Source organism: Danio rerio, chromosome 24 (genome assembly GCF_052040795.2).
Source record: "Danio rerio strain M-AB ecotype USA chromosome 24, GRCz13ab, whole genome shotgun sequence".
Lineage (NCBI taxonomy): Eukaryota > Metazoa > Chordata > Actinopteri > Cypriniformes > Danionidae > Danio > Danio rerio.
Window position 1 is genome coordinate 39,753,061 of NC_141044.1, and position 60,948 is coordinate 39,814,008.

Below are 60,948 nucleotides of genomic sequence, written 5' to 3' on the forward strand. Positions count from 1 at the left end.
AAATGCTGAAAACGTGTAACTATTGACTTCGATGGTATTTGTTTTTCCTACTATGAAAGTCAATGGTTACAGGTTTCCAACATTCTTCAAAATATCTTCCTTTGTGTTCAACAGAAGATAGAATCTCTGATTTGGAACCACTTGAGGGAGATTAAATAATGAGTACATTTTATTTGTAGGTGAACTATCCCTTTAAGACTTGGAACTAAATAATCTTTAGTAAAAATGTCTGTTTGCATTGTGTGTGCAAGGCTTTGGTTTTCTAAGCATGACTAAATGCCATATTCATTGCAGTTCACTTCCTTTATTCTAATATGTAGTGAAATGCAATGCGTCATTGATAATAACCATACAGTGTCTGTCTTTACGGCGCACTGAATGTCCTATCATTATCTGGGAATTAGAGCAATTAGCACATTCAGATGTCAGAAGTTTTTGTGATGGAAATATAATGTGTTTCTGCTGTTGCTATGGCGACAGCTGGAGGAACCGGAGGTGTCAGTTTGACTTAAGCTTGAGTGGGTGAAAAGGCTAAGTCATGCATATGTCAACTTCCTCATATTTCATCGCACCAACTATCTTAAAGATAAATAATCCAATATTTTTCTCTCCAGATTTTCTTGGTGATAGTAAATACGGTCCCAGATGTTTACTTACTTGGGGAGCCATGAAACACCTGGATGACATCATCATATAGGATCAGTGTGCCGGGCTTCTGGGCCATCAGGTAAAGGCTGACCGAGGCATACACTAACACATGGACAGACAGACAGAGAGATTTGTTGAACAGGTATATTAACAGGTATAAATTAATAAATTAAAAAATATCAGAATAAATAAATAAATGATAGTTAATGTGACTACAGACATGTTTTTAAAAAAAGTCAGGTGAGCGGTATAAAAAAAGTCAGATTTGCAAAGTATAATTACATTTTTATTTCATTTTAACTATTATTATACTGTTTAATTGTACATATTTACTTTTAACATTGACAACATATCTAAAAATTTGATTGTGGTTGTTGAATGACTGCATTCAGTTGATTAAAAGTACATTTTCTGTACTCTTTTATTACTCGTTTCCATTTTTCTCTTTTACTGATTTTAGATTTTTTTCCTTCCTTATTGTTGAAGAACAACAACAAAAATAACGATATGTAACAATTTGTATTGTAATAGTGTTTTTTTTTTTGCAATAAAATCTTTTTTTAACATAAATAATCAATGTAATTTTAATATAATTAATATAATTGTAATATAATTCATATGATTTTAATATAATTAATATAATTTTATGAAAAACAATTATCATTGTGAAGTGTAGAGCAAATGGGGTCGCACACCAGATGCACCAATTGGCGACGCGCCGTGCCACGCAGCGCCATGCATTTTAAAACTCTAAACATAGATTTCTATTAGGGTGTGCACACTGAATTATTTCAGGACAAGACATAAAGTTAACATTTTAACACTTGACACAAAAGGGTTTTTGCTGTTGTGGTGGTGGTTTTTTGGTGTCCATCTAAGTTTAATTTATCATTTAAATTTGTAATTTTATTGATTTATAAGCCTATAACATCTGACACTACCACTGAAAACTAGCCTTTGTGCTAATTTGGGTACATTTAAATTTTTTAGGAATGTTGATTAATGTACACTGTCCCTTTCTGTGAAATAAATTGATTGATTGATTGATTGATTTCAAGAAAAAAAATATATTCAATTAACTTCAATCCATCTTTATTTGTATAGTGCTTTTACAATGTAGATTGTGTCAAAGCAGCTTCACATAGAAGATTATAGTGAATTGAAACTTTGTCAGCATATATAAACTACCAGTCAAAAGTTTGGGGTCAGTTTTTTTTTTTTAAGAAAATTATTTTGTTCATCAAGGCGGTATTTATTCATTCATTTTCTTGTCGGCTTAGTCCCTTTATCAATCCGGGGTCGCCACAGCGGAATGAACCGCCAACTTATCCAGCACATTTTTACGCAGCGGATGCCCTTCCAGCCGCAACCCATCTCTGGGAAAGCGGCATTTATTAAATGTAAAAAAAAATGGTTAAATTGTTAAATATTTATTAAAATGTTAAATAACTGCTTTCATATTGTATGTAGTTTGAAATGAAAGGATTAATCCAGTCATTATTGCTTTTGTTAATATTACAATTAATAATAATAATAATAAAAGTAATAATAATATTCATTCATTCATTTTCTTTTCAGCTTAGTCCCTTTATTAATCAGGGGTCACTACAGCGGAATGAACCGTCAACTATTCCAGCATATGTTTTACGCAGCGGATGCCCTTCCAGCTGCAACCCATCTCTGGGAAACCTCCACACACATTCATTCACACACTTACACTATTGGCGAAGCAGTGGCACAGTAGGTAGTGCTGTCGGCTCACAGCAAGAAGGTCGCTGGTTCGAGCATACAATACATTTTTTATGATTCACTGATAGAAACAATAAACGGGAAGATTAAACAGATTTTTTTTAAACGTTATGAATAAATCATTGGAGCACTAAGACCTGAGATAAACCAACACACTTTATAAAACCCTCAAAGACTGAAAAAAAACAACAACATTCTGTCATGAAATCCTTCAGATTTTTTAGCTGTCATGTGTTCACTCACAGGGCAGACGGCTGGCGTGCCATGGCACTGAGCTGGTGAGGTAATCTCTCTGGGATGCTGTTATGATTACCCATGTTCCCGTGCGGTACGTGAAGCTGACCACCTGCACGCCGTCGCTGCCTGCACGGCTCTGCGCAAGCAGACTCTGGTTTCCATGAACAGCAAGAGCGGCGTTGGGCAAAGGTGAAAGGTCACCACCGTCAAACACCTGCACCCTCACCTGCACCTCTGACACACACAGAACAAAGCTCATATCACCAACACTTACACACTTAATTACATTCACAGTGACACGTTAATTAGCCTGTGCTGTAATTAATCCTGACTTTAACAGATGCTGGATTCCACAGATTTCATTCATGTTGTCCCAGCAAATCTTTTTTCGGCCCAACAAAAATCCTAAGAATTGTGTTGTTTCAGCTCATTTACAATTAGTAGTTTGAGCTACTTGAGTGTTTAATTGCGTATACTATACTCTAAAAGGAAAAGTGTGTATAGTAAACCTAAATCACAAGTATCTGGCTTAAAACATACTTGCTTGAAAGTAAATGCTGTAAGAAAATGTAAAGCAAAAATAACTTGTGTAAATAAATAAATTAATTAACAATCTAGTAAAAAGACAGTAAAAATTCAGGGTTCCACACAATTTCTTCATGTTGTCCCAACTCAAAATAAGTTAACTTAAGTGTTTTCAAAAATTTAATTTAAATTCACTTTAAATGGGTGACGCCAGGCGTTGCCGAACTGCACTGTGTATCTGTCGGAGGTGCTTCAGAGGCGTTGCTCGCTGCAGAAGTTGGGTCTAGCTCAACTTTTCAAGCGCTGACGGAAGTGTCAGCCAATCAGATCGCTGTATGCAAATGCATCACATAAATAGCCTATCCGCTTGTTAAGTGTGACGTCACGCAAAGCGGCTTCCGGGTCCAAGCGCTCTATTCAACTGAATGGGGAGACTCATGAAATGGTAATAATAAACGTTTACAAAGTGATTTAATGCTTTCGAAAATCACGAGGGCAGTATATATGTCCATGCCTAATATCCGATGGCCAGAAAGTGATTAATTTTTTGTAAATTGTAAAATTTTCTGTATTTGTTATGCAGCAAGCACAGAGATTGTTGTGTACACTATGACTTTATGTAAAATTAACTTTAATGTTTGATAGGAATAAAACGTGATCATAAACGAATGATTTCTCCACTCAAATGAATGGCAGCTTGGACCCGGAAACAGTATTACATACGTCACAAACACGTCATCACTTAACAAGCGGATTGCTGACTGAATTTCATTGGCCGACGCTGCTGTGACGATCGCTTCAGCCTCAACTTCAGACACGCCTTCAGTCAAGCGTTGATGCTGAAGCCACGTGTGAATGGGGCGTAAATGTATGGGCCCTTAGAGTCGTGGAGGGGATAGGTGGGGATGTTGGAAGTTGTTGTTGATGAAAGTGAGTCGAGGGATGGGGAGTTGGTTCAGTAGGCTCCTCATAATGTCTCTGGGGCCACCCTAAATGAATGGGCCCCTAGAATCGTCCCAACTCTCCCAACCCAACCACACCCACCCCCCAGCGGCTCCCTTGTATAAAACAATTACGCTTTAAAAAAAAAAAAACTCAAGAATTGTGTTGATTCAGCTAATTTTAAGGTTGTAGTTTGAACAAACAGCAAAAACAGTTTTGTGTAATTGAGTATATTATGAGTATATTGTTGAGTATATTATATTTATTATTATACAAGCATCTGGCTCAAAACATACTTGCTTGAAAGTAAATGCTGTAAATGTAAAGCAAACGTAATTCATGTAAATACACTCTAAAAAATATTGTTTAGACAAAACAAAAAAAATGAATGCAACAGTTTGCATTAATATATTCAAGTTACGACAACATCTGACAAAATGAGGTTCAGACAACAAACTTTATTTTGTTAGCCAAATCTTTTCCTCTTCAATCAGAGGCATTTTTACTTAGCATAAACTCCATTTTTTTAAGTTGAGAACTCAAAAAAATAAGTTGTTTCAAATAGTTTTTTTTAATTAAAATTGAAAACAAATCCAGTGTTATGTGCGTAATTGCATTTTTTTTAAGTTTAGAACCTCAAATAAATTAAGTAGCTGTAATTGTTTAATTTAATTTTATTTTTTTGGCAAATTTACTGTTCATGCTTGTATGAAATACATTTCACAACAGCATTTTTGTTTTTCAGTAATTTTTTTTTTTTATAAAACAGGTTTTTATTGTTTTACAAAACAAAAACATGTAGTGTTCCATATTATCAGTATAAAAAACAGCAAAAAACATCAGTGTGTGGAAAAATACAAAACAACTCCATTAACGTGGAAAAATTGAGTTATCAACCCAATTTCTTTGGGTTGCTACAAGTTAAATATTGTTTAAAAGTAATTGACATTTTTGTTTACTTTTAAATTAGCCGAATTTTTAAATTGATGTAATTTTCAATATTTTCCTGTTTTGAAAACTTAATAAAATTATTCTGGAAATTTAAAAGTTTTAATCTAATCAGCATTTTAGAATTTTTAAAGTTACAATAATGTATTAAACTATGTAGTGGTAACAGACCTCTTGAGTTATTTTTTAGAGTGTAATTGAATAAAAATAATAAGCTAGAAAAAAATAATAACGAAGCGAAATACATATAAACATCTCTATTTCATCAGGTTTATTATATTCTAAAATGCATATAGATTTGTCTTTTAAATGACGATAATTTGGCCGACACGGTGGGGCAATGGGAAGCACAAGTGCCTCACAGCAAGAAGACTCTACTGATGAAAAATTTAATCTTGGATGGCCTGAGCGAGAGTAAATTCATTTTTAGTAGAACTTTCCCTTTAACCAGCACTTCAGTGAAGCGCAAACACCCCCAAGATGATGCTTAAGCACATTATTTAGGCAAAATTACCCAAGTATTACACCCCTGTGTGAATTCGAGCACAGATTTCCACGGCTCCCATAAAAACAAGAGGTATATCTGTCATATCGCATTCAACAACAGCATGCAAAAATCATAAATAAACACTTTTGCTTTTAGCCAGCCCTTTGAACATCTCAAGTCTGCCTAAATTAACAAGCACACATGAAGCTATTTTGATGTGCTACTTTTTCTGTGCATGCAATACATTCATAACATCAGGTAATGAATTTATAGAGGCCAAAAATTTAGTAATGTACATATTACATATTGATTCCAATCTACAGTATTAGCCACGCAATGTGAATTGATAAGTACGGTAATTTAGCAAAATTACCCATGTGTTTTACACATCTGTGGATTCAGGCACAAATTTGCTCTGCTCTCATAAAAACACGAGGTGTATCTGTTATATCGCATCCCACAACAGCATGCAGAAGTCATAAATAAGCACTTTTATTTTTCAACACGACCCCTTTAAATCTCAAATTTGCATAACTGCAGGCACACAAAAAGCTCTTTTGATTTACGTGCATGCATTACATACATAACATCAGGTAGTTAATTTATAGTGGCCAATATTTTAGAAATGCACATATTGATTCCAGTCTATTAATCCAAAGGAATAAGTACAGTAATTAAGCTATATTACCTAAGTATTTTACACCCCTGTGGATTCGGGCACAAATTTGCTCGGCTCTCACAGCGTGTATCTGTCATATGGCATCCAACAACAGCATGCAGAAGTCATCGACAAGCACTTTTTTAATGCAGGACCCCTTTGAAACTCAAATTCGCATAACTGCAGGCACACAAAAAGCTATTTTGATTTTGGTGCATGCAATACACTCATACCATCAGGTAGTCAATTTATAGAGGCCAATATTTTAGTATTAATTTACATGCATGTATTGATTCCTATTCGCTATGCGAATGGTGAAGTACAGCAATCAGGCAAAGTATACCTAAGTATTTTACACCCCTGTGGATTCGTCCACAGATTTGCTTGACTCTCATAAAAACAACACAAGGTATAGGCCCTATATTTGTCATATCACATCCAATAATAGCAACAACAGCATGCAGAAGTCATAAATAAGCACCTTTTGTTCAACACGACCCCTTTAAATCTCTTATTCAGATAACTGCAGGCACACAAAAAGCTATTTTGATGTAAGTGCATGCAGTACATTCATAACATCAGGTAGTTAATTTATACACTGAAAAACATTGAGTTATTTATTTAACCCAATGGTTGAGGTAAACATATTTAGTTCTACCAAAATTTTAAAAAAAAACAGTTGAGTTATGGTATGTGGTGCTTTGTTGAGTTATTTTTAACCTTTATTTGGTTATTTATTTAATAACCCGAGCAGTTGGGTGTAAAATTGAGATTTTAGCAGTCAACTGATTTAACTGACACAAAACAGCTGTATTAATGTGTGTGCGTAATGTTGTTTTTGCGTTATAAAGTTTATTTAAGCTCTAACGCAATAATATTGTTAATTTTTTTAAATCAAATTACCTCTCCATGTCATGGTTTTTATATCCGTTTACCGTCTTTTAGAACCGTTTGTATGTGGTTAAGATGTATTGTACTTAGTGGACACTGAGTGAAGCGTGCTGCAGCTGCTGGGCAGTCTCTACAGCACACAGAGCTCCATATTCTGCTCCATCAACACAGGATTTTCTGCTCGCACAGTTTATAACCGTCTGTACATTGCTCTGTTTCTTTATTGTTTGTGATTCTTAATGTTAACAAAAGTGTCCGGAACTAAAATGTAATGGAAATCAAGCATTTACAATGCTTTTGAATACTGTGTGTTATTTATTTACTCCGCTTCAATTGTAAAATTAATAGTAATACTTCAATAGTATTACCAGAATCCAAGGGCGTAGAATTGGCATGGACGGACGGGACATGTCCCCACCAATAACCACCAATTACTGAAATGTCCCCACCAATAATTTAAACGCCTTCAAAATAAAATAATGCTCTGTCAACCCTTAGTAACCTAGATGTGCTTAAAGGGTTTACTATTATTTATAATACTGTATAAACAATAGGGATAAACTGTTAAATTGAGTCACATACCTCTCTAAATTTCTGTACATTCATACCCCTCCAAAGCCAGATCACAGTAAAATCATGTAAATTGACTTTTGCAGCATAGGACTTGCCTTAGTAATTGTTGTTTTATATTATTAAGTGTTTAAATGTTTTTAAAAGCACAAAAATGAATTTGTGCCATTCAATACATGTGCTCTAGGGATGTACGTCCCCACCAATATCAAGAGCAAATCTACGCCCTTGCCAGAATGGGAAAAAAATAACATTTAATTAGAATAACCCAATGCATTGGATTAGATTATATAACCCAGTGCATTGGGTTAAATAACATGGGAAGGTACTAGTTGGATTATATGTTGAGGTATTTTTAACCCAGCTATTTTAACAGAGTGGAGGCCAATATTTTAGTAATGTACAGTTCATGCACGTGTTGTTTACAGTCTATTAGCCATGCAATGAATTAATAAGTACAGTGATTAAGCAAAATTACCCAAGTATTTCATATCCTTGTGTGGATTCTGGCACCGATTTGCTCGTCTCATAAAAACACGAGGCATGTCATATCGCATCCAACAATAGCATGCAGAAGTCATCACTTTTGCTTTTACCCAGCCCTTAGATTTCTCAGATTTGCACAAACTTAGCTATTTGGATGTGCTATTTTTCATGCATGTATTACATTCATAACATCCGATAGTGAATTTATAGAGGCCAATATTTCAGTGATACAGCAGATGCGCGTATTGTTTACAGTCTATTAGCCACGCGATGCGAATATTCGTCCGATGATGTCAGCAATTATGAATCGTGAATCGACTAATGCATGTTTTGTTTTGTTTTTTGTCATCATATTTTAGTAGGATGGCTCGATGTTTTTGTGAAGCAGGCCAACACCACTCCCTCATCCATCCACACCGCGATGCGCCTCTTTCTTCTCTATACTCACCCACAGCTTCTCTCTCGGGGAGCGATTTGCCGGCTGTGCCTTTAAAAACGGACAGAATGAGGAAGAAGAGAAAACGAGAGACGAGAAAAGATGGCATCTTCAAAGCTACATCGCCGTTTCCAGCTCGTCAGCCATATGTGTGTGTTTTTTCAGACATGGTTGCCAGCATCCTCCAGTGTGATGCGGGGATGCTGCGCTGATTGCCGCTCATTGTCAGCTGAGGGAGAAACAGCGGCCTCGCGCGGCCAGACCCAGAGGTGCGCTTATATTTATATATAATATACAATGCTCAGCATAATTGAGTACAGCCCATTTTGAAAATAAATCCTTTTATCCATTTCTCAGGGAATTTAGGCAGTGTATTTGGTGCATTTAAACAAAATAGATTTATTAAACAGATATATTTATTAAAATAATATTTAAGTCACCAAACATGTTTAGAAATTAAAAGATAATACAATTAAATTACACCTACAAATAAAAATATAGATATTTTTTGCTTCTCTTGATTGTTCCTCTTTTTTTAAAATGTGTATGTAATACTTTTCTTTTGGCAACGCAGTGGCGCAGTAGGTAGTGCTGTCGCCTCACAGCAAGAAGGTCGCTGGTTTGAGCCTCGGCTAGGTCAGTTGGGAATTCTGTGTGGAGTTTGCATGTTCTTTTTGCGTTCGCATGGGTTTCCTCCGTGTGCTCCGGTTTACCCCACAGTCCAAAGGCATGCGGTACAGGTGAATTGGGTAAGCTAAATTGTCCATAGTAAATGAATGTGTGTGGATGTCTCCCAAAGATGGGTTGCAGCTGGAAGGGCATCTGCTGCATAAAAACTTGCTGGATAAGTTGGCAGTTCATTCCGCTGTGGCAACCTCAGATTAATAAAGGGACTAAGCCGAAAAGAAAATGAATGAATGAATATTTTTCTTTTACATATAAATTTGGGTGTACTAATTTTTGGACCGTTATCGTAACTTATTTTGTTAGATTAGCTACGGATTTGGCTTTAGTACTGACTAATCTAATGTATAATATATAATGCACAATCGTAATATATATAAATATATATATATATATATATATATATATATTCATACACACACACAAATTCCTGCATAAATAAGTATATTATATAAATAATTAATAATGAACCTCTTTTAAATATCAAGAATATGACCCAAAACATCTAATTGAAAGTAAACAGCTTTATATGTAAAGCAAAAGTATACAATAATAATAACAATAATTTAAATAAATAAAAAATTGACAAATAATTATAATAACCTAACAACAATATCATAATAAAAATATAAATAATTACCAAGCAATTAAATAAATAACATAAAATAGTAAAAATAATAACCTAAAAATGTACTATATATATATTTTTTTCTATACTACTTGATTTATATATATATATATGTGTGTGTGTGTGTGTGTGTGTGTGTGTGTGTGTGTGTGTTTGTGCATAAACATATGTAAATATATAAATATATATAATGTTACTACATAAATTAATATATAAATTCCTGCATAAGTTAATATACAAACATTTAATAGTGCAGGCAGATAAACAATTAATTCAATTACACGAATATTAGGGGAATAAGAAAATGCTAAACCATTTCAAACGTTTATTCATTTTTAATGTGGTTTCGTATTTACTTGTCTATAAATCATCAAATTGAAAATTATATTTCACTAATACTAACCACAGAGAATAACTGTGTGTGTGTTTGTGTGTGTGGCCCTGCTGCAGGGAAATACCCCAAACTTTAAAAAAATTCAAAGACTGCGAACTATTTCTACAATATCTCTCAAATCATCCAGGGGGCGCTGTTTAAAAAAAAAAATCCCATATAGCATTAATATATGGGTAATAATATGAATGAAAATCAGCAACGCTACATCCATCATATTGCTATTTTCAAATGACCCAGTAGCAAAAGATCAAAAGAAAATCGGCACACTGCCACTTTAGCTCTCAAAAATGTTTTTTAACATCCCAACGTTTCGACTTACATGGTCTTCATCAGGAAAAACAGTACAACTGGAGTACTCAAGAAATAGTGATACACCTCTACACATCACACCTTCACTCAATCACCCCAATCAGCCAGTAAACAGGCACATACACATACAATAATATGAGGTACAAAAAAGATTTATACAAATCTAAATGTTAACTTCCTCTGAGTATTCAGTGTATAAATATAGCACATCACACCTGCAAAAAACAATCACATCATTCAACCAACAGGCCAGTGAACCAGGGGGGGAAATGTATACACATATATTTATGTGATGGTGTAAGATATAAATGCAAAAAGGATTTCAAATCAAAATCCAAAGTCAGACCTCTCTGAGACAAACCATTCAATGTGTAAATGTAAAACGCTTCCCTCTGCAATGAAAGTCTTCTGAGAAGGGGTGGGAATATTGACAGACCTTTGATTGGTTTGAAATTGAGGGTGAGTGAATGAGTTTGATTTGTGTGTACTGTCCCTTTAAGTAGCTATTTGTGTAAAAGGTGACCAATATCCAGTGGGGGTATGTTCAACATTTCATGCCGTTCAACAGGTAAATCCTGCTGTAATTTAGGTCACTTGAACAGCTTATAAGTCAGGAGAGGGGGGTCGAGGGGGTCTTTTCCGACTTCCATGGAAGGAAATGAATCGTGAAAAATCCTTAAGAAGGATTTAAAGCAAAACGCAAGCAATCTGTGCCAGCATCTGTGTAGTATTAGCAAAACTTACAGGGAAAAATGTTAATTAGATTCAAATACATTGAAAATACACTTGTAGTGCTTAAATGTCACTATTAATGTTTATAATATGTAAAAGCATTATTCATACAGTTCATAGGTTTGGAAATGGTTAAAAAAAGTTTAAAATACCATTCAATATCAAAATAAAAATTGAGTACACTCGTAGATCAAATATGTTCGGTTACCCCCACAGTCCAAACACATGCGCTATAGGTGGATTGAATAAGCTAAAATTGGCTGTCGTGTATGTGTGTAAATGCAAGGTGTTTCCCAGTGCTGGGTTGTGGCTGAAACGGCATGCGCTGCATAAAAATGTGCTGGATAAGTTGGTGGTTCATTCCGCTGTGGCGACCCCTTGATTAATAAGGGACTAAGCAGAAAAAAAATGAATGAATGGATGTAAATGTTGAGATTTATAAAAATGTTAATATTTCTATTATTCTTTAAAAAATGTATTATATTTGTATTATCCTACTGTAAATAATACAAATCTAATTTATTATTAATATTAATACATTTGATCATTTATTATTATTTTTTTATGATACAAATCAAATAAAATTTTATATTTGTATTAAGCTATTGTGTTGACTAAAAATTAACATAATCACGCCTGAAGACTTATTTTAAACTTATTTTAAATATTTTAAAAGTTGTTTTATGTTAATTAAATCCTATAATTGATAAATCAATTGAAAACGAAAATTTCTGAGCTGTAAATGTTTAATTAAAATGTCACAATTTAATAACCATGACATGCATAAATATTATTTTACATAATGTTTACGATCCGCTGCGTAAAACATATGCTGAATAAGTTGGTGGTTCATTCTGCTGTGGCGACCCCAGATTAATAATTGACTAAGAAGAAAAGAAAATTAACGAATGAATTATTGACACAGCTCATAGGTATGGGAATGGTTAAAAAAACATTCAAGATAAAATTTAATATCAAAATAATAATTAATTAGAAATTCTTTTATAGATTATTCTATAAAAAGTTATTAAATTTTTATATTATCCTATTGTAAATAATACAAATCTAATTGATTATTAATATTAATATATTTATTGGTTTATTAATATTATTTGTATTATTTCATGATAAAAATCTAATTCAATTTTGTTTTAACACTAACCTATTTTAATAAAATGTAAATATTGTGATTGAGAAAATATTTTATATTTGTATTATTCTATAGTAATCATTTATTATATTTGTATCATCCTATTGTGAATAATACAACTCTAATTTATTATTTATATTTATTAATACGTTTATTGATTTATTAATATTATTATTTGTATTATTTTCATTCAGTCATTTATTTTCTTTTTCGGCTTAGTCCCTTTATTAATCAGGGGTCGCCACAGCGGAAGGCACTGCCAACTTATCCCGCATATGCTTTACGCAGCGTGTGCCCTTCCTGCCGCAGTGGAATTTATTTTAATTCATGTATTATTATATGATACAAATCAAACTAAAATGTTTAATATTTGTATTATTCTATTGTGTTGACTAAAATTTAACATAAACATGCCTGAAAACTTATTTAAAATTTATTTTATATATTTTAAAAGTTTGTTTTACATTAAGTGAATCCTATTAATGATAAATCAACTGAAAAGAGAAGTTCATAGTTGTAAATATTTAATTAAAAATGTCTATGACATCCCAATTTAATGATCATGACATATATTAATATTATTTTACATAAAGTAAAACATATGCTGAATAGGTTGGCAGTTCATTCCGCTGTGGCGACCCCTGATTATTAAATGGACTATGCCATTTTGAATGAACTAAGAAAATGAAAGAATGAATGAAGTTTACGCCAAGGCATCCTTATCTGTTGTCGACACGCGTATTTAGCGATAGACATAGATAAAGAAAATTGCAATAAAATTAAATTTGACGAAAAATAAGGTAATATAAGACCTAAACTGACCACATAATCAAAACAGCGTATAAACATGACGATTTTGTGCGAATATTGTTCACCTCATCTTAATAAAAACACAAAAAATGTATACACTCTCCACTCCACACCCAAGATCAAACTGTGAGCCACATCAACGCCCAATTATTCTTGATTGACAGCTATCCCACCCAATCCAAGCGAAGCTCCCAAAGCGTCCTATCCGCTCACTGGCCAACTCAAACGTCAAGCAGTTCCACAAAGACGTCGTCGCCTCTTGCCCAATCACACCCCACTTCCGAGCCGCTCGTTTCCCGCCCTCTCGCTGTATCTGTTACATTCCTGTCGCACAGTGTATCAAAGGCACTTTGTATCCAGTTGCACTTCATACCAGCATCTCTGTTGGATTACAACGCACTTAACAGTTATCGTTTATGTTTGTCAAAAGCAGAAGCGAGGAAAGGAGCGCGTCACTTTGTTCCCGTCATCAGGAACATCAGTAAACAGCAGGTAAGGATGATGCTAATCCTGACACTGTAACGATATTTTGATGGAGGATCTTCTGCAATGTGATGAAGAATGCTAACGTTAGTAGATAATGCTGATAGAGCCAAACACAGTTTTAATAGCTCGCATGCTAGCTAACACACGTCCGTTATTAGCCTTGGGCGCACTTACAATCTATTTACATTACTATTTAATGACGTCGAGCTCTTAGTTTAGCGTTATCCAGTCATTTCCATCTTCTAAACATGTTCAATTGAGTATTAAGCATGTAAATTTAGTTTATAATAGCTGAGGCTTGTGTTTCTGTGTAGATCTGTGTTTGTTTCGCCCGCCAGACATCTCCGATAGCTGTTGGTGGTTTAATGATTGACTGCTTTGTTATGCAACAAAACCCTTTAAATAATTCATACAGTTTGTGTCTTGTAGGATGATTAAATTGAGTTTTAATTGATAAAACCGTGGTTGAGTGATGCACCTGCTCCTCTTATGTGTATTCTTACTCATTTGTGGTTGTTGTTGTGTTGTTGTCTTTGCTTGTTTTAGATTGTTGGATTTCAGTGTTTCTTGGTAATGCAAGTGAATTAATTAAGCCGTTATTTTTAATTGGGTTAAAGTTCATTTCATTCATCATGGAGAAGTGCCCTCTTTTGGCCATTTGTGGAAGTGCATTTGTGCCTCATTTGCATTTTTCCTGCAGTCTGATTTAATTATTTATTTTTTTATACACTTATATTTTTTGTTATTAAGCTTCAAACGATGGATGCATGACAATTAAATCGAACATTATAAAGTCAGGGTGATAGAAGTGAAGTAATACCACTACTAATAATAGTTATACATAATAAGAAGCATAAAAAATAATAATAACTAAATAATTAAATAAATTTCTTACAATTATAGACAAGCAGAATTTATTACAATAATCAAAGAAAAAAACAGAAAGAACCTGGACCATTTTAATTGCTTTCCTGTTTGTACTATGTTGAATAGGACAGAGAAAATCTTTCAACTCCCTATAAAATAGTGTAAAACAAGGTTTTTTTTGATTGAAAATTTGCTCTTGAGAATATTAAACCAAATCAATAGCAAAAACTTAGCTTTTTATGCAGTCTGATTTAATTAAATCCAATATTATAATGCCAGGGTGATGGAATGGAAATAATAATAATACATAATAAAAAGCAGACAAAAATAATAAAAAATACAAACAGAACACAACTAGACCGTTTTAATTTCCTTTCTGTTAGTACTATGTTGAATTGAACAGAGATATTTTTTTAACTTCTTATAAAATAAGGTAAAACAAGGTTTTATTGAAAATTTGTGAATATAAACCTAATAAACAAAGTAAATAGATCAATAGCAAAAACTGCGTCATTTATGGAGTCTGATTTAATTATTTTTTTTGCATTTATTATTTGTTATTAAGTTTCAAACAATACATACATGACAGTTAAATCTAACATTATAAAGCCAGGGTGATAGAAGTGAAGTAATACTCCTAATAATAGTAATACACAATACAAAGCAGACAAAAATAATAATAAATACATAATTCAATCCTTACAGTTATAAACGAGCGTAATTTATTACATGAAGAGTTTAAAGAGAAAAAAGATTACATCTGTGCCATTTCAATTGTTTTTTGTTAGCACTATGTTGAATAGTACAGAGATAATTTTTCAACTCCTTATAAAAAGTGTAAAACAAGGTTTTTTAATTGAAATTTTGCAAACATGAAACCTAATTAGCAAAGTAAATAAACAGATAGCAAAAACTTTATTTATGCTGTCTGATTTAATTATTTTTTATGTATTTACTATTTGTTATTAAGCTTCAAACGATAGATACATGACAATTAAATGAACATTATAAAGCCAGGGTGATAGAAGCGGAATAATACTACTACTAATTATAATACATAATTAAAAAGCAGACAATAATAATAATAATAAACAAATAATTAAATAAAATGATTACAGTTGTAGACGAGCAGAATGTATTACATTAATCAGAGAGAAAACAGAATTTAACTGTACGATTTAATTGCCTTTCTGTTAGTATTGTGTTGAATAGTACAGAGAAAATTTTTCAACTTATAAAATAACGTTCAAAGTTTATTGATTGAGAATTTACACTTGTGAGTATGAAGCCAGGGCAATAGAAGCGAAATAATATGCCTACTAATTAAAATACACAATAAAAAGCAGACAATAATAATAATAAACAAATAATTAAATAAAATTCTTACAGTTATAGACGCTCAAAATTTTTTACACTAATCAAAGAGAAAAAGGAATACAAATGTACGGTCTTAATTGCCTTTTTGTTAGTACTAGGGATGCTTCGATCGATCGGCCAAAGATCGTTATCGGCCAATAATCACATTTCATGACTCGACCGGTACTAGCTAATCTGGCCGATCTCATGAACCGATCACAATTGTTTATTTATGAGTTTACAAGCAGAGAACATATCAGAACTGTAAGTTCTGTGTTTTTAACAATATTGCAAGTTCATTAAAACCTGGCAGGAAAAATTAGGGAAATGTGTTAATTTATAATTAATAATATAACTTATTAAAATATATGTATTGTAATATACAGTATGGACATATTTCCTTTTAGTAAAGTAGTAATAGACTTACAAGTTCTCATTATAACTTCTTATGCATCAAATATGCGCTCTAAACTTTGAGACTGTTGAATTCTTTCATCATTTGCAATGTTTCCAAATTGCTTTGTTACTGATTTTTCTTACCAATTTTTTTACATCTGTTTTATATATTATTTTATGTAAAGCAGCTTCTGACCACGACATGTCCTCACTAAATGGTTATAAGAGACATGTTTAAGGAATTATATGCAACTTCTTTAATTTATTCTCTGCGGTAAAGAGAGATCTCCACTTCCAAGTATCATATTAAATGTGCTTTATGCATTATAAAGCTTAAAGCATCAGAATCAATACTTGGTATCGGCCAAATACCATGACAAGGAATTGGTACTTGGTATCAGCTGCAAAAATCCTGATCGGAGCATCCCTAGTGAGTACCATGTTGATTAGTACAGAGATAATTGTTCAACTCCATATAAAATAAATTTTTTTTAATTGAAATTTTTTATTTTTTATTTTGTTTTTATTTATTTATTTTTATTTTTTTGATTGAATTTTTTTTATTTACACTTGTGAATATAAAAGCTAATCAACAAAGTAAATAAATCAATGGCAAAAACATTGTTATTTATGCTGCCTGATTTAATTATTTATTTTTTATGTATTTGTTATTTGTTTTTAAGCTTCAAATGTTAAGATACTTGACAATTAAACTTTATAAAGCCAAGGTGGTAGAAGTGAAGTAATAAATTAATCATACATAATTAAAAGCATACAAAAATAACAATCAATACATTATTAAATCAAATTCTTACTAGTATAGACAAGCAGGAATATTTTACATTTAAAACCGAACACAACTGGACAGTTTTAATTAGAACAGATGTAATTTTTCAGCTCCTTAAAAAAAAAGTAAAACAATCAACAAAATAAATAGATCAATAGTAAAAACTTGGTTATTTATACAGTCAGATTTAATCCTAGAAAGCTGTGGCAATGGAATGACGTGGGATTGTGGATTTGCATATTCAAATATGGTCTTCTGTACTTGCTTTCTCACCAGGTCTTCGACTAAGTCACTTAGTGAGCATTTTCCCCTTCAATTTTCACTATATTTTATGTATTTACATTAAAATAAATCGTGCAGGTAAAAAAAATAGATAACAACTTTTATTTGTGGCCCATTTTTAGTGTGATTATCTAGTAATTAGTATTTATTAGGCTTTTATTAATATTTTTCTAGTTGTATTTAATTTAAACTGTTTAAATTGTAGTTACGTTTCTACCTTTTGTCATTTTTTTGCAGTATTTAAACAATACCACAGTACTATTTATAATGGATTAAATTTTTATTAGCATTACACGATCAAGATCAAGGCAACAAAATGCAGTTTAGGTCTAACCAGGAGTGCAATAGCAGCAAGTGCAGATAGGTATGCAAGTTAAAAAACATATATATGTTATAAAGTGCAAGTATAGAAAAACTAGTGATATTTACAGATGGATGTGCTATGAACATTATATACTATCTATGAACAGAGATTTACAATAGAATAATATACAGTATGTATATGTACAGGTTGCTATTAATAATCAGAGGCATGTATATGGATATGAACATAATAACAAATGCCTGTGTACAGTGTGTATGTACAATTCAAGATGATTTTCACATCAACACAAAACAAATTTCAGCATTTCCTTAGTAAGACTCTCTGGTCATGAAAACTGAAAAACAGTATACATGAAATAGTGTTATAAGATTTAGATACTTCAAATGATCCAAGTAGCTTGGATATATTATCGATTACAATAAATTATTAATATAAGTCAGTCAGGAGAAGTGACTAAAATTCTGTTTATTCATTAAAAGCCCAATACTGATATTTGTGGGTCTACATGTTTTTTCGAACTACATTTTCATAAGACATAACTGATTAAGTGTGGTGTGGAAATTCGCCAAGATGTAGGGCTGAACAATTTATCGTTTGAAGTTTGAACATTGATACCGCAATGTGTGCAACCACAATGGACACATTGCAGTATAAATTTAATTAAATAAATTAAATATTATTGTATAAAACTATTTATACGATGATGACCATATTATTTTATGCTTAATTGTTCAGTTTTTGTATTTGAATGCTGTTAAACTCCTCAGAAAACCACAAAGTGCTGTTTATTTAACTTTTTAAAATTTGTTTATGCTTGTAATTTATTACATTTTTTACGAATTTTTTGTATAAAAAAAAAGATCACCCCAGTCAATCTAAATTGATAATCTTTCTCAATAGAGCTATTTAAGTCATCTAACGAAGTTATGGTCAGGTCTGGACTGATAAACGATATTACAATATATCGAATCGCGATAAAATTTGTCAATAACAATGATAAGCTCTGGACTTTTTTAACTCTATATTGATCTAAGAGCCAATCACACAGCAGAAATGTGCAACAATGGGAATCTAAAAGTGTGTTGGTATTAGAGATGTACCGAATTTTCAGCCACAGAAAATGTATCGGCCGAAAGTACCAATTAATGGACCATCCGTCTAATTTTTGTGGCTTCAGTCATTGTTGGGGTACTCTTACATTTGCAAGCATTAGCCCCTTTCACACATACACACCTTTACGGAAATTTACCGGCAATTTTCCGGAAAGGTTGTATGTGTGAACAGGCTCTTTTTGAAAATACCGGTAAATTCGTTCTGGCTATTTTCCGGAAAGAGAAGTTGTAACATTACCGGTAATTTTCCGGAATAAGCGTGTGCACGTCTAGAACGTGCTGACGTGAAACGTCTGCTTTAGCCAATCAGAACAGTCAGACGCATTCACGTCCGCGCGGTTTATGAGAATAAAAGCCTTTGAATATTTTTCCAGACACATTTAGCTGCTAGAAATTAGTGAAGATAGCGTTTATATGTTCAGCTTAATGCCAACTGTGTAATGAATTATCGATAAGATGCTTATGATAAGCCGTTGTTTGTTTACCTTCAAGCTTTGCGTGTGCCCATAAACAGTCTATGAGTGCCAGCACACACACATATCAAGTACATCTCGACATGCGAAAATGTTTCTCTAGATATTTTCTTCAAAGTTGTTTACAATACTGATCCATCCACAGAGTATGTAATGTAGTGAAATGTTTATAAATACAAGCGCAGCCGTTTAGAGCTCATTTCTGGTTAATAATGTCAGAATTGCCGCTATTTTGGAATGGATGTGTAAATGCTTATTTCCGGAAAAATTCCGTAACGTCCTCGCCTGTGTGAACAGCGCTTTTTTGAATGTACCGGTAAAGTCGTTCCGTAAATTTTCCGGATATTTACCGGTATCACTGTGTGAAAGGGGCTAAAAACAACTTATTTCAAAATGTATATCATTATCCTTTAATAAGGAAAATGATTATTGAGATTAAGCCCAAAACATGATATACATCGCAGCAAAAAAATCGCATTGTCAGATTTTTCCCAATATCATGCAGCCCTAATGTGTACTTTGACAATTTTATATAACACGAAATTGTAAAAAAAATAACTCTTATATATAGGGGAAATTTTTTAAAAATCATCAAAATTGCCACCAAAAAATCAAAACTGTATTAATACATATACAATAGTCCATGTTTTCATTTTGTTTGTCATTTTCTGATAAAAAAAAAAAACATTATCTAAATTGTAGTATTTTATGTCAAATTCTGAAGACGTGCAGTAATAACTGTTGTTTGTAGAATGAAATTCAAATGACATTTTACCAAGAACAAGTATCTGGTAATGGCATATAAACCGAAGTGCTATGAACTTTAATAATTTATTTTCCAGAGCTGTAAGTGAATGTGGATGAATGTTTGAAGAGTGTTTGGGTTGAAGTTGAGCACACCGCTAGTCATGAGGGAAGCCTTTGCTCTCGGTTTCCATAACAACACTGTTGCCATAGATACATCTTGTCGGGGTTTAGAAGTGGGTGTGCTTTCATTTATTTATAGTTTTTTTATATATATAAAGTGTAAGTGTCTGTCTGAATGAGAAGTGAAACATGGCAAAACTGAATAAAGGCAGAAAGAAGGAGTTTCCCTTCATTTACACAAGCTGGAAACTGATAGTTGTTGTTGGTCGTTTAAAGTGAACCAGTAAAGGCATAGTTTATCCAAATATAAAATATCTGCTATTATTTTCTGAGCCTGATTTTTTTTCTTCTACCCAAAACTGTTTCTTTCTTCTTTTAAACGCACACAAAAAAGAAGATGCTTTGAAGAATGATGAAAACTGTGATTAGTTTTTTTCTATAAGATGTCAATGTGTTCCAGTTTTCAGCATTTTTCTGAATATCTTCTTCTATAAATGTTTGGTGTAAATGGTGAGTAATTGGGCTGGGTGGTATGACTAAACTGTTATTTCATGGTATGAGGAAGTTTATTTTATGGTAACGATATGCAGGAGTTATTCCAGAAAATGTACAACAGGGCTTTATATAGTAAATAAACTTGAATATTTAAGAAAAGAGAAGGATGTGATTTTTTTTTTTTGTTTTTCCATGTTAACCTTATAAATATAGACTAAAAATAAAGATCAATATAAGCAAAGTTTGGACAGTTTTATGAGGACAGGCCTTATTGTTATAAACATTTCTTAAGTAACGTCTTTTCACAGATATAAAATATATCCCAAGTAACAGGAAAATAATAATAAAATTAAAAATAAATATGTAAGTACTTTATCAGCAGTTTTTTTCAAATAATAACAATTCTTGTATAAATATTGAAACCTAGTGATTACTTCTCAAAATGCAGATTTAGGTTTATGTGCAAGTAGTTTGCATACAAGTCAATGCAAACTGGGCTGTGGGAATGATGCGCAATGAGCAATGTGTTTGTCATGAATGCACTGAAATCGATTCAATTTCTGATTTGCTACCCAGTTTTGTCACATTTCTCGTGTTTTTGCTGTGAAAATATTCGCAAATTTACGCATCTTAATTTCTTCATTACTTTTTAGACTTTTAAAGGACCTCTATTATGCCCCGTTTCACAAGATGTAAATCAAGTCTTATGTGTCTCCAGATTGTTTTTGCAAAGTTGCAGCTTAAAATAGTCATCAGATCATTTATTACATCATATAATTTAAGCGTTTTTGTGCCTGTGCCTTTAAATGCAAATGCAAATGCTCATCAGAAGGGTACCCAGCATCAGTGGTTGGCATTTTTTTCTTTTTCTAGTTCTGCATGCAATCTGAGGGTGTTTTCACACCTGTGAATCGATTCAGTTGTTCCGAAACAGGGATTAAAATTGTTGCTCTTTGAACTTGGTTCACTTTCACACTGCAAAGTTTCTAAACGGACCAAAACAAGTCATGTGTGAGTAAACTCTCCTCACATTGGTCAGAGTTTCAGGGTTCATTTTGCAGAGTCCCGCTCAGCTGTCAGGGGAGGTGGTAGTTTGGTGGTGTTTGACAAGGTGCGCGCGACGCGTCTGAGGAGCAAGGAGGGATGTGGTGGGGAGGGGTGAGAAGGGTGCGCAACGTATTTGAGGACCGGGAGGGAGACGCGCGATTATCGGGAGATAATCACTCGTTTGTGGGCATCCGGTAATCTCTGTGCATTTGCGGATAACTCCCGAAACTTCCAGGAGACTTGAGATGTCTGGAATGACCTTCCGCCCTACTCGTAACTCTCTCTTCATATAGCTGTATGCCTATTACATATCCATAAAACACTGTGATATAACCGCGCACGGATCATTTGCTTTCTCACTACAATCGATCCGCTCCAGAGTTTGTTTCAATCGAGCCGAGACCACCTCATTCAAGCGATCTCGGAGTGATTGTTTTGGCGCGGATCTTTTGTTTGTTGTAGGCTATATATCTGCCTGTTTTGTCTAAATACCTGCTGGGCATGATCAAGCATTATCTAATGGTATGAACCATTATAGGGTGGTCAAATGTATATTTATATGATCTACCATATATTAATTATTTAGATACAGATCACCAGGTTTTTCTTTTATTCAAGATGTAGGATTGAACACTTAAGATTTACATAGTCATATTTATTTAAACAGTTTGGTACTTGTATAAGAATATTTTGACTGCAAAACATATTTTAATAGAATTTATATATTTTTGAATGATATCGGAAACATTTTTATACTGGAAACATTTTAAGGGAAATGTTTAAATAGAATCCTCCTGGAGGAATTTGACAATATTATCATTAATCAAATTAATAGAAGTTGGATGACATATCAATGTTGTTGTTATCTGTCTGTTATGTGATGCATGTTTGTTATGATTATAAATTAAAAACTGAATATTTATTACCAGTAGTAATATCTATGTCTGTACATTTTAACCATCTTCTCTTAAAGGGATAGTTCACCCTAAAATGATAATTTGCTAACGATTTACACCCCATCAAGTGACTATACCTTTGAGTTTAATTATTTTGTTGACCACAAAAGAAAACATTTTGAAGAATACTGAAAACCTGTAAACCATTAACTTCCAAAGTTGGAAAAACAGATTCTATGGAAGTCAATGGTTACCGATTTTTCAGCTTTCTTCAAAATGATTTTTTTTGTGTTTAACGGAATAAAGAAGCTCAAAAAGTAAAGTATGAGTGACTGATGACCAAATGAAAAATAATTGTGTAAACAGTAAACCATCCCTTTAATGCATCATCATATCTCAAAATGTGGAAGTTGATGATGTAAGTGTAAAGCGAGATGTGATGCTGCCGTCTTGCACAGTATTAAATGCACAAAGTCTCTGTACTGCAGTGATATTTGAGCCGCTGTTTTAAAGCCTGCGTCTTTGTCTCTCCTTCTCTTCAGAAATGGCAGAAGCCCATCAGGCTGTGGCGTTTCAGTTCACCATCACTCCTGAAGGCATCGACCTGCAGCTTTCCCATCAGGCCCTGCGACAGGTCTATCTGTCAGGCCTACGCTCGTGGAAGAAACGTGTCACACGGCTCAAGGTGAACACAGGTTGCACGTAATGGAGGCTTTGAACGCTACATGATAGCCTTCTTTCTCCATGTGATGTAGTTTATGCAAGAAAATGCATATTTAATGAATGTATGTGGTGGGAATTGGTATTAAACCGCTTCACTTGATTAGACTGTGCATGCTAGGATATGATATTTGTTCATATTATTTTTTCCTTGAATGCATTTTGATATTTTATTATAAAATGTTTGGATAAAGTGTTTAAATGTACAATTAAATATTAAAGTGAATTGCTCATTATTACACTACAAATATTAGAGTAAATATTACATGACAGTATTAATACATTTATTACAGTAAATTTTATATTGATAATGTATTTAAAATTTTTTGAATAAAATGCAAAAATGAGCAATAAAATGCTCACAATATATTTTTTAAAATGAAATAACCTAATTTTAATATTGATAATGTCTTTTAAATTTGATAAATCCTTTCTTTTTAATTAGGAATAAAACCAAATGCTCAGAATATATTTTGTAAAATGAAATAGCATAGCATATTATATTGATAATGTGCTTTAAAATTTGATAAATAAATAGTATTTGTTTAATTTACAATAAAATAAAATGCAAAAATGAATGATAAAATACTCAGAAAATGTTTTGTAAATTGAAATGGTGTAATTTAAATGCTAATATTGCATTTTAAAATTTGATAAACAGTTTTTTTTTCCAATTTTTAAAAAATAAAATGCAAGAATTTATGATAAAATGCTCAGAATATATTTTGTAAAATAAAACAGCATCATTTTAATATTTAAAATGCGTTTTAAATTTGATAGATAGAATTAATTTAATTAGAAAAAATAAAAATGAACGATAAAATCGTCAGAATATGTTTTATAAAATGAAATGGCATAATTTGAATGTTGATAATGCACTTTAAAATTTGATAAATAGTATTTATTTAACTTAGAATTAAATAAAATGCAAAAATTACCAATAAAAGGCTCAGAATATGTTTTGTAAAATGAAATGGCATCATTTTGATATTAATAATGCATTTTCAAATTTGATAAACAGTATTTATTCAATTTAGAATAAAAGAAAAAAAATTAAAAATTAACAATAAAATATTTAGAATATATTTTGCAAAATGAAATGGCATCATTTTAATATTGATAAAGCGTTTTTAAAAAGTATAAATAGTATTTATTTAACTTGGAATAAAATAAAATAATCAGAAAATGTTTTTTTTTAAATGCATAATTTTAGTATTGATAGTGTTTTAAAAATTGATAGTTTTTTTGTTTAGAATACAATAAAATGCTCAGAATATATTTTGTAAAATAAAATAGTATAATTTTAAAGCTGATAGTGCATTAATAAAATTAATAAATAGTATTTATTTCATTTAGAATAAAAGAAAATGCAAAAATGAACAAATAAATGCTGACTTTATAGTTAATAGCAGATATTTTTGTTTTTTTATTTTAGATTTTGTGCCTCTAATAGTGTTATAGTATTTTATAATTGATTCTAATAATAATTTTTTTAAATCTTTTTTTGTAGCAGTGCGTTTAACACCAATATTGATTTATAAAATCATATTTTGCAATATGATGCCAAAAAATCTTACAAAATTGAAAATTACAAAATATTTTAGAGAAGTCTTATTTATAAATTGTATTTGTTTTGAAGCTGATATGGCAATAATCTAAACTCAGAAATAAAAAAATTACAAATGTTTATTATTTTGTCATGTGCAAACATGCTTTAAATCTGATTAAACATTTAAATAGAATTATACATGTAAACATTTTTATTTTACATTAAAATATACAAATAAACAAAAAGTGTTGTAGCATGTAGAAGTGTGTTTGGCCGTGATCATTCTCACACATTCTTCATCTGGATTTCGCAGTGAGTGTTTTGTTTATTCAGGCCTCTTTCCTCATTTCTGTAGCGTTTGTTTATTCTCTCTCTCTCTCTCTCTCTCTCTCTCTCTCCCCTACAGAACAGCGTGATCACCGGTGTGTATCCCGCCAGTCCCTCCTCATGGCTATTTGTTGTGATTGCGATCTTGGCCACCATGTACACACGGTCGGACCCTTCAATGGGCCTCATCGCCAAAATACAAGAGCATCTACCGGTCAGGTAAAAACATGTCACGATGTTGCATCACACACATCCAAAATAAACAAAAACAAGTGAGTGATCTGCAGGTCAATGGCTCAAAGATGTACCCAAACACTTGTTATCCTCGTATGCAACTTGCTGTACTAGCTATTTTTCTAAAGAATAGGGAATCCACCCATGAACATGCTCGAGGAGGGTGTGTGCTTTTACACACCTTTATCCAGTATATTTCTGACAAAAGCAGGCGTGGTTTTACCACAGATACTGTTTTGTGGCTTTCATAAATATGTGTTTAATCATGTCTAATAATCAATAGCTGATGGCAGCTTTGTGCAATTAATATATATGCAATTAAATGTTAAAAATAAGTCTGTCAGTATCAGTATTTTGATTAAATACTTCCTTCTGCAGATTGTGATTGTCTGTCGTTGGTAGTTGACCATCCACCAATTTCTATGTAAAGTCTAGATAGGATATAGGGTTGGGCGATGTCGACCAATTTGACATCGACGATGTCTAATGTGAAACATCAGGATGGATGATGGCATGGTCATCATGTGAAAAGCAGGAGGTGGGTGTTTGACAGAGTGCGCGCGACGTGTCTGAAGAGCGAGGAGGGATGCGGGGATGAGAAGGGTGTGCAACTTATTTTAGGACCGGGAGGGAGACGTGCGATTTCTGGGAGATTATAGCTCATTTGTGGGCATTATGAGTCCCGCAAATGCACAGAGACTCCCTGAAAATGCACAGAGACTCCCGTAACTTCCGGGAGGCTTGGGATGTCTGAATATCACGTTTGACATGAACATTATTGAGCATATGTGGGGTAAGATGGAGGCATTGAAGATGAATCCAAAGAGTCTTGATGAACTCTGGGAGTCCTGCAGGAACGCTTTCTTTGCCATTCCAGATGACTTTATTAATCAGTGATTTGAGTCATTGCAGAGATGTATGGATGCAGTCCTCCAAGCTCATGATGGAGTCAGACACAATATTCATTCTGTCTCCACTGCAGCAGGACTTTATATTCTATACTGGACATTATTTCTGTTCAGTGACAAGTTTTTTGTCTAAGCAAAGTTAGACCTTACTGTCCTAATGAAATCATTAAAAATCAAGACATTATCATATTATACTTTGGTCAAATAAGCATAATCTAGAGGCCTTTGTCTTTCATATTAGCCACTTCTTATACCAAATGATCAACTAGAAGTCAAGTTATTTATTTGTTTTTTCTAAAACTTGGATAAGCGACAAGACTTTTGTCAGGTAGTAGAGTTAAATTTTTGTCACACTGTACAACTATAATTACTCTCTTTTTTATATTACTGTTAAATAAATAATCATTGAGTTCTTGAATAAAAAATCTGTTGTCACAAAAATATTAAGGAGCACAACCATTTAATATTATTTTTAATAATACCTTTACTTAGTTGCACATTTAAAATAGGGTTTCATAGAAAACACAAACAAATGAAACAAAACCTCTATAACACACACACAAAAGTCCACAAAAGCCACACCCGAAAAACGGCACACACCAATCGTGGCTTAGCAACCGTAGCTACGCGCAGGAGCCCTGTCAAGCTTTAAGCGAGGGAAACAAGTCAAAGTGTTGTGCATAGGTATTGTGCAAATCTGATACCCAGTATCCTAAAAGTTTAGATGGAATTTATTCCCTTTTCAAAACCTAAAACCCAAAGGGCAATAACTCGCATAACTCTTACCCTGAACAGATCTAAACTGTGTTTCCTACAAAAATACAAAGCAGGTTGTGTTTCACAGCTGTCTTTTTCTTTTTTTCCGCTCTATTATGAGCACTGCTCCGTTTAAGCCCTCGCCATAGTAGTCATACTAATAGCAATCATATTTCCATCTGTTTCAAGCTATGAATATTTGAAATTGCATATCAACAGAACAAAACTGAGATGTGATCACAATCTGAGCACAATATACTTCACCCGCAGCTGTTTTTCAGTGATTTATATCCCTCATGCCCATGTTAGATGGATATAGTCATTTAGTCATTATACTGGGTTAGTGTCTGCTTTTATATTTGGTGTCTGATTAATATTTGCTGGTAGAAGAAATTTCACTGAACAACAATTAATCTATCAGGTTCTTCAAAAAAGAGAGAAATCACGGTTTAATTTGTTATTATTAGATTACTTTTAGATTTCACCTCTCCTGCTGTGCATGAACTAAGCTGTTGAATGGTCGGTGTATGAGACAGCTAGGCTAAACTAGTGTCAATTTTGATTTAAATATTTTCTAATCGGTTGTGTATTATGTCGTGAATATACCCCTGTAATGCACACTGCAGTCCTTTTTTGTCTGGCTTTCTCGGATATCTCACCTGTTCGCCACAAATGACGAATTATATCCCTGGGAATGTCTGACACCAACATATTACATATTGTAATATACGTGCCAGGTACAAAAGCTTGACAGGCGTAGCAATAGTAACTAAGGTGGGCGGGGCTTAATAAAAAGGGTCAGTTAAGGACTTTCATCACAGCTATTAAATTACATTTAAAATATTATATATATATATATATATATATATTTATATATATATATATATATATATATATATATATATATATATATATATTTATATATATATATATATATATATATATATATATATATATATATATATTTATATATATATATATATATATATATATATATATATATTTATATATATATATATATATTTATATATATATATATATTTATATATATATATATATATATATATATATATATATATATTTATATATATATATATATATATATATATATATATATATATATATATATATATATATATATATATATTTATATATATATTTATATATATATTTATATATATATATATATATATATATATATATATATATATATATATATATATATATATATATATAAAAACAGTAAATCTCAAGACTCAATTTTAGATTTAAGTAAATATTACACTTAAAAAAAAAAATTTCTGGCTTTTTGTGTTTTTTCAGACCTTTCAACTTTCAGAATAGTGATTTACCCCATAATTAAAAAGAAAAATGGATGTTAATAATGGCATGATTGTCCCTTTAAATACAGCACTTATAGATGCTCTGTCTGTCAGTAGGAAATGATTTTAAAATGTCAAACCTCTTATCGTGATTTACTATCGTAAACTATTAATCATCATTATCTACAAGTTCATTGAAAGCAAGTATTAAATGCTTTAAAGAGACAGTTCACAAGATGTTGAAAATTTCCTCATCCTTTATTCACACTCAATTGCATGTAGTCAAATTTCTTTTTTCTGCTGAGCACAAAACAAGATATGTTGGAAAAATAGACATCAGTAGTAATAAGAAAAATGCTATGGAGGTCAGTGGCAGTTTTTTCCCCCAACATTCTTAACGGTATCTTCTTTTGTGTTCAGCTATGGACATAAACTCAGATGTGTTTGGATGGATGATGAGTAAATGATGACAGAATTTTTCTTGTTTGGGATGATTTATTTTGTGTGTGTTTGTGTGCAGTGATTCTCTGAGCGTTCAGTGCCGGACGATGGTTTCTGCTGTGCTGTTCAGCACTCTGCTCTGGTTCTCGCTCATCTTCACCATGAGGCTCTGTCTGAAGCAGTTGCTGTCGTACCACGGCTGGATGTTTGAGCAGCACGGGAAAGTGTCCAACACCACCAAAATCTGGGCAGTGAGTATCAGAAACACCTGACACATAAAAGCACATCCCGTAACGGTAAATAAAGGCCGAGTCCTGTGACGCAAGTACAAACAGATGCAAAAAAAACTGCTGATATTGATCAGTAAACTGACTTTTTTCGCTGCTTTGTTGTTGCGTCAGTGCTGCCGTCACATCAATGCCAGTATATTTGTATAGCTTGTTTTGCAATGCCTGTTTTTTTAAAAGCAAGCTAAAAAAAAAATGTGGTAACTTTTTATTTTACTGTACAATTCACACTATTAACTAACTATTAACTAAGATTTTAGCTCAGTAAAGTACTAATTAGCTGCTAATTAGTATGAGTGCTTATAAACAGTTAATATCTTAATCATAGGCAGATAGTAAAACCTGGTTTATACTTTGGTGGCAAGTGATCGGCATGACCCACAGCGCATACAACGCGTGTAGCTGTGCATTTATACTTCTGCGCGCTGTTTCTCTTGCTTTGCAATAACACTTCCGAAACAATAGTTTGCTGTGAGGTGTTTGTTCCTCTGTGTTGAGTTTCTTCGCTGGTGTTTTGTTTTTTCCGAATGCTTCCTTAATGTACAAGTGGTTCAAACTCGCTCATTTTGAGGCAGGAACCGGCAGACGTGAAACAACTTTAACCATGAGGTAAACACAAAACAGCAGTCTCCATCCGGAGCTCCTTCACAGGACTCCACACTTGTAAACAATCGCTCCATCGAGCTCGCGCAGCTCTTGGTCCCGCCCACACTCGTCAGTGCTACCAAGCCAACCAATCACAGAGCTTGCACTACGCATCTTTACAACGTGTAGTTACATTTTTTAGAAAGGTGCACATCAGCAACGCCGACGGCCACGGTGAGGGCTATGCGTCCACGCGTAGGCCGCGCAGTAGCATACTCCTGCGCTTGACGCAGAAGTATAAATCAGCCTTAAGCAAGTAGTAAATGGTGCTACTTTTTTATACCCGAAGGTAGATTTGCTTTGCAGTAGGGCTGTGCAATTAATCGAAAATCCGATTTCGATTACGGCTTTTAACGATAATGAAAAACCATTAATCGAAACTTAACAGATTTAATAACTCATCTCTAATAACTGACAATTTTATCTTTGCCATGATGACAGCACATTATATTTTACTAGATATTTTTCAAGATACTAGTATTCAGCTTAAAGTGACATTCAAAGGCTTAATTAGAGTAAATAGGCAAGTCATTATGTAACAGTAGTTTCTTCTGCAGACAATCACAAATATATATTGCTTGAGGGGGCTAATAATATCGAGCTATTACAACAGGTTTCAAAATATTGAAACTTTTTTTATTTAACTTTAATTAAATATTTAATTTTTATTTGCTTTTATTCTAGCTGAAATAAAACAAATAAGACTTTTTCCAGAAGAAAAAAAAATATTATATGAAATACTATAAAAAAAATTCCTCTGTTAAACATAATTTGGGAAATATTTATATATAAAAATAAAATAAGGGTGAATAATTTTGACTTAAACTTATAATCGCTTTGAATAATCGTGATTACAATTATGACCAAAATAATCGTGATTATGGTTTTTCCCGTAATCGAGCAGCCCTACTTTGCAGTCAAGACTCCTCATTTAATCACACACAAAAAAAAACTCACATAGCGAAAACAACGAATAGACATAGACATGAAACAGACATACAAAACTCTACCTTTAAAAACAAACAGATAAATAATCTCTCCAAGTGTCCAGCTTGCAAGTGTCCAATTTGTAATTCTCTTTAGCTGCCTGATGTATACAGTCTCCAGATTGGCTAGTGACACCCCAGTTAGCTTACTGGACCACTTAACTATCTGATTTAGTGTGTTTTTATTCTTAACAGAAAGGTTCCCAAACCCAAACCCTAGATTTTAATTTATGAATCCAGAATATTCTCCTTTCTCCTAATAGATTTTTTTTATTCAAATTACCTCTTCTACATGACCAGTATACTTCCTTAATTCCTATACATTCTAGTTGGTTAATGTCATGTCTAAATGCATTAAAATGTGTTGCTACTGCTGAAGTTAGATTATATCTTGTCATTGCATGCTAGATTTATGTTTACTAATTTGCAACTTCAGCTGACGTGATGTCTTCCCGTATGTACTGTATATATCTTTTGCAAGGGCATTTTAACATATAGACGACACTACGGGTGGAACAGGTAATGCCGGTTTTTATTTTAATCTTTTTTTTTTTACCTGTTATTGGGTTCAGAAATCATTTGCACTTTACTAGATTCTGACATGCAGCACAATTTCCGCACGGAAATCACCTTGTACCTTACCATAGTAATTACAATTAATTATGCATAATCACATGCAATTAATCCTAAAGCTGATCTGCATTTTAACCCAGACCATCTAGTAAGTACATGCATTAATTAATTTAATTTTTTACTTAAATGTATAGTTACACCATAACAACGACACCTTAAAATAATGTGTAACACATTTTGAATTCTTCATGAGAGTTAATGGTTATAGTATCGTATATTAGTTTATAGTATTGTAGTTAATGTTATCTTAATGTCTTATAGCATTGGTTCTGAAAGTGGGGGTCGGGACCCCCTGAGGAGTTGCTGGACAATGAAGGGGAATCGCCTGGTGATTTCCAAAAATCTATTTATTTTTATTAAACCATAAAAATTACCATATTTTATCCATAATCTACTGAAGAGAAAAAATCGTAATTTATAGTTACTATATAGTTACTACGTTAGCTTATAGTTACTAGTTCTGTTAAATTGCGACCCCTGGGGTAATTACAATATATTAAAGACACTGCAACAGCGTCAGATGCAGCAGATTGATTTTATGACACCAGGTTAAACTTTCTGGCCCATTTACAGCACTCACATACATTAAAAAAAATTAAACGAAGAATAGAGTTGGGTCTATTGGTGTTTGTGTGCCATTGCATGCAAGGTTTCTGTATTTATAACAACTTCAGAGGATAATGGGGGTCGCGAGTCACTGGCATTGTCATTTTGGGGGTCGCGGGCTTTAAAGTTTGGGAACCCCTGTCTTATAGTTACAATTAACATACCAGAGTGATATTTTCAGTTCTGTTTCCTTTTAATTTGTCGTTCAAAACATCACAGTAGATTACAAAATTACGTTACATCTACACTCAGCTAGAAAATAAGAGGCATATTTATTAAAAGACCATATTTAGCAGTTATTCACAGATTTTTCTATGTCATATGTACCATCTGTATACTATTATTGCACTGGATGTACTGTATGTGAATTAAGTTGCACATACTTGAATGTCCATCCATCTCTATGCATGTAAAGGAAGATTTTTCCATTATTGGCTGAACTGTGTCTATAACTTTTAAACGGTCTTGTTTTTCAGGCTATGGTGCGGATCTTCTCTGGCAGGCAGCCTCTGTTGTACAGCTATCAGGGCTCTTTGCCAAACCTGCCAGTTCCTGCGGTAAAGGACACAGTGAAGAGGGTGAGGCCGCCATTAAGATGATCTATGTGCACAACTCCATATAGTAAAAATGTGCTTTAAAGTTAGAGCTGCACAACACAGGGAAAAATAAGCGATGTTGTTGATGAGTACTGCGATTGTGATTGATCATGATTGGATTGATAAGTGATTACTTATGATATAACATTTCCCTTGAAAATGCAATTTGTTTATTATTTCTGTTTTTAAATCGTTCATTAATTTAATGTTGTTAAAATGAACAGGTCAAATATCATTTTCAGATCCAAATAATTCTAATTCAGGCTAAAAAAAACGCCAATGTCAAGCTGCAAATATATAGTCTTTAAAACATTGTTAATAAGTGAAAACTTCATTCAGGATTCTCACTTAAGATCGTCTGACTCTGATTGGCTGTCTGCCCTCTTCTCCACAACTCCCACTAGTGTATATTCAGCTCTGGGTTCAGCAGAGCAGAAACTACTGGGGAGGAGGGCCCAAGGATAGCAAGGCCCCATGTGATTAATCAATTTTAGTTAAACAACAAATACTTAAAGTTAATGCAATAGTTTATCACACATGTCTGTGATTCGTGCATGGCATTGTTGTCCAAACTCGGTCCTGGAGGGCCGGTGTCCTGCATATTTTAGTTCCAACTCTAAATAAACACACCTGAACCAGCTAATCAAGCTCTTTCTAGGTATACTAGACTTCCAGGCAGGTGTGTTGGAGAAAGCTGGAGCTAAACTATGCAGGACACCGGCCCTGGACCGAGTTTGGACACCCCTGATGTATGACATATACCAATATGATAACTCTAAACTATAACTTAAAGACCAGGGCAGGACATATAGTAGCTCCTCCCCTTTAAAAAAAGCAGCCAATAGCATTTGTTTTATCACAACTCTGCCAGTTAGAGTGATTGATTTCAAGTTGAGTAAATGGGGTGGGGTGTATCTACAGAGCATTTGATTGGTCAGAAGATTTGATGAGAAACTGTAGTATGAGGTGATGTCACAACATTCATTTATTTAAACGGAAGTGACAAACTGCAAGCTTTAGATGTTTATATCTTCTAAATGGGAATTTTGTCACTGTTTTGGAGCACACTAGCTTATATACAGTATATCCTTAAGACTAACATACTGATACTAATATCTAAAATACTGTATTCTAATTTTATGAGACCTTTAACACTCCAAGCTGTGTTGTTTGTCTCTGTCTAGTACCTGGAGTCTGTGCGTCCACTGATGAATGACTCTGAGTACGAGCGGATGACGGAGCTGGCCAGAGAGTTTGAGAGCAGTCTGGGAAACCGCCTGCAGTGGTACCTCAAGCTCAAAGCACTGTGGGCCTCCAACTATGTAAGAGCAACCCACTAGATATTCAACTGCACAACCTAAAAAGTATGGTGCACCTCTCATCATTTACTCTCTCTCTCTCTCTCTCTCTCTCTCTGAGTTTCTTTCTTCTGAAGAACACAAAAGAAGATATTTTGAAGAATGCTGTTTTTTCTGGGACCCATTGGCTTCCATATTAGGAAAATAATACTGTTACAGCAACCAGTATTCTTCACTATATTTTCTCTTGTGATCATCTGAAGAAAGAAAGAGTCGAGAGAGAGTAAATGATAGCTGAAGTTAAATTTTTGGGTGAGCCGTCTTTGTAAAGTTGGGACATTTTGTGAAATGCTTTAAAATATTTGAGTCATTTTACTTTTTTTAAAAAAAATTATTATTATTATTATTATTATAATTTATGGTGCACAAACTAGTTTTTGCTCTTTCCTGACACATCTATGGTTATTACGTTGTTGAATAAAAAGTGTATATATTAACTATTGTTACAAACTATCCAGCTCTAGACAGTCTGCAACATAAACAAGAGTCCACACCATCAATTAAATAAAAAAATAATAATAATTTAAGAGAATTTAATAAATCAATTTAAACGAGCATCAAATTCCAAATGAATAATCTTTCAAACAAACAAAAATTCTTGATGCTGGAGGAGACCGATCAGGCAGTACAAGTCAAGCCAAAAAACGTGAGATGGAATCAAAAGAGGAATCCTTTTATCATGCACTCATCACCGGCATTGCAACACTCCTGTGAAGCTGGATTTATACTTTCGCCTGGCGTCGCATTGCTCACCTCCGCTGACTGCGCGCGCACCTCACGAAATGGACAGGACTTTTATACCTGCCACGTTCGGCATTGTGATATTCTTCAAAACAACAGGGGGCGATCAGAAGAAACTGACTGTAAACTCAGACAGATTATTAAAATATTACTGACAACAGAACATGAGTTGCTCTACAAATATTTTTTAATTTAGCAAGATTAAAAGCAAAAAAAAAGTACACTAACTAAAAGGTACAGATTGTTTTTTTTTAGATTTAGCCCAATTCACACATTTCTGGCTGCTAGTCCAACATTCCTGACCATTATCACCAATAAAGCCTAGAGAAACAGGCCATCAGTATATTGTAAACCAGTAAGTTCAAATATTCCTTACCAGTCATCAAAGAAATAATTTGTTCCTAAATTTTGGTTTCGTAACTATTAAATTGTTTTAAATTCTAAATTGTAACCTGTACATCAGTGTAAAACCCATGAATGGTGGATAAACATATTACTGTAATTGTGTACCTGGGTCTCCACTTTTGCCATGGCCTCTTTTGGCTAACAAACTTATCCCTCAGGTTTTTCCAAAGCTTTTAACAAAAAATGTCCTCCTTACCCACGGCTGTTGCAATTTCTAGCCAAGAACTACTGCTCATCAGGTTTTCTCTATGATCACAAATCATAAAGATGTTTTACAGTCGTGCCTGTTTCAGACAAAATCTCTTCAAAGTGTTTCATATTCAACTCAAATCAGTTTCGGCGCCGCACGAACTGTTTGCTCGAGTCTCAAAAAAAATCATGCGCTCCGCCAGCCGAAATCAAGTCGCGCGCACCCAAAGCGAACCTCCGCAAACTCCGCGATGACGTCATATTCGGCGCATGCACTCAAGTAAACTAGCGGATGCGTCGATGTGGCACTCCAACCTGCGCACATAAGGAAAGAAGTGACCTTAAGACAAGAGCGCCATGTAGTGGGCTACCTAGCACCAGCAAAGAAAAGCTGGAAAAGAAAAGTTAACTATGAACCCTTTTCACAACACGGTTATTACGTATTTGACAGTCAACAGCATCTTAAATCCTTGAACATTTTCAATATTCAGATTAGAATGTTTCTTTTTCTATATACGTTTACAAAGCTAAACATTTTTGAAAGGGTCCCCTGTAACTATTTTTGGATTGTTTTGACACATTATTTAAAATATGTGGCTAAGAAATAACTATTTTGAATTTTTTTTTTTTTTTTTTTTGTTTAGACTAGAGAAAATGTTGGCAGGTCAAGTAAAAATTGGTACCATGTAGTATGTCTATACCATTTAGAAGAAAAATCCTTGTTTGTGTGTGTGTACAGCATGTACAGTGTGCATGATTTCCAGGTTTGATGGTCTTATATTTATAAAAAACTGGTATTAAATATTCTTAAATTAAACTTTTAAAACTATGTAGACACCTTGGAGACACCACATATAACTTTTTTGCATCTATAAAAATGTATTTTTACTTATAAGGTTGGTGAGAGCATTGAAAATCTTTACTTTGTTGACTTAAAGGGATAGTTTACCCAAAACTGAAAAATCCGTCATACTTTACTTATCCTTGTTTTAAACCAGTTTGTCTTTCTTCTGTTAAACACAAAAGAAGATACTTTGAAAAATGTAACCCCAATTCTACCCCTTAGCTCTTACCATTAAGTAGGGGTGTCCCAATTCTCTTTAGCTTGAAGGCGTAGGGCTTAGGGGAAGGGGTGAATAGATTTTTCAGGACCACACTCGAAACCAAGGGCTAAGAACATTTCTCACAATAAACCAGCCACAATGGCAGGATAGTTACACCCGGAGGTCAGGAGATACACAAATTATTATTTTTTTTTGTCTTTATTAAGAATTTTCACAACAAACAAGCGTATATACATTTATAACTGCGCTCGTGTTTTACTGTCATGCTTAAAAAAAAAACGCTAAAATAAAAAAACGCTTAATTTGGCTATCTATAATCCATAATAATACCTTCTATACTGCAGTCTCACAACATTCTGACACTCGATGACACTCAATACACTGTCGGAAAAGTCTAGTGGCTGACAATGAGCTTTTTACAGCATCTGCTACAATGCTCATGTTGTTTTCTTGTGTTTGCATAGATGAATATGGCCACTGTATAAATGCACACAGTACAGTTACGATCTTATTGCCACATTAGATCATAATAATAACATAATATATGCCTTCAGCGATTTCCTGAAGATAAATGCCAAAAACAACGCAACTGGAATAACTACAGCAGTCACCATCGTCAATCTTATATGAAGCAAGACATCACAATGACATGTGATGATGTGTGCAGGTGCTGTAGTGCTATCTCATTTCTTAGAGGTAAATTTTGAAGCCCTTTCCCTTAACACTCTGTTTTAAGGGCCAAGGGAGTGGGTAGGGGTACAAAAATAGAATTGGGATTGGGCCTTACTGATTTCCATAGGTTTAATAGCTTATAACAAACTTTCAAACACTCCAGAACTGCAGTTTCACTCTGTATCAGCATTATTCTGAATTAATTCCTGTTTCTGCGTCTTTAAGGTCAGTGATTGGTGGGAGGAGTATGTCTACCTGAGGGGGCGTGGCCCAATCATGATCAACAGCAACTACTATGGAATGGTATGTGCAAACAAAGTTTGCAGTAAGTTTTAACGATGATGTCATTTCAGCTTAAAGCCCTTCTTTTTCATCCCCAGGACTTTCTGTACGTGACGCCTACCCCGATTCAAGCGGCGCGAGCAGGAAATACTCTGCACGCGTGTCTCTTGTACCGCAGGAAACTCAACCGAGAGGAAATCAAACCTGTGAGTCCGCATTGCATTGTGGCAGATGGTGTTGGGTGGGGGGTGAAACCTCTTGTCGCCCCGAGCTATGACAGAGATTGATCACAGAGCTGTTTTTAGCTCCGCATTGAACTTTGCTAGGATATGGATGGCTAATGAAGACTGTGTGTGTCAGTAATGGACTCTGTACTGAGTTTATATACTTTTAAAAAAAGGGGACTAGGGCTTCACGATGCTGGATGCGATGAGTCTTTCTATAACAATATTTCTTACGATATAACAGTATTTATATACAGTATTTAAAAATATGCATTTTTTTTAATAGCTATGTTTTTAAATCAATTATTTATTTAATGATGTTAAAATAAATAGGTAAAAATGTTTTACATAAATAATTAGTTGTAATTCAAACAAAAAAACTAGTAAAATATTACTTGCAGTATATATTTCCCTAGTGTTTTTTTAGTAGTTATGTTTTTAAATTATTTATCCATTTAATGATATTAAAATAAATAGGTATATATATATATATATATATATATATATATATTCATTCATTCATTTTCCTCTTAGCTTAATTTCTTTATTAATCTGGGGTTGAACCTCCAACTTATCCAGCATATGTTTTATGCAGCGAATGACAGCTGCAACCCATTTCAGGGGAACATCCACACACATTCATTCACACTCATACACTACGGACAATTTAGCCTACCCAATTCACCTGTACTGCATGTCTTTGTACTGTGGGGGAAACCGAAGCACATGGAGGAAACCCACGGCAACACGGGGAAAACATGCAAACTTCACACAGAAACACCTACTGACCCAGCCGAGGCTCAAACTGTGCTTGCTGTGAGGTGACAGTGCTACCTAATGTGCCACTATGTCGCCAATATATATATATATATATATATATATATATATATATATATATATATATATATACTACTGCACTCTCAAAATCATTCTGCATAAATCAAAAATATACAAAAATCTGTGCAGAAATAGCAAAAATAAAGTCTGCAGATTCTGTCTGGGACTGCTTTTAACAATAGAGCTCTGTAAAAGTGTTAGTACCTGAACCTTAGCAAAGTCTTTAGCATGTAGCTATAGCTAAATAAAAGATTATCATCTGCCACTTATAATCTAATATTTTAAAAGTGACCCTTCTTAATTGTAACACTTAGTGAAAATGGTTATAAAATCACATTTATGACTAATATATCCACTTTTTTGTTTTTCCTAGAGTCGTGTTCCCGGTTTAAATATTCCTTTGTGTGCTGCTCAGTGTGAGAGGATTTTCAACACCACACGCATTCCAGGAGAAGAAACCGGTAATGCAAGATTTTTTTAACTTCGCCACAGCTGTATGTGCAGTATTTGATTTAAAATGCTGTGATGTTTTGAAATAATATTACAAGAAATAGCTATTTTCTCTTTTATTGTAAGGTAAAATGTAGTTTATTTATTCTTGGTATGCAGAAGGTAATTCTCAGCACCATTACTTTAGTCTCCAGTGTCACATGATCCTTTGTAAATCATTTCAGTTTAGTGACTTGCTGCTTCAGGAGTACTTGATATTACTTATTATTGAGCTTATTCTTCAGGTAAGAGCAGGTGCAGCTCAAGACTTCCATTGCTCTCATTCACTTCCATTCATTTTTAGCCATTGAAAAGTGTTTGTTATGCTGCTTGAAATGTTGAAAACTGATATTTTGTTACCGTATTAATTTCTTCTTATATGTGTTATGTGTTTGTGATGTATAGTCATTAACAGGTTTGTTTGTAGAGCAAGCAGATTGACCGTCATTACAAGTAATTTCTCCCATAGAAAACTGAATCGTAGGTTGTAAAACAGTTACAGAAATGAGCGCACTTATGCATTGCAGAATAAGCTCAATAATTAATTAATAAAATTATTCTTCTACTTTAAAATTTCTTTGAATAAATAAAATGAGTTGAAACTATTTTTTTTTTATATTTTAGATACATTTTGCTGTCACTTTTATAACGTAAAATATATTTTTTATTTTAAATACATTTTATTAATTATATTTATTATTATGTCATTTTGGACAGATCCAATATGTGGCAAGTAGACTTGAAAATGAATTGGTGAAATATTACATTGTTACTGTAAAATAATCTCTTTACTGTAATAGTCTCCTCCAAATATGTAACCAAATATGGTTTTTCTATCCCTTTTTCCTCATACTTTCCAAGATAAAAAGATCTTTTACAATAGTTTGTTTCCTGTTTCACACAAGTGCAAACACATCTGACTGTATAAAGCTACACACACACACACACACACACACACACACACACAGGACCGACCTAGTTTGTATGGTATACACTGACTGACCCAGATACACACACACCCTCGGATGTCATCCACCCAAACCTTTGGGCAGTTTTAAGGGTAACCCTGGGTATCAAGACATGTATGCATTATAAATATAAATATAATGTAAATGATGCCTCTGAGAAATATATAGGAAAAAGAAAAACATGTATACGTTACACAAAAAAAGTCCACATTTATTCTAGTTTATTTTGGACCATGGGCGTCACTGTTGTTGTTGTTGTTTTTTTTTTTTGATGATGTCATTTGTGTCACATAATCAATTCCCATTATAAACGCACCAAATCTAGTGATTCAACATGCTCCTATTATGCCAAACAGGCCACTTTTGGTTGTAATGTTCAGTCGAAGGCATCTTGATCTTCACTGCCATTCATTTGTTTTCCTCTCCCACAAGAAGAAAATATATAACATTAAATCCCTCCAAACAATTTACGGGCTGAGAAAAGAAAGTAGCCAAAAAATGTGAAAACCCTTGTCTACACTCATCTTTACTGCTGCAATAAATATAACTGGAGACAACTGGACACTTTATACCTTTTATTCATGTCCGAATTTACCAACCACAATCTTCCGATGAGGGGAAAAAATAATCAACCAACCACAATCATCCTATACAAAATCAACCAACCACAATCATCCAATACATAATCAACCAACCACAATCATCCAATAAAAAAAGCAACCAACCACAATCATCCAATAAAAAAATCAACCACCCACAATCATCCAATAAAAATCAACCACCCACAATCATCCAATAAAAAAATCAACCAACCACAATGAGGAAGATGTTGACCTTCATAACCATAAATTTTTTTCTCCCATAAGGAGAAACATTATAATAATAATAAATCCCTCTCGACATTGAGTGAAATTTACATTGAGAAAAGGCTGAGTAAAGAAAGTAGCCTATAAACATGCCAACGCTTATTAAGATTCATCATCACTGCTGCATCGATCATAACTGAAGAAAAGTGGACACTTTATAACACTTTAGAACTTTATTCATGTCCAAATTCACCAATAGACCCAATGGACTTCATTTGCAGTATATTGTTGCAGTGGAAGTGTCCTCAACCCTTCTCCCGGACTCAATGGATTAAAGATGCCTTATTTTAAACTTGAAAAAATTAAATATAACCTTTAAGATTCAGTGATCAAGTTTCCCAATATTATTTGCTATTCTTTGGAGCATGGTAAAATAGCATTTACTGCAGACTGAATGGTTGTCCATGGTTGTCCATAATTCCACCTGAGCACTAGTGGTAAAATGGCACAACCATACAACCCTTTCTTGAAGTAAAGCCACAAGTTTGAAGAACATGCCACCCCTCCAGCCTATTCACTTTAATATATTTTGCCTTTTCTCTTTCTTTTAAATCTTCTTTTCTTTTTTTATTATCATTATTTATTTTAGTTAAAACTCCATGCTGTCAATCTCAACTTTCAGTGCTGACCTGTTTGTATGCTTAATTTGTCACAGTTATTATGCACATCGTAAATTTTGTTGTACAAAATGTGGGTTATAGTGTGATCTATTTAATATGTTTAAATACTGTATATACAGTTGAAGTCAGAATTATTAGCCCCCCTGAATTATCAGCCCCCTGTTTATTTTCCCCCCAAATTTCTGTTTAACGGAGAGCAGATTTTTTCAACACATTTTCAAGCATAATAGTTTTAATAACTCATTTCTAATTACTGATTTATTTTATCTTAGCTATGATGCTAGAAAAATAATATTTGACCAGATATTTTTCATGACACTTCTATACAGCTTAAAGTCACATTTAAAGGCTTAACTGGGTTAGGTTAACTAGGCAGGTTAGGGGAATTAGGCGAGTTATTGTATAATGATGGTTTGTTCTGTAAACTATAGAAAAAATATATATAGCTTAAAGGGGCTAATAATTTTAACCTTGAAATAATAATAATAATAATAAAAAACTGCTTTAATCTAGCCGACATATAACAAATTAGACTTTCTCCGGAAGAAAAAAATATTATCAGACATACTGAAAATTTCTTTAATCTGTTAAACAATATTTTAAAAGAAATAAAAAAGGGGCTAATAATTCTGGTATATATATATATATATATATATATATATATATATATATATATATATATATATATATATATATATATATATATATATATATATATATATATATATATATATATATATATATATATATACACATACTCTTTTTCTATTTGTACTGTTATTTCTCTTTTACTTTTTATTGTTTAACTCATAAAAATCTGATATTTGTTTCCAACATTTGTTTTCATTCACGAATCCATTTAATTTGTATATTCTTTACAGTAAGAATGAAAAAGCTAATGTTTTGTGTGTGTGTGTGTGTGTGTTTTCTTGTATTTGTGTGTGTGTGCAGATTCACTGATGCACTGGCAGGACAGTGAGTATGTGGTTGTCTTCCACCGGGGCCGGTATTTCCGCCTGTGGTTGTATAACGCGGGTCGCCTGCTTTCCCCCAGGGAGATCGAGCAGCAGATCCAGCGTATCCTCGATGACCCATCACCGCCTGCGTCAGGAGAGGCTAAACTTGCAGCTCTGACTGCTGGAGAAAGGTGCTGCTGACCAGATGCAGCAAACACACACATACACAACAAACACACAACAAACATGCATGTATAGGTATTTACTGGGTATCCGCAGGGTCTTAAAAAGTCTTAATTCTCAGAAGCTAAATTTTAGGCCTTAAAAGTCCCAAATCTACTGAAATGTTGTGTTTTAGGTTTACTTAATTCTTTTCTTAAATCTTTCTTAAATCTTTCTTAAATCTTTTCTTAAATCTTTTTTTACAGGTTTTAATTTTATTTTGTTCATGTATAGCTACACAGTCTGGCCATAAACACCCATCCAATCACCAACAATTCATCTCAATTAAACTTTTTTTTTTTTTAGTACCATTTAATTATTTTCATTACAGTAACATTTGCTTAAGTTCTCAATTTATGTACTGCTGAGGACACTGACCTGACCTATATTTTATTTTTAATTATATTATTATTATTGTCGACTGAAGCAATTGACAGCTCTGTTTTATTCTATTCTAAGGGTTATAGGGTTTGTAAAATGGATATATTGGAAAATTAATTTAAAAATATTCAAACAAAGTTATTGTATTGTTAAATGTATTCAATTTTAATCGTATTTTGATAGGACATATGAAAATCTTTTCTAATATTCAAAAAAATCCTGCCCTGTAAAAGTCTAAAATTTCATTCATGATGGTCTTAAAAATGTCTTAAATGTAACTTTGTGAAACCTGCAGAAATCCTGTATATAATGCTATATGCATAAAATTAGGAGAGGTAAATTACATTGATGAATTTGGGTGAGGGACTGTGAAAGGATTGTAAGACTTTGATTAAAATTGTAATTTTTCTATATTTTTATTATTATTGCACAGCATTTGTGTTAGTTTAAAAAAAAAAACACCTTAACAGTCATAATATAATATGACATTTATCTGAAGCACTGAAATGATTACTGTTTTATTTATCAATGCATGCCATGCCACTTTATTAATTTTATATTTTGAAATATTTTTTCTTAGATTTAAATTTAATTGCTTGTTTTATGCTGACAGGTTATATTAAAATAAATGATAAAATAATAATGATAAAAATTAATTATTTACTTTTTAGGTTTCAATTCATAAAAATTAATGTTGATTTATTGTAAGTGATAAAATGTTATTTGTAATAAATTTTAATAAAAAATTTTTTTTAATGATTTGTCAATTTTTTTTTTTATGATCTTATAACCCTGATTTCATTTCCCAGTACTGGGTTGCAGCTGGATGGGCGTCTGCTGCATAAAACATGTGCTGGATAAGTTGGCGGTTCATTCCGCTGTGGCAACCCCTGATAAATAAAAAAGACTAAACCAAAGGAAAATGAATGAATGAACCCTGATTTTGGTATTTCACATGCAGTTATATTACCCAAATCCTTTCATGGTTTAAAATAAAAAAATGATGCACTTTAAGTTCATTTAAATGTGAATTATTTCTACATTTTCGATTTTTGGTCATTAGAGTCACACTCAGGTGTTTTGTACCGTGTTTTCCAGAATCCCCTGGGCTCAGACTAGGAAGGAGTTCTTTGGCTCAGGTGTGAATAAGAGATCTCTGGACTGCATTGAGAAAGCTGCCTTCTTTGTGACTCTGGATGATGATGAGCAAGGCATGATGGGAGACGATCCTGCCGGAAATCTGGACCGCTATGCCAAATCCCTGCTGCACGGCAAGTGCTACGACAGGTGAGAACCGTTCATCCATCCAAAAACTGTCAATCATTTAATATACAAACAAATGAATACACAATACATATAGAGCTGAAGTCAAAATGCTTAGCCCTCCTGGGAATAATTTATTTTATTTAATATTTCCCAAATTATGCTTAACAGAGCAAGGCATTTTTCACAGTATTTCCTATAATATTTTTTCCTTTTGAGAAAGTCCTATTTATTTTATTTCGGCTAGAATAAAAGCAGTTTTTAATTTTTAAAACCCATTTTCAATATTATTAACCTCCTTAAGCAATATTTTTTCGATTGTCTACAGAACAAACAGAATTAGCCATGCCTTGTCTAATTAACCCAATTAGCCTAGTTAAGCCTTTAGATGTCACTTTAAGCTGAATACTAGTGTCTTGAAAAACATCTAGTCAAATATTATTTACTGTCATCATGGCAATGATAAAATAAATCAGTTATTAGAAACGAGTTATTAAAACTATTATGCTTAGAAATGTGTTAATAAAATCTCTCAGTTAAACAGAAACTGGGGGGAAAATAAATATACAGGGCAGCTAATAATTCAGGAGAGCTAATAATTCCAACTTCAACTCTCTATTCAGCTCCTCCATGACTTTGCCGGAGATTTTGTTAGATTTGTGGCCTAAAAAGACTGATTTTGTGAATCTTTTCTCAAAACCTATGCATTTATTTTCTTCACATATCATGTTTTGCTTTGGAAATACACAAAAATCGTGTATAATTAGTATGTTTTTATTTCAAGAAACGTTAAAGACCACACTATTCTAGTGGGACTGAATATTACATCATCTACACTGTTTTAATTTCTAGTGACATTCAGGCATGGTATTCTCTGTATTCATACTCGATGTGTGTTTGTGTTTGAGGTGGTTTGATAAGTCCTTCACTGTGGTGTTGTATAAAAACGGGAAGAACGGCCTGAACGCGGAACACTCCTGGGCGGACGCTCCTATAATGGCTCATCTGTGGGAGGTGAGAAACTGTTTAGGCAATGAAGTAATTAATAAATGAAAAATGAGCTAAAGTAAATCCAGGATAGGGGCAGCATGTTGGCTCAGTGGTAAGCACTGTCAGCTCACAGCAAGAAGGTCGCTGGTTCGAGTCCTGACTGGGCCAGTTGGCCTTTCTGTATGGAGTTTGCATGTTCTCCCCGTGTCGGCATTGGTTTCTTCCGGGTGCCTCGGTTTCCCACACAGTTCAAACACATGGGCTATAGGTGAATTGAATAAACTAAATTGACCGTAGTGTATGAGTGTGTGTAAATGTGAGAGTGTATGGGTGTTTCCCAGCGCTGGGTTGCAGCTGGAAGGACATCCATTGTGTAAAACATATGTTGGAATAAATGGTGGTTCATTCCGCTGTGGTGACCCCTGATAAATAAATGGACTAAGCTAAAGGAAAATTAATGAATAAATCCAGGACACTTGAAAAAGAGATTACAAACCTTGGGAGGCTTTTTTTTGTTGGTAAAATCAAGGTAAAAAAGAAAAACCAAACAGTGTTTTGTTTAGTTTTTTTTTCAGTCTTTTAATAGTTGATGTAAGCTAAAATATTTTGTTTATATATATGTTACCAGGATGAAAGTATTTTCTCATATATGCATGCACAAGTGTATATTTATATATACATGTAAACACACACGCACACATAAAACTGAGATTTTTTTTTTCTCAGTAAATAACCATAGTTTAAATCTAGCTCGATTTAATTAATTTCACATAATAAGGAATCAATGTCAATGCTTAGCAAGTATATAATTTTTATAATTAAAATATTAATTAAAATTATAAAATCATAATTAAAATATTTGTTTCCTCCGGGTGCTCCGTTTTTCCCCGACAGTCCAAAGACATGCGGTTTAGGTGAATTGGGTAGGCTAAATTGTCCGTAGTCTATGTGTGTAAATAAGTGTGTATGGATGTTTCCTATTGATGGGTTGCAGCTGGAAGGGCATCTGTTGCGTAAACATATGCTGTATAAGTTGGCAGTTCATTTCGTTGTGGCGACCCGATTAATAAAGGGACTAAGCCGAAATTAAAATGAATGAATGAATGATTGTTAAATATTTACATTTTGGCTTTTACTTGCATCTGTCAGTGTAAATAATTGTTTACATGCAAATCTAGTATGTATTATTAATACCTTTTTATTTGAATAAATTGCATTTATTTTAGTAATATTGTTGTACTTTTTGTCATTCTATTTCTATTTAGATCTGTTTCATTTTAGTAAGTATAGAGTGCTTTCTCATGTTTACTTTCTTATGTGTCCTTTTTTTTTTTTAAATATATATATTTACATCTCATTTTTTTTCAGTATTTCACCATTTTTATGAGCAATAACAACACTGGCAGCTCTATTTAAAGTAATAATGTATATTTTTTTGGTTAATAAAGTGGCACATCTTTGGCTGAACTGTATAACCTTCATAATGTGTTGTAATCCAGCTGTCCATCTGTTTCTCTGTCAGTATGTGATGACCACCGACTGTTTCCAGCTGGGTTATAATGAAGAGGGTCACTGTAAAGGAGACGTGGCCCCGACTCTGCCTCCTCCATCCAGACTGACCTGGGACATCCCTGCACAGGCAAGCATGCACACACACATACTTGTATACATGCATGCATGCATGCACATACCCTCATACACATACACAGGCTCACATACACCCACTCACATGTACACTGACACACACATTATCAGCTTGAACAATTGCACATAAAGAGGATGCAATATTAATGATTTTTTTTATGTATTGTATTTTTATTGTGCAATTATGGCTGATATTTAAAAATATTTACAAAACAGTTTGCATAAAATATTATTGCGATATTACATATTTACAATTCTGCTTTTGCTGGCAAATGAAGTATGTATTAAAACAGTACCTTTTTCATTTATATTAAACAAATTGTTCATATATCTATATTAGTAATGCTGTTATACATCTTTACAAAATTTACAGTATGTCTTTGTAAACAAACCAAACCAGTACACACACACACACACATGCGCACACACACGCACACACATCTCCTCTTCTTTTGTTTACAGTCACTCTGAATAATTTATATGTGTGTGTGTGTTTAGTGTCAGGAGCGTGTGCAGCGCTCTCTCGCTGTGGCTCAGGCTCTGGCCGACGATCTCGACTTTCACGTGTTTCCCATTCAAGAGTTTGGCAAAGGCGCCATCAAGAAGTGTAAGATCAGCCCAGACGCCTTCATTCAGATCGCTCTCCAGCTGGCATATTACAGGGTGAGCCGGGTCTGCTTGATCTGTGTGTAGTGAAGATCTGTTCATGTTTGCAGCACAGAGCATCTCGAGTGTGAATACAGGGTGTCTTAAGAGTATTTAAAGTTGATAAATCTATTTAGAGAGATTTAAGGCCCTTAAAAAGTATTAAAAACTCTAAAATGCTGTTTAACATGGTATTAAATTTTGTATAATTGTCTAGTTGTATGCTAAAGCTTGCTATAGCAGTATTCATGCTATTTTATTTATTATTTGAATAATGTTTTAGTTTAGGATTAGTTTTTTTGCAATCAGAATTGAATAAATATAAAAGTCAAAAAGCTGTGAGTCAAAAAGTTGCCAATGTTTCCTGTTGAACCTAAAGTGGCGATGATGTCTTAATATATGGAAAGAGTTTTAAAAAGGTGTTAAAAGGTGTTGAATTTCACTCTGATTCTTGTGTATACTCTGGGAGAGTCGGGTTTCTTTGAGAGAAGATGATCCTCTGAGGCTTTACAGACAACGTGACTTGATAGCTTGCTTTTATTTTGGCAATATTATATGTTGTGAAGCTAAAGGTTAACACAGAGACAGGTAATTGAATTGACTGGATGTCTTGATGACATTGGTTAGAAGCGGGATTATTATTGTGGAGGAAAACTGAGGGTATTGAAATATCAATAATGGATAGTAAAACTTTTTTAAAAATCTAAGATTTTAGAGTTATTTGAAATTATGCGAATGAAAACTGTATGTATAAAGCTTCTGTAAAAATGTTGATAAATAATAAAAACAATAATATCTTGAAAAAGTACGAAAATGAGTGAAAAGTGAAATTCACATAACAAATAATGCATAAATTGTTCGATCTTTTTTTATTATATATATTTTATTTATAGATTTTTTCAAAAGTTAACAATACAGAACATTAAAACGAACTAATTAAAGTAAAACACATACACCAGTATATAAAAATCAATAAAGAGAATAAAAAAAAAAAATGGAGCAGGATACAGTATAAAGCAAAGGGGGAAATGCATTTCGTCAAATCAAATCATGTAGTACAATTTTTGTATAATTAAAAAAAAAAAAATCTATATATGTTTGTGTTTGTAAGCAATATCACAGGAGTAGCAGTGTGATATGGTTGTATATCTACCAGTGACCATATACTAGAAAAATCAAACACAGAGTCTCAAAAACCCATTTGTAAGAGGAGTTACTTTTCTTCCGTCATTCATTCACATCTGCAGCTGACATGAGGACAGCAGAGACCGTTGCTTATTTACCAACGTCACTTTAGAGCTAGTATTTGAATGATTCTTTAGCGTAATGTCTTAAGTGATGACAAAAGAGGTGATTTTGCTCACATTTTAATATAAATACACTAATCAGCATGAAATGCCATCAGTCTACAGAGATTTCTGATTGTTTCTGTTGCAGTTGGGATTTCACAATAATTAAGCCTGAAAAAGCCAAAGCAAACACTACCAGATTACTATGGGATAAATGCAGTACTACAACATAAAAAAGAGAGAGATCAGCTTAAAATGTCACTTACCTGTTCTGTAATGATTTGTTCAACTGTAGTTTGAAACTTGTGCTGAGAAATTGCTGTTTTTCTCTGCTAAAGCACTTATAATGCGGTCTCTGTCGCCATCTTGTGGCAGAACGTCAACCGTCTTTGCTCTGCTCAGTATGACAGGCTGATGGCCACTGAAGCGCTTAATCTCTGAAATTATAAATATTAAAAATAGGCACTATCCTTATAAATAAACTGCGTAGTTGCAATTTAAACAACTACATACTCACCTAAAAAGCCTCAAAAGTACATTGTTGTCCAACAGCTGCAATATTTGTCAAACTGCATCTGCTGTCGCTCTATGTGGGCGGAGTAATACACAAGGGTGAAGAGGCTGTACGAGTTCTGATATTGCAGAATATCACACAGCTTTCAGCTAATCAGATTCAAGAACCAGACAGAACTGTTGTATAAATATGTATGCGTGTATGTGTGTGTGTGTGTGTGTGTGTGTGTGTATATATATATATATATATATATATATATATATATATATATATATATATATATATATATATATATATATATATATATATATATATATATATATATATATATATATATATATATATACACACACACACACACACACACACACATATATACATACACACATGTATGTATGTATATGTGTGTGTGTGTGTGTGTGTGTATATATATATATATATATATATATATATATATATATATATATATATATATATATATATATATATATATATATATTTATATATAAAATAGCCATCATATTTTTTACTTTTTGCTTCAATGCTCCATTCAGCTGTTTTTGTTTTTGTTGTTCAATTAATTACAGAATTAAAAGTTTTCCAATTCTGCGATAACCTCCTGGATGTACTTTATCCTTTATATTATGTTGTGTAATTATTCTTCTGCTGTGATTTCCTCCTTGTTTCCAGAATCGAGGCACTTTTAGTCTGACGTATGAGGCGTCGATGACCCGTTTGTTCCGCGAGGGCCGCACGGAGACCGTTCGCTCCTGCACCAGCGAGAGCTGTGCTTTCGTCAGAGCGCTGGAGGGTGGAGAGGTAAAAACATAAACCCAGAGGAGTCCAGACGGGTTCCTGGAGGCGCAGCGTCCTGACAAAGCACACCTCAACCAGCCGATCAGGCTCTGCAGGCAGCAATTACACTAGAAAACTTTCATTCATGCTGGCGTTTCCACTACACTTCAGAAAAGATCTTTATCCACACTACACTACTCAATATGCACGTCATACAGTTAAAACTGTAAATGTAAAGTAATATACAAAATTGTAGACCATATTTAAAAGAAAACAAATTACTATGAGCTGCTGGTGTTAAATTTTAATAAGATTCAAGTTTGCAGCTATGCTTGTCAAACTTAATGTTAAATAGTTAAAATTTAGTGCTCCAATGATTAATAATAATAATAATGATGGTAATAAAAGCAATAATGTCTAGAAATGATAAAAAAATAAGAGAAAAGGGGAAAATGGCATAAGAATTAATAAAGTATTTAAAGGCCAAACATAGTCAATGTGGGCTTTTGCCTATGTTAGTTCACAGTCTCCACGCCAGATAAATAAGATTCAGCTCCTGGATGTTTTTCCAGGTATTTGGACAACAAGTCAGCAGAGTTTCCAATACCCAAACCTGTTAACCAGTATTAAACTGAATTAGCAGTCTACTATCAATATAGGAGTCGACTGTGGAAGGAAGCCAGAAAAGAGCAGAAGCAGAAAACAAAGTGATGATAATAAAAGAGCAGGGTTTAGGGAATAATCTTAGTTGCATGTTTTGGTGCTCTCTCATACTTCATCTGAACAGAACAAACATAACAAATGTTATTATACATCAGGCCATAAGACCTTGAATTAGAGACATATCCTCATATATTATATCAGTGGAGAGGTAAATTTTATGAGACACCATCAAAATAACACTCAACAATGGAAAAAGCATTAAAATAAGTTATAAGAAATATGTAAAATAAAGAAATCAAATCAATAAATGATTAATGTAATAAATGATAAACATAAATAAATTAAAGATATGATACAAATAAATGGATGACTAAATGAACAACTAAGATTTATAAATGATCATATAACCATAACTAAAATTATCAATGCAAAACAAATAATAAAAACAAAAAACAAAACCTATTATAATGAAGAATTTATTTCATTTAAAGCACACGCTGGTTATTACAAATTTCAGATTAAAATAAATGTTTAATGACTTAGATAAATTGTATTATGCTATATATATATATATATATATATATATATATATATATATATATATATATATATATATATATATATAATTTTTATTATAATATATAATTATAATAATATTATAATAAAAGTGATATATATATATATGAAAAATATTTTAAAAGCAATGATTATTAATAATAGTCATAAATAAAAATAATAATATCCCAGGAAAGAAGCAAGAAAATAAGAGAATGGGGAACAAAATTCACGTAAAAATTAATATATGAACTGTTTAAGGCCAAATATAATCAATGTGTAAACATGTTTAATGATTTAGTAACATTGTATTATATATTTATAAAACAATATACACATATATAATTTTTACATGTAAAATAATATTTGAGAAAAGTAAGATTTAAACTGCCAGAAAAGTTATAAATGTAATATAATAATATTTTGACAAATATTGTCATAAAAATAATATTCTAAAATGTGACTTAAAATAATAATAATAATAAATAAATAAATAAACATTTTCATGATAAGTTATGTGATGTTAACAGATATCATCTACCCAAATTTTAGGATCAAGATCAGTACCGTCCTATGATATTACAGAGATTGTTGTGATAACACTTCCAAAATGTCTTCAAAGCTGCATGTCAACTGAGCATATAAAGAAAAGATTTATGCATTTTAAATTGTAAACAAAGCAGCCTTCAGAAACTTCTAGTAAAGTGTGCTGACGCTGACTGAAGCTGAAATGAGAAGGACGCAGGACACAGCAAGAATGGATACTCCTCATATATGCAGACATACTTCAGAAGAGAATGTCTTGCACACACACGTTGGTTTTTGTGATTTATGAGGACTCTTATTGGTGTAGTGTATTTTATACTGTAAAAAACGCTTAGTATATAACCTTACCCCTAAACCTAACCCTATTAGCTAAACTGTGGCACATTTTAATTTTGAAAAGACCCATTAAGTATGATTTTTAACTATTTTAAATTGAAAAAATACATAGATCAAACCCATGTCATTATGCAAATGTGTCCTCACAAAACCACATTAACTAGCACACACATATACACAGTTTGAAATATGTGAACCAAAATAAACATTGTAAATTTCGATTTCACTGTTTGTGTGTATGTGTAGAGTAAGGAGGTTTGCCGGCGTCTTTTCCGGACAGCATCAGAGAAACATCAGCAGCTCTACAGGATGGCCATGACCGGAGGAGGGATAGACAGACACCTTTTCTGCCTCTACATCGTCTCTAAATACCTGGGAGAAGAGTCGCCCTTCCTTAAAGAGGTGTGGGAGTCTGGGAACGGCTCTTGCTCAACATAGAAGCTGCAGCTAGAGCAGATTACCCAGATCTGATTCCTTGTAAATGAACTGGCATGGGCGTGAGAACTGGAAGGATGATTGACAAAAGATGTTAGGAATGTGCAGCGAATGTGCAACACGTTTTTTTTTAAATCGTTTTTATGATAATTATTTTGGATGTATTTAATGTAAGTGGAATAATGCTTTAATCTGATATTTTTTAAAATCTAATATCTTTTAATTTAATAATTGAATCCAATCATTCTGAAACTGAAGATCAAATTACTTAAATTTCCATCAAATGTAAATAAATCAAATAATCTATAAGTAGTTTAATTTAATAATCTAATTAATTATTTATTATTTTTAATCATTTTAAATATTTTTAACATTTTAATAATTAAAATGTATAAATATTTGAATAATTTAATAACTAATTTTTAATTTAAAGTAAAAAAAATCTTAAAAGTAAATAATAATAATGTTAATAATTTACTTTTTGTTGATAAATCATGATAATATTTGATTGAATTTTGATATAAAGCATGTTTTCTATAACACTGTTTTAAAATATTTGCACATTTAAAGAATTTGTCAAAAAAAATTTCAGAAAAAATAAAATCATATAAATAGTGTTTTGATATAAAAAGTAAAATAAAAAAAGACTTTTTTAAAAATAAAAATAGACTTTCTTTGTCAGGTTTAATCATATGATTATGTACATTTATTAATATATATGTATTTAAAATGTAAGTTTTATTTATGATCATTCTTTTTAATGTAGTCCATATATAGTTAATCAAAGGGAATAATGCTTTTAAAAATATTAGATTAAACAATTTAATAAGATTTACATCTAATATTTTAATCAAATCTTTCTGATTCTGAAGATCAAATTACTTTTAGATTATTAAGGTTGATTACATTTTATTGAAATCTAATATTTTAATTTCAATGGTCATTAATAATCATTAATATTTCTATAAATAATTTAATAATTAAAGTTGATAAATACTTTAATAACTTACTAAATTTACATTAATTTTAAGAGAAAATTAGTTTAGAAATAAAATTGTAACTATCAATAAATCATGATAATACTTTATTTTATTTTGATATAATACATATTTTTTTCTATAACATGGTTTAAAAATATTTCCATTTAAAAAAAATGTCAAAATAAAATTTCCAGAAAAAAATGATTATCATACAAAAAGTTGCTTTATAATAAAAAAAATTCTAAACAGATTTTTTTTGTCAAATTTAATCATGTAGTTATATATTAATATTATATGCATTTAAAATGTATTTATGATAATATTTTTTTATGTAGTGCACATATTTCATCTAAGTGGAACAATGATTTAAGTTTTGTTTAATTTTTATGTCTAATATCTTTTAATCTAATATTTTAATCTAATATTTCTGATTCTGAAGGTCAAATTACTTTTAGATTATTTACTTTAATTACATTTTAAAGAAATCTAATCATTTAATTATTTTTATAATCATTTTTAAAAACATTTATAATCATTGATCATTTTTTATAAATAATTTAATAAATAAATTAAATAAATAGTTGGATAATTTACTAAAATATAATTTAAAGTACAAATATTAATTAAGTTAAGAAAAAAAATATTTTGTGTGTCAAAAAAATCATGTTAATACTTTTTTTCTGACATAATACATGTTTTTTTCTATAACACAGTTTAAAAATATTTCCCTATTTTACAAAAATGTACAAATTAAATGTTAAAAAATTTTAATCATAAAAAGAGTGCTTCGGTACAAAAATACATTTTATTATTATTATCATAATTATTATTTTAATTATAATATAGACTTGCTTTGTCAGATTGAATCATGTGACTATACATTTATGTATATTATATGTGTTTGAAATGTATAATGCTTTTAATTTTATTTGTGATTTTATTATTAAAATAATTTTTTTTCAAGATACTTTTATTTTTATAAATTTATATCATTTTTGTGTTTTCTCCAGGTGCTTTCAGATACGTGGCGTCTGTCCACCAGTCAGACACCTCTCCAGCAGGTGGAGCTGTTTGACTTTGTGAATCACCCAGACTACACCACCTGTGGAGGAGGATTTGGGCCGGTCAGAATTATTCATACACACTCACAATTCAAGTTTATTTGCATAGTTCTTTCACAATAATCACTGTTTCAAAGTAACTTTACAAAAGTTGTGCATTAATGTATTACTATCAAAATCTGAAAAGTTAAGCTTATTTACTTTGAAAACATCACCTATAAAAACCTTTAAATGTTGACATTTCTGTGTGCATGTTCATCTATTTTCACCTTAATGCTTTTATTAGGTTGCTGATGACGGTTATGGTGTGTCCTACATCATCATCGGAGAAAACATGATCAACTTTCATATTTCCTGCAAACACTCCTGCCCTCAGACTGTAAGTAGATTTATATTTATAAATTACACAAACAAAGACACATACAGGGATATTTTCTTCATTTACAATGTCTAATAGGCTTCATCAGGAGGTCAATAATTTTGGACATTTATTACACTACCTGACAAAAGTCTTGTCGTTGATCGCAGTTGTAAGAGCAACAAATAATAACTTGAACAAGACATTTGTGCTGCCCATTACATTACAAACCACAGGAGAGGGCAAATTCTTCAGCAGGATGGCGCTCCTTCTCATACTTCAGCCTCCACATCAAAGCTCCTGAAAGCAAAGAAAGTCAAGGTGCTCCAGGATTGTCCAGCCCAATCACCAAACATGAACATTATTGAGCAACATTATTGGGTAAGATGAAGGAGGCGTTGAAGATGCAGTTCATCAAAATTCTTTGGATTCGAGTCCTGCAGGAACGCTTTCTTTGCTATTCCAGATGACTTCAACTGCATAGAAGCTGCTGACTATGCAAGATTTTGAAATGCATGTCACGACCATGCGCTCTATATATAGTACATTATAAATAAAGCGACAGGACTCACATTTGTTATTATTTTCTGCAAGTCATCTGACCTTATGTCACCATTTATTCAGTGCTACAACCTAACACCTGACATTTAATACCTGAATTTTTTTTAAGTTTAAATATTTCAAATTTATAAAAAAAATTAAAATAAATTATATATATATATATATATATATATATATATATATATATATATATATATACACACACACACACACACACACACACACACACACACACACACACACACACACACACACACACACCTACACGAGTTAGAATTATTGACTGACTAGTAGTTTATTACATTGGAATAAAGACTTATGTAGTCTCTAGAAAACAGAGTTAATTGCGCCCTCTAGCGGCGATGTGTGTAGATCAAGTTATCCATTATTATGTTTAGAGGTATTTAGAGTTTTCTATGCGGGTGGCCAGGTGGCTCAGTGGTTTGCACTGGTTCGAGTCCCGGCCGGGTCAGTTGCCATTTCTTTGTGGAGTTTGCATGTTCTCCCTGTGTTGGCATGGGTTTCCTCCGGGTGCTCTAGTTTGCCCCACAGTCCAAATACATGCGCTATAGAGGAAATGATAACTAAACTGACCATTTTGTGTGTGTGTGTGTGTGTGTGTGTGTGTGTGTGTATGGTTGTTTCCCAGTAATGAGTTGCAGCTGGAAGGGTATCCGCTGCATAAAACTTATGCTGAATAGTTGGCGGTTCATACCGCTGTGGCGATCACTGATAAATAAGGCACTAAGCTGAAGGAAAATGAATGTATTATTTTGCTTGCATTGCTACACCAGAAATTGACTTCTGCAATATGCTGATGAGCAACACATGATACACTCATCCATATCCTCTCTTTTCTTTTTCTCACTGTATTTCAGGACGCTCACAAGTTTGGCGCTTACATCAAGAAGGCTCTGGTGGATCTTCTGGAGCTGATGTCTCCAGACAAGCAGGAGGTGTCCAAAACTGAGCAGAACCACTCCAAAAACAGCAAAAAGCAGCTGTAGAGGTAGAGCAGGTCGCCCATGACCGTCTCGAGAAGAAGACATGAGGGCGTGTAGAGATATATAGGAAGAAGCGTGAGTGAATGAGTGTGCGTTTGTTTGCCTGAATGCATTCGTTCATTCATTCCATGCTTGTAAAAATCGATGCCATGAAGCCATGAATTATGTAGACAATGGTGGAAGCTGCTTCGTCTAAAGCTGTGTTTAGTAGAAACGTATAATAGAGGATTAAATGCGAGAGCTAGTTTGATAGTGTGGGGACCACTTACGTTCAGTTAGGTATTATAAATTTGGTCCTTACCTTTAAATGTAATGAAGAATCAAATTTATTAGAGCACATTAACTCCAGGCTGATGGGAGTTGATGTAAACTGTCTAACCACTTGAGTTCATAGCATAGTTCACCTGAAAATGATATTTACTCACTGTTCACTCACTTTACTCACTGTTTACTCAGCTTTGAGGGGTATCAGGGATTATTTTTGTCTGTTGAACACACACACACACACACACACACACACACACAAGATATTTATAAGAATGTTGCCGAATTGGAAGCCATTGACTTCAGTAGTAGGAAAACACATAATATGAAAGTGAATGGCTTCAGCATTCTTTAAAGTATCTTCTTTCGTGTTCAACAGAAAAAAAGTCTATTGGGATTAAGTAAACAGTGAATAAATGTTCATTTTGGGTGAAGTATTTCTGTAATATTTATCGTTTTATAGGTTGAGTTAAAGGGGTAGTTCACCAAAAAAAATGTAAATGGAGTCATTTTTACTCTTTAGTGTTGTGTTGATCTAATATTGTCTTTTTTGGAGCACAAATGTTGAAGTTGAATGCTTAATTATTACTGAATGGTCACTTGAGGAGTCAGTTTTATACTTCAAATGTTTTGGAGGTGTATGATTGGTGTAAAACACTTAACTTAAATGCTTTATTAAACAAAAACCCTGACTTTGATTATTATTATTATTATTTATTTATTTTTTTTAAAGGGGTAGTTTACATAAAAATTAAAATGATTTACTCATTCTTCACTTGGACCAAACAAATTTAAGTTGTTTTTTCCTCTTAGACACAAAAGAAGATATTTTCAAGAATGTTGTTAGTCGTTGACGTCTGTAGTATTGTTTTCATATGCACTGTAAACAAAAATATATTGCTGCCTCAAATTTTTTTGTTGAATCAAGTGAACTTTTCTAGTCATCTCAGTTTACATAAGTCAAACTGACTAAAAATATTAAGTTAAACCTTGTATAACAAAAACTATTTAGTTAAAACCTGATTAACTGATTAAAATTAGTTAAAGCAACATAAAAATATTTGTTGTCTTGACTTTGTAATTTTTTTAAGAGGGGAAGTTAATGGTTACAGGCGTCAACATTTTTCAAACTATCTTCTTTTGTGTTAAATTTTTTTTGTTGTCAATTTTGAAAATATCCCCTGAATGCCATATAAAGAAATCAAAATAAAGACACTAAATACTATTTTTCTTTTAAGGGTAAGTTTGTTTATTGCGATGACAACTTAACATTCCAGAGACATTCAGATCAGGGAAGATGCTACACAGATACTTTTGTAATGTTTTATTATTCTCGTTTTGTTTTTTTATATTTAAATCATGCACTTGTGTTGTGTCCTCTGGGTGAGAGTGAACTACAGCACTTATAAAATTATTCAGTCTGCACAGAAACCAACAATCAAAGTCAGGATTCTTGTTAATAATGCATTAAATGTCCATTTGTTTTACACCAGCTCTTTTTATATAAAACATAAAATATATGCTTCATGTTTTATTATACCATTCTGTGAAACAAGTTTATTACTGTTTTCTAAAGTGCTATTTATCACTTTAATATGAGCAAACATGAGTAAAATATTCTGCATTAAAACACCAGGGTGAATAAATAATCTCAGATTTCATTTTTGGTGGAATTATCCCTTTTAAATGGGATAGTTCACCCAGAAATTAACATTTACTCAGTATTTACTGGCCCTCAAGTGGTTTTAAACCTTTGTTGTTATAATTTTTTCTATTGAACAAAAAAGAAGAAGTTTTGAAGAATGTTATGAACCGGTAACCATTGACTTGTATAATAGGAAAAACAAATACAATGGAAGTCAGTGGTTACAGGTTTCCAACATGTTTTAAAATATCTTATTTTGTGTTCAACAGAAGAAAGAAACTTAAATTATTGAAGATATTTTCAAAAATGTTATAAACTGGTAACCATTGACTTGTATAATAGAAAAAAAATGCAATGCAAGTCAATGGTTACTGGTTTTGAACATTTCTTTAAAATATCTTCATTTGTGTTCAACAGAAGAAAGGAACTCAAACTGATAAAGATATTTTGATAAATGTTGTAAACCGGTAACCATTTACTTCTATAGTAGGAAAAACATACAACGGATGTCAGTGGTTACAGGTTTTCAAGATTCTTTAAAATATCTTCTTTTGTGTTCATCAGAAGAAAGAAACTCAAACTGATGAAGATATTTTGAAGAATGTTATAAACTGGTAACCATTGACTTATATAATAGGAAAAAAAACAAATTCAATGGAAGTCAATGGTTACAGGTTTCAAACATTTCTTTAAAATATCTTCTTTTGTGTATGACAGAAGAAAGGAACTCAAACTGTTAAAAATATTTTGATAAATGTTTTAAACCGGTAACCATTTATTTCCATATTAGGAAAAACATACAATGGAAGTCAGTGGTTACAGGTTTTCAAGATTCTTTAAAATATCTTCTTTTGTGTTCATCAGAAGAAAGAAACTCAAACTGATGAAGATATTTTGAAGAATGTTATAAACTGGTAACCATTGACTTATATAATAGGAAAAAAAAACAAATTCAATGGAAGTCAATGGTTACAGGTTTCAAACATTTCTTTAAAATATCTTCTTTTGTGTATGACAGAAGAAAGGAACTCAAACTGTTAAAAATATTTTGATAAATGTTTTAAACCGGTAACCATTTATTTCCATATTAGGAAAAACATACAATGGAAGTCAGTGGTTACAGGTTTCCAACAGTCTTCAAAATATCTTCAACAGAAGTTAAGAGTGAGTAAATATTGACAGAATTAAACTTTTTTGGTGAACTGTCCCTTTAAATAGCTTCATTCCAAGTATGTTTGTGTGAGATGACAGAAAAGCATCACCTCTGTACCCTCTGATGAAGGCACTTTTACAACACAGCAAATAACATCTGAATACAAAACCACAAGCTCCCTGTGAGACTCTGAAGAACAGAATCATGGACTAAAATCCAGAATCGTTTACTTGAATCCCAGAGCAGAAATACAGCTCATAGTTTTAGTGACTAATGACTCAGAATATTACATGTGACTGCAGTTTTATCATGATTGATGGTGTCAAACTCGCTATTAGTTTTAACTGTTAATTTAAAAGTACTTTGCTTTTGTTTGTTTTACACTAGGTCAAGTTAATATAGGAATTATTAACTATTTACAATGTATTTAGCAAGCTTGAGAATGTCTAATAGGTCGAAATAAAAATGCAATCCCCAAGAGGTCATTTATTCCACATTATTGATGATGTCTCGGGTGTCTTGAATGCACACTTTCATTTAAAACAGGCCAGTTGTTTTGCGTATTCATGCCTAAATAAATCAACATCTCTTAGTCCTTTTTCATTTTAAATCATGTTATTATGTTATATGGAAATTAGGAAGATGTGTTAAAGCTAAAGTTCACCCAAAAAAGGACCACAAATGTAAAAATCCTTTCAGGTTCAGCAAAAATGAACAGCATATTTGAACTTTCCCTTTAAATGTGGTCTGGATTATTATGCATTTAATATTTACAAGCCCTGAAGAAACATTATGTTGTGATTTTAAAGTAGTTTGTGGGGAATATTTAATTAAATTTAATCAAATTAAATTATTAAAATACATTTTATTTAATTTATTATTCCCCAAACACTACTTTAAGTCTCAACTTTAATTGACATTGAATTTAATTAAATGAAATAAAATAAAATAATTAAGATACTCAAACTGATGAATAGTTTGAAAAATTTGATGAGCTGGTAACCATTTACTTGTATAATTGGAAAAACAAATATAATGGAAGGCAATGGTTACACAAAATTAATTAAGATTGAATTTTATTAAATCAAATAATTAAATTTCATCAAATGACAATTAAATTCAATCAAATTAAACAAAAGAATTAAATTCAATCTAAGTAAATTAAATTAAGTAAATTTAGAAATTAATTAATTAATTGAAATAAATTAAATGAAAAGCTAAAAGTATACAGCTATAAATCATGATTGATCGCACTTGTTGAAATTTAGGTTAAATAATTTAAATTGAAGT

General features: G+C 32.5%; 3 protein-coding genes across 10 annotated transcripts in view; 2 read left to right on the top strand and 1 right to left on the bottom strand.

Annotated features, from left to right (window-relative positions):
* The window catches only part of fam171a2b (family with sequence similarity 171 member A2b), a 17,041-nt gene extending 8,278 nt beyond the window's left edge, over positions 1 to 8,763 (bottom strand). The window contains exons 1-3 of the mRNA XM_087310092.1: positions 8,590 to 8,763; positions 2,641 to 2,868; positions 658 to 750 (exon numbers count right to left, since the gene is read on the bottom strand). Of these exons, the coding sequence (XP_087166218.1) occupies positions 658 to 750; positions 2,641 to 2,868; positions 8,590 to 8,686 (418 nt within the window). The 5' untranslated portion in view covers positions 8,687 to 8,763. The remainder of the gene's footprint in view (positions 1 to 657; positions 751 to 2,640; positions 2,869 to 8,589) is intronic.
* map3k14b (mitogen-activated protein kinase kinase kinase 14b) overlaps positions 1 to 9,478 on the top strand; it is a 471,535-nt gene extending 462,057 nt beyond the window's left edge. For all 5 annotated transcript variants that reach the window (XR_015525285.1, XR_015525288.1, XR_015525287.1 and 2 more), the window contains exon 10: positions 9,434 to 9,478. The gene's annotated coding sequence lies outside the window, so the exon portion shown is untranslated. The remainder of the gene's footprint in view (positions 1 to 9,433) is intronic.
* Positions 9,479 to 13,625: 4,147 nt separating this feature from the next.
* Positions 13,626 to 60,136, top strand: LOC100333227 (carnitine O-palmitoyltransferase 1, liver isoform). Of its 4 annotated transcripts, none has more exons than XR_015525313.1 (20): positions 13,626 to 13,776; positions 23,216 to 23,358; positions 25,349 to 25,488; positions 29,010 to 29,181; positions 32,564 to 32,665; positions 33,868 to 34,005; positions 37,338 to 37,415; positions 37,493 to 37,600; positions 38,829 to 38,916; positions 42,350 to 42,545; positions 44,056 to 44,244; positions 45,129 to 45,234; positions 46,733 to 46,849; positions 47,353 to 47,517; positions 49,993 to 50,121; positions 52,444 to 52,599; positions 54,623 to 54,736; positions 54,960 to 55,052; positions 56,471 to 59,179; positions 59,481 to 60,136. XR_015525313.1 is itself a non-coding variant. In XM_087310105.1 (19 exons), the coding sequence occupies exons 2-19, from the start codon at positions 23,218 to 23,220 to the stop codon at positions 56,597 to 56,599; spliced, it is 2,361 nt and encodes a 786-aa protein (XP_087166231.1). In that variant the 5' UTR covers positions 13,626 to 13,776; positions 23,216 to 23,217; the 3' UTR covers positions 56,600 to 60,136. The 4 variants fall into 4 exon arrangements, 1 of the variants encoding a protein (XP_087166231.1); XR_015525314.1 differs by having other exon boundaries at positions 56,471 to 59,027; positions 59,328 to 60,136; XR_015525312.1 differs by having other exon boundaries at positions 56,471 to 58,872; positions 59,019 to 60,136.
* Positions 60,137 to 60,948: the final 812 nt, after the last annotated feature.

Excerpts from the sequence above, each read along its gene's own strand:
- LOC100333227 (XM_087310105.1), top strand. The coding sequence starts at position 23,218 with ATGGCAGAAGCCCATCAGGCTGTGGCGTTTCAGTTCACCATCACTCCT. Across the intron at positions 37,416-37,492 it reads ACAGCAACTACTATGGAATG|GACTTTCTGTACGTGACGCC; the intron begins GTATGTGCAAAC and ends TTTCATCCCCAG. Across the intron at positions 46,850-47,352 it reads CCTGGGACATCCCTGCACAG|TGTCAGGAGCGTGTGCAGCG; the intron begins GCAAGCATGCAC and ends GTGTGTGTTTAG.